The 55235-nt window shown below is 48.5% G+C and overlaps 1 protein-coding gene across 2 annotated transcripts; it reads right to left on the minus strand.

Moving 5' to 3' along the window:
* Nucleotides 1-8901: 8901 nt before the first annotated feature.
* On the minus strand, nucleotides 8902-32238 carry MANBAL (mannosidase beta like). 2 transcript variants are annotated; one of them, XM_044263063.1, is made up of 3 exons: nucleotides 32179-32238; nucleotides 22418-22626; nucleotides 8902-9832 (listed from the first exon to the last, which is right to left on the minus strand). In XM_044263063.1, exons 2-3 carry the CDS (start codon nucleotides 22565-22567, stop codon nucleotides 9725-9727), a joined length of 258 nt encoding a protein of 85 aa, XP_044118998.1. In that variant the 5' UTR covers nucleotides 22568-22626; nucleotides 32179-32238; the 3' UTR covers nucleotides 8902-9724. The 2 variants fall into 2 exon arrangements, with proteins under 2 accessions (XP_044118998.1, XP_044118999.1); XM_044263064.1 differs by lacking the exon at nucleotides 32179-32238 and adding an exon at nucleotides 27221-27700.
* Between the last annotated feature and the right edge of the window lie 22997 nt (nucleotides 32239-55235).

Genomic DNA, 55235 nt, shown 5'->3' on the forward strand with positions numbered 1-55235 from the left:
CCTTGGAAAAGGTGCTTTTGTTCTGCCCGTTTCTTGGACAGGGAAACTGAGGCTCGGAGTAGGTTGCTGTGCAGAGGAGGAGAAGAAGGCAGGCAGCATCCCAGGGAACCCCCATGTCTAGAAGGCCTCTGAAAGGGCTCTGGCTTCCTAGAAGGGGCTTCTCCTGGGTCAGTCATTGCTGGGAGGCCAAATGAATGAAGACAGGAGCACAGGGTGCCCCGGGGACTGAGCCACAGGGCAGCTGTAGCCTCCGGGCGTGCAGGGACTGGGGAGTGGGGAGACCAGGGGGAAAGGGAGGAGGGGTGTTGAGCAAGAGGGCCTCACACTTCCCAGGAGCTCAGCCTGGCAGGGGTGAAATGGAGCCGCTGGTGGGACTGTGGACCGCAGGACGCTGCCCGGCCCACCTAAGGCCAGCGATTTCAGCAGTTTGCCAGAGGGACAGACACTTCTGAGTAATGATTTCCCTTTTGATATCATCCAGGTCTCTGTGCACCTAAGCTTTTCGTCAGCCTTGAGATCTCTCCCCCTCTTGCCCTGTGCCAATTCTCCAGTGGCCTGAGGGGCAGGGTGCCGGGTCAGGGGAGGGAAGGGTGACTCACTTCCACCTCTCTCAGCTCGGGCTATTCCCACACAAACTGGGACTTGGTCAGAGCTGAGAGGGTGGTAGGCATCCCTGTGCTCTCTGAGGACCGTGGGCCTAGGAACCGAGGAGGGCCAGGCCTTGAATGCCAGGATAAGGCCAGCATCTGCTGGCTGCTGGACCAGGAGCCCTCCAAGCTCAACAGCGAACAATGACAATTTCCCCACCCGAGCCATCCAGAGTGGGGAGACACCAGCCATCCACTGGCCACTGGGGCCATCTTCCACGAGTGTATTCTAGGGAGACTTAGGCCCCAAGTGGGGAAGGGGCTTGTCCAAGATCTCATTCCATCCCCTCCTTCCATCTGTGTCACCCAATGCTTTAATCCTCCGACTGTCACCTCCCCCTGGAAACTTTCCCAGACTCTCCTCCAGGCTGAGTCAGGGCCTTCTTCTGCATTCCCAGAGCCCCTCAGGAACAACATCAGCAGGCTTGTCACAGTCTCCTGTACTTGTCTGTGTGTCACCTGGCCTCACAAATGGAAGGCAGGGGCCACGGAGCAGGACTGATCCACTTTGGTGTCCCTGGTGCCCAGCTCAGGGTCTGGAGAGACCTGGGGCTGGCGTGTGTTTGTTGAACCAAGCTCCGCTGAACTGAACCCCTTTTTGCCTTGTGAGGGGCCACAGGCCTTGATCTTTCTCTGGCTTAGGAGACGGGTGCCATATTTCAGGTTCGGCGCTTCCGTCAAGCGGCCGTGCAGACGCGGTGGGGCCCTGGATGACAGAAAACTAAAAGGGCTGTCGGCTTCCTGGCCTGATTTTCCAGAGGAGGAAGTTGAAACTCAAAGCTATGAAGTCCACAGCCCCGCGATCAGCAGGGATGAATCACACAGACGGCCGGGGCCCTGCTCCGAGGCTCCCCTTCCGTCAACGCGGAAGCCCAGGGATCCTTCCCTCCAAAAGCTCAGCTTCCTTGGGTCCTGTGAGCTCATAGGCCTCAGGCCCTGCAGTGAGGGGAGGAGACATCATTCAAGAGGCTGTTTATCATCGTGTTGTGCCCCCCCTGCGCTCCTGAAGCAAAACAGTCCCAAGAAAGAGGGTGATTCATTCACAGGACCCTTTGCCAGTTCCAGAGAAAAGGCAGACCAGAAATACATTCCGCAACTTTTGAAGAGGAGACAAAGAAATCTCCAGACGAAGTTTCTCTTCAGCGGACACAGGCTGGGGGAACATATATATTTTACATATTTATGTATTATAAATATTTATATATTTCTATTACATGGTTTTTCTCTCAGAGAGCCGAGCTCTGGGGGAAAGAAGTTGTCATGGTTTCAGCCAAATTCCCCCCAAAACACAAGGTAGTGGCCTCTAAGAAAAGACTGCACTGCTTTTAGAACAACTTGACGACAGACGCCTGGGTGGCTCGGTTGTTACACGTCTGCCTTCAGCTCAGGTCATGATCCCAGGAGCCTGGGATCGAGCCCTGCGTCCTCGCTTAGCAGGAGTCTGCTTCTCCCTCTGCCTGCCCTTCCCCCTGTGTGTGCACTCGGTGCGTGAGCTGTTCTCTCTGACAAATAAATAAGTAAATTCTTAAAAAAAAAAAAAAAAAAGGAAAAGAACAACTTGATGGGCTCAACCTGACAACCACTCCTAAGGTTAACTGATTGGATGTGAGTTAAAACCAGATTAGATGGGCTGTTTTAGTTGTTCTGGATGTTAATCCCTCTCGAACTCTGTCAAGGAGAGGGTGAGAAATTCATGTGTGTTCCTCTTAAGTAGAGGGAAGCTTGCTGAATGTGCTAGAGGCTTTGGACATCTTGCAAACAGGAAGCCATGGAGGGAAGTAACAGGTGAGTCGGGTTGGGGGCTGGTAGGGGAGGAAGATGCTTGGGGGTAGCATGACTTAATTGCCAGCAGAGTGAATGGCAAACCTCCACGACTAACAGAAAACCTCTGGAACTACTGTAGCAGTACAAAGACAGATGGAAAATTCAGTCTCTTTTTGAAGTCTCATTACCTATGTTCTAGGTTTGGGTCTCCTATAATATGAATGTCATACTCAACTCTTTAAAAATAGCTCCCAGTCCTGAGCTGGGTAGAAGTAGGAGTGAGCTTGACCTCTTTGCCCACGTGAAGTTGTGTGATATAGGAAGAAAGCTCCAGAGATCTGTGTTCTAGTTCAGTTCTGACTCCAAAGAGCAGAGGTGGCATTGGTCATGTCTCTGGTGCTATTTGAGATACAATTCCCCCATCTGTAAAATCTTAGAGAAGAAAATGGGTTGAGGAAGATGAGGGAACTTTGAGGCATGGGCTTTGGAGTCATACTGCCTGAGTTCTAATTTTTCTAGCTGTGTGTCCTGAGGGAAGTTGCTTAACCTCTCTGAGCCTTGCTTTTCTCATTTGTTAAGCAGAGACAATAATATCTACCTCATGGGATTTGCTGAGAAGTTAAACTACATAATGTTTACAAAGCACATAGCTTAGTGCCTGGCCCCCAAGAAGGTGTTTTATTAAGGTTTAATTGATACATAATGAAATGCTCTGATCTTAAGCATTCAATTTTGGCAACCGTGTATCAAGATACGGAACATTTCCATCACCCCAGAACATTTTTCTTGTGCCCCTTCCTAGTCAGTCCTCCTGGGAACAACCACTGATCTGATTTCTATCACTATAATTTAGTTTATTTTAGAATTCCACATGAATAGAATTAGACAGTGTTTATTGTATTTGGTTTTGGGTATATTTGGCTTCTTTCATTCAATGTTATTCTGAGAGTCATTCATATTATTGCCTGTATAGTAGATCATTTATTTATGGTGTAGTATTTTGCTGTATAATATGCTACGGTTTATGCATTCTACAGAAGATGAGCATCTGGACTATTTCCAGTGTTTGCCTTTTAGGAATAACGCAGCTATGAATATTTTAGCCAGGATTTAGTGCAAGACTTTCATGGACAAATATTTTCTTTTCTCTTGGGTAAACACCAAGGAGTGGAGTGCTGGGTCATAGAATAGATGTATGTTGAACTTCTTAAAGACACTCTCTGATTGTCTTCTAAAGTGGTTGTACTGTTTGACATGTCCATCAGTGAAGTGTGGGAGTTCCAGTCCCTCCGTGGTCTCCCCAACATTCGGTGTGGTCAGTCTTTTCCGTTTTAGTCATTCGGGCATCACCCCGTGGTCTTCATTTGCATTCCCCTGATGACTAATGAACTCATTCTGTGTGCTTATTTGGTATACCTTTAAAGGTGGCTCCTCCCCCGCTTCACTGCCCTGTGGCTTTCAACCTCCAGTATTTGAAAAACTGTTGAATAAATGTGTAAGGGAAAGACTGATAGCAAAAATCTAGAAATATAAAGAGCTCTACAAGTACAAAGGGAAGCCTGCACTCAGCCCTAGAACCCCTCCCTTAATTTTTATTTCCCAGGACTGAGCGGCTAAGGACACGCTTGTCTTCCGAAGAAGTTAAGATCATGGCTGACTTGGGATCCATGTTTGCCGGCGAAGGCGGGGAGAGGGAGGATTTTTGTTTGTTTGTTTGTTTGTTTCAAGTAGGCTCCATGCCTGATGTGGGACTCAAACTCAACAACCCTGAGATCAAGAGTCTGAGCCAGCCAGGCACTCCAAGGTCAGAAAAATTTATCCGGTTGAATAATCATTTTCACTGCTACCGTTTATAAACTACCCACTCTGCTCCAGGCACCTCATACACATAAAGCACTGTCATTTTTTTTTTTTAAGATTATTTATTTATTTATTTGACAGAGAGAGATCACAAGTAGGCAGAGAGACAGGCAGAGAGAGAGAGAGAGGAGGAAGCAAGCTCCCTGCTGAGCAGAGAGCCCGATGCAGGACTCGATCCCAGGACCCTGAGATCATGACCTGAGCCGAAGGCAGCGGCTTAACCCACTGAGCCACCCAGGCGCCCATGCACTGTCAGTTTTTAAAAGACTTTAATTTTTAAGTAATCTCTACACCCAGTGTGGAGCTCGAACTTACAACCCCGAGATCAAGAGTCATACGCTCCACTGACTGAGCCTGCCAGTTTCCCCCAGCATGTCTAAATTTTTTTAAGTTTTTCAGTTTTTTTTGTTTGTTTGTTTTGGGGTTTTTTGTTTGTTTTTTGTTTTTGTTTTTGTTTTTGAGAGAGACGGAGAGAGGTAGCACAAGTGGGGGACGGGGGAGAGGGAGAAACAGACTCCCCACCGAACAGGGAGCCAAATGTGGGGCTGAATGCCAGGACCCTGGGATCATGACCTGAGCCGAAGGCAGACGTTTAACTGACTGAGCCACCCAAGCACCCAACATGTCTAATTTTTACAGCTGCCCTGCAAGGTTATTATATGATCTCCATTTGGTAGACTCTGAAAATCAGACATGTAAATTCCTTTGATAACACCACACAGCTACACCTCTACACGCATGCACACAATGGGGTAGCATTTAGCCCTAAAGTGAAATGAATGCTACACTTTGCTACAACGTGGATGAACCTCAGAAACTCATGCTGAGAGAAAGCAGCCAGACATAAAAGGTCACACACTGTGTGATTCCATTTGTATGAAATATCTAGAATAGGTAAATCTATACCTATAGACAGACAGCAGACTGGTGGTTGCCAGGGGCTGGCGGAAAGGTGAATGGGGAGTACCTGTTAAATGAGTTATTCTTTTGGGGTGACAAAAATGGTTTGGAACTAGATGGAGGTGGTAGTTGCATATCATAAATTAATTTTTTTAATAAAAATTTTTTTTAACATTTTTATTCATTTATTTGAGAGAGAGCATGTGTGTATGAGCTCAAGCTGGGGGAAGGGCAGAAGGAGAGGGAGAGGGACAAGCAGACTCCACACTGAGCCTGGAGCCTGACACTGGGCTTGATGTCATGACCTTGAGATCATGACCTGAGCCAAAACCAAGAGTCAGAGGCTTAACTGACTGAGCCGCTCAGGCACCCCCGTCGTAAATTTAACCAATGCTACCGAGTTGTACACTTTACAATGGCTAATTTTATGTTACGTGAATTTTACCTCAGTATGATTAAAGCAGCAACAACTCCACTCTACAGTCTCTCCCTCATTGATGAGCGTAATTTTGCCATTAGTGATTTAGTTCTTTGGATAGCGAAGCCTCCAGCACCTGCACCCAATCTTTTCTCCCCCAGAAAATCCCCCATGAGAATTCCAGGGCAGAAATGGAGGAATCAGCAACATGGCTCAGAGGGCAGGCACTGGAGTCAGGCTGCTTGAGTTCAATTCCAGGCACCTCCATACCCCCATCTGTAAAATGGGGATGATAATGTTACCAACTTCATGGGGTTGCTCTGAGGACAGGATGAAATCATTCATGTAAAGTATCTGCACAGGTGTCATGTTTATTCACTAAGCTGTATTGTTAGGGTGAAGGCCACCTTTCCCTACCATCAACCATACCATAAATATTTATTGAGCACCTACTACATGCCCAGCACTCTTCTAGGCCCTGGGGATTCAACTAGGAGCAAGAATAACAATAAAGTTCCTTCTTGGAGTGTAAAACAGTAGACAAATGAAGTAAAATATACAGTATGTTCGCCGATGGTATAAGCTGAGGAGAGAAAAAAGTGATAAGGAACAGGAAGTTTGGGGGAGAATTTGAAACCGGCTGGCTACAGGCAGCTTCCCTCCGCAATGACCAGAAAGAAGTAAGGTATATTCATTTCTAACAAACCTCATGACTTACACAACACAAATGTCATCCTTCACAGTTCTTGAGGTCAGGAATCCAAAATGGGTCTCACGGGGCTGACATCAAGGTGTTAGCAGACCTGTGTTCTTTCTTAAGGCTCCGGGGCAGAATCTATCCTCTTGCCTTTTCTGGCTTCTAGAGGCCCCACCTTCCTTGGATTGTGATCCCACATTATTCTACCTTCTCCTTCTGTCATCATATAGCCTTCTCTTTGACTTTCCTCCTCCCTCTTGTCCTCATTAGGACGTTAGTGATGACACAGGGCCCACCTCAATCACCCAGAATAATCTTACCATCTCAAGATCCTTAAATTAATCACATCTACGAAGTCCCTTTGTCACAGAAGGTAACATGGTCCCAGGTTCAGGGACTGGGATATGGACATCTTTGGGTGGCCCATTATTCTGTCTACCATATGAGACATAGTACCTCAAAGAAGTGGGAAGGGAAGTTCAAAGGTCCTGAGGCAGGGCTCTTCTGGCATGCCTGAGGAAGCTGGAGACCAGTGAGGATACAGTGGAGTGGGCAAGGGCAGCATGACCTCTCACAAGAGCAGAAAGCTGAAGGATGTTGGAGTGGCTCTTGCAGGCCTTTGTGGGTCCCAGTGGGGACTCTGTCCTTTCCATGCATGAGGTGGGAGATGAGGGACATGGTCCTACAGGTTTTACCAGGATCGCTTGGGCTGCGGTATGGGCAAAGGACTACCTGTGAGGAGGCTGCTGCAGCCTTCAGGTGAGAGGCTGGGGGACTGAGGCCGCAGAGGGAAGCGGTGAAACAGGTCTCCTTCTGGATCTTGAAGGTCGAGTCACAAGGAACCACTTAAGGGTCAGAAGTGGAGAGGTGTTATAAGAGGGGAGTCAGGCATGAGTCCAAGGTTTTTGGCCTGAGCAACTGGAAGAATGAAGATGCCCTTTAAGATGGGGATGACCAGGGTGCCTGGGTGGCTCAATAGGTTAGGGCCTCTGCCTCCGGCTCAGGTCATGATCTCAGGGTCTTGGGATCAAGCCCCGCATCGGGCTCTCTGCTCGGCGGGGAGCCTGTTTCCTCCTCTCTCTCTGCCTGCCTCTCTGCCTACTTGTGATCTCTGCCTGTCAAATAAATAAAATCTTAAAAAAAAAAAAAAAAAAGATGGGGATGACCACAAAAAGCTCAAGACTTGGGACTGCTGCTGAGAAATCTGGAATTTGCTTTGATGTGTTGGGAACCCGGAAGGCGAGAGGAGAAGTTGGATATGGGAGTCTGGAGTTCAGGACCGGGATCTGGAGGGATTTGCTTGGGGGACACCAGCAGGTATGCAGGTGGGATTTAAAGTCAAGAGCCTGGATGAGATCTCTAAGGGCTGTGTGCAGAGATGAGAAGACCAAGGATGGAGACCTGGTGCCCCTCTGATGAGGAGGAGCCAGTGATGTGGGAGGGAAACGACGTGAAGGTGGGGTCCTGGCAGCCAGGAGAGCCGAAGGCTGCAAACTCTGTCCACATGAGGGGCTGGTGGAGCAGAGGATGACCCTCTTGCTTCCAAGGACTGTTCTCTGGCAAACAGCCTCTACGGGAGTTGGACCTACTGAAGCAGACTTATTCTTATGAGCCGGAAGCTGTCTCCCCTGCTGGAGGCTGGAGTAGGTCCACCCTCCCAGCATGATTTCCCTCTGGTCTCACCTCCAGCCAGGCTTTAAGACTCCATTCAGTCACTTTCCCTCTGCCAGGTGGCTGTGCTGATCACCCAGATGGAGCTGGGTGTCCCTCTGCTCAGCTTCCACAGGATCTGCTGCTCCCCTGTTGGACAACTCCCCACCCAAAGCCTCCTTCCATATCTGAGTCCCCCAGTGGGCTAGGCACACTGGGCTAGGCAAGCTTCCTCCTTTCCGCATCCTGGGAGCCTCGCTGGTGCTCTCATTAAACATCTGGCCACGCCTGGTCCTGCTTTGCCGAAGCTCCAGTTCCTAGACTTCCCAGACCTCAGTGGGGCCCCTTACACACTGCGCCTACAGACACTCACTGAGTGTTTGTTAAATATCAAGGAAAGGGCCGTGGACTTGGACCCAAGCCCGACTTCTGGCACTTTCAAGTACTTTGGACTTTAGTCTCCCATCTCTAAAATGGAAGTCCTACAGGCTCCTCATTGGTTGTGACATTTGGGAAAGTGTTTGGCAAACTGGAAAGCAGCCCAGCAAATCAGTTACTAGAGCTCGAGGCTTTTCCTTGGCAGCTGATTCAGGACACGTGACCGGACCTGCGTGACCCACCCCACGCCATGTAAGGCCTTCTAGCTAGAATTTTTTTCAAGCTGCTCGGAGGACAAGCAGCGTCTTCCTCTGGCAATGGGAACTGGAGAGTGAGTGGGGCCCAGCCCTGGTGGAAACTCTCACACACGCACGGACATTCACGAGTGTTTCCAATGACTAAGGGCCACATGAAACCGTTGGCTGGACCCTTCCTGAAACCTGTCCCAGAATGGTTCGGCCTGCAGCGCTGCTCTGACCATCCTCAGCCCTACTCCCCCACTTCTCTGGGGGTGAGCCCCTTGCCTGCACCCAGGGAAGGACCCCGAGCTCCCCCTCTCCCTCAGCAGCAGGGTAACACACAGGGCGTTCTGCATATGAGGCAGTTTATTGATGTTTACTTGCCCAAATGACTTTTCCTCACTGTTCTGGGGTTGAAAGAACTGGGGGAGGGGAGGTATACAGATGGAAGCCAAAAGGCACATACTGAATGCGCCAAGGTGGGCTGAAAAGGGGTTGGTCTGAGATGGACAAGGCCCCCATTTCAGAGGCTAAGAGATTTTGGGCCCAAGCACATGTACTCACACAGCCAAATCCCTTCCATCTGCCAGAGGAGAACAAGGCACCACCCTGGCCAGCTTTCCCGTGGGTTCCCCCGCCAGCTTCGGACCCAGCTGTTGCACTGAAGGGACCTCCTACATTACAGCAGCCATGGCATCTGGACCTGAACACACAGGGCAGGGCTGGCCTGGCTCCAGCTGTACAGCAGGGACGAAGGTGGCTGACGAGCAGATCTGTGGTGCCCCCGTCACCGGGGGAGGGTGGTGCTTGTCGGCATGAGATCACGACTCTGAAATGCAGCGTGAATCCACAAGTGGGGGGCGAAGGCTGGGCACAGTGATTAAGTATGGAGCTGACCCAATGCTGAACAAACAGACTCCTTACATAGCCTCTGCTCACAGGGTGTTCTAGTCCCCTTAGCTCTACACTGTCACAGAAGCAGAAGGAAGAGGAAGTGGTGGGCTGCCCAGCTGGGACCTAGGGACTGTCACGATTGTCCAAATCTCTGTGGTCAGAGAGCGGCCCAGCCACTTCAGCCCTGACCCTGGGACTGAAGGAACAGGACGCTGAGTCCCAGGAGGGCTGGCCCCAAAGGCCCCTGCCCCGCCCGCGGCTCTGCAGGCCTCCTCTTCTACCGCTTCTTCTTGGCCTCCTTCTTGGGCCTTTTGCTGGCAGAAAGAACAGCGGCCTTGGGTTTCCTTGTCACCTCCGCACTTCTGGGCTCAGAGGGCTCTGCCTCCTGTGTGGCGATAGAAAGGAGAGTCCTGTTTAGACGAGTCAGCCTGATACCAGCAAAAACGAGACTGTTGTCTGAAGGGGGCTTTGCAAACTAAAGCACAGGGCCCCAGAAACACCAGGAATGGGAACCGTCATTGCTGGGACCCAGGAGCCTCAGGTGGATGGGGCTGGGGCTGCTGGGCGGGGGGTGGTGGGGGAGGACCCCCTCCCATGAGCAGGGTAATTCCAAATGAAGAATAAAGAAAGAGGCCCCAAAGGAGGAGGCAACCTTTGGAGCCTTGGAGACCAGAGGCAGGGGCGGGGGCCGGGGGGGATTGAGGCACCTCCAAAGCCAGCCAAGTGACCTGTGGGCAACTCACTTCCCCTTCCTGCATCTTGGTCTACCCAGCTGTGAAATGGAAACCGTGATGCGTGCTATCAAGGGCTGATGCACAGACAGTGCCCAGCAGCCGAGGCGGCACCCAGTGTGCAAGCACCAGTCAGAGCAGAGGCGAGGAGCCGGCCAGGCCCAGACCCACCGAGGCTCGCTCTCCCTCCAGCCCTACTGTCCTCTCCTCCCATTCAAGCCACAGCACACCAGGGCTGGGAGGGGTGGGGAGTACTGGCCTGCACCTAGGCAACCACTACACTGTGTTCTGTGGGGCCCAGCAGAGGCGCCCCGGGGCGGGGGGGAGGGCAGAGAGCAGCCTCGGGGCAGAACTCCAGACTCTCCCTACATCCTGGGCAGCCCTGATTTTTCTGTCTGTCCCATTCCATGTAAGATTTGGTTTGTGCAGAGGCTCTGCTGCTTTAAAAACAGATGCAAAAGCACAGACCTAGCCCTGGCCTTCACGGCACAGTAAAGACCATGGACTCTGGGAAAGGGACTCAGCCTGCCACAGCCACAAAGGCCCATGTCAGAGAAGAATCTGGACAGGACTCAGTCCTGTCAAGTGTTCCCTGCCCTCCGGGGGTAAGTGCCACTGTGCCTTGGTCAGGCAGGATATTAGTGTGGCGCATCTGGCCTGGAGAACACTGACCACAGCCCCCGGGCCTCCTCTGGCCCCCAAGTGGACTTCACTTGGCCTACAGTGTTTATATTTAAAAACTTGAGCCAACTGGTAGATTTCCCATTCAATCCAGATTCCTAGCTTTTCTTGAAAATGTTAAACGCCTGGCAATGGCAGCCCCTTTATTCAGGTGCCCACACTACCCCTCCCACCCCATGGTCCCAGCACTAGGATAAGGAAATGCTTCTCAGCACCTGTGTTCTTTTATTTAAAATGGTAAAATAAAAAGCAGACAAAGAATACTAAGGAGCACACTTCTGGAAGAGAACAGTATTTCCTCAGTTAAAGTGGCCGACTCCCAGCCTGCTTCGCTCCCTATCCTTCCCAGGGCTGGCAGAGATGTGATTGTGGCTGGGGAGGGGCAGCCCACACCTCTGGGGGGCCTACTCCCGAGATGTGACAGCCCCCCTTGTCAGCCATCACCGCCTCTACTCCACCCTGCCAGCCTGCCCACTGAAACCTCAGAATGTAAAGGCCCAGCCCAGTCCCAGGTACCCACAGGTGATCTTCCCAAGATAACAATGGGGCCAGCCCTCCCCCAGCCAGGTCTCTGATGGCAGCACTGGGCTCCATGGCCTGTCAACCTGGGCCGATACTTTAATGTAACTTGGCCGAAAAAAAGAAAGCAATAAAGAAAGAAAAAAAAAAAAGAAAAGAAGAAAGTTAGCCCATTAGAAAGCTAAACAAACAGAACCTCAGAGGAGCCAGCGTGTCAAGTGCACAGGCTGAGCACACCCACCCACCCTACCGCAGAGCACAGCAATAAGGCTACTGTTTAAGGCAAACCCCACAGGGTGCAGTCTTGGGAGACCTTGGGAACTGGAAACTGTCCCCAGGGTAGTGCCCATGAGGCCAGTGCAAACCGGCCAGTCCCTGAGTGCTGGAGACAAACAGGCCCCGAGGAGATGAATGGTTTCCGCACGGGAACTTGCCAAGCATCTCCAGAGCTCCTGGCCCTCTCAATTCAAAGCTGAGTGCCCCTCCGGTTTCAGTGGGACTCCGTTCAGAAACCACAGGGACGGTGACACTAGCCTGCCAGCCCCAGGGCTTCCCTCATTCCACAGTCCCTCTCTTAGGTGCCTTATCCATTCTGATACCTCCCCACCCTCTCTCCTGAGCACACGGTTTCCTGACCCAGCTATCTGTCAGACGACTGCAGTGGCACCCGCCCCACCCCCGGGCACCTCCAGTTCCACTGTCCCAGACCATCCGAAACCCCTTCTCCAGCAGACCAGGTCCTCCTCCCCACCAGTCTCTCCTCCCAATGGTCCAATCAGTCACCACATGCTGGTGTTCAACCCCATCTACCTCTTGACTTGGTCACACTCTCCAGCACCGAAGTCCCTACATCAATTCCTCCACTGCTAACGGACCTCCCTGCTCTGTGCCATGCCTCATTCAGATCCCCCCCAACATTAAATCTTCCAAGGGTTTTCCATCTCCCACAGCCTCATGCCCGACACAAGGAATGGCATCTAAGGAGCCCACATCTCCAGCATCTTCTGGCTCTTCTCCAGACCCCACACTGGGTCAGCTGCCAGGGTTTCTGCTGGTCACCTCTAACAAGAGAAGCACCCTTCTTGGCCACCCAGCAAACCCCTCCCTGTGGTTTGGCCCTGCTAAGAAGGCACTCCTACTCACTGTCTAGCCTTTCTTCTCTGGTCTCCACCTCCAGCAGGGGGCATATCCTTTTCCCCACCCCTACCCCTACCCCTGGTACCAAGTAACCACCCATGCCACATTACACATTACCAGTGACACATTCTCCTGCTGGTCTCCCCTACTAGCTTGTGAGCTCCCTGAAACAGCTTCAACTGTGAATGAATGAATGAATATGGAAGATCAGGCAAGATCTCCCATAACCATGGGAACTTCACTCTGGTTTATCATCATAAAAATAGAACACTTAAGGGTGCCTGGCTGCTTCAGTCAATGGATAGTACGACTTGGGATCTCAGGGTCATGAGTTTGAGCCCCGTGCTGAGTGTAGAGATGACTTAAATAAAGAAATATTTACATATATATATATATATATATATATATATATATACACACACACACATATTATATAAAAACACTTGGGACTAGGTCTCACTTTTCCCATGGGCACAGAGGACACCAGGAGATGTCAAACCCAATACATATTCCCTAAAGTATGGCTAGGCACAGCCTCCAGTAACAAGAGCCACACCGGCTATATTTACAACATGCCAGGCCCCAGGTGATATGCTATGGACCCATTTTATTTTAGCCTCGCAAAGTGCCGTGCTGAGTCCCACCGGAGAGACGAAAGAAGAAACACTTGGAGAGATTATGTGATGCCGACACACAGGTGTCCGTCAGTGAGCGGCAGCACCAGGACATGAACCTCTTAATGGTTATAGGGTAGAATAGAGTATGTCCCAGGTATCCTAGGGAACTTAGGGCTGGAAACCAAGACCCCAAGTTCACTGAGCAATCCACCCTCTCTTTAGCAGCACCTGGAACCACAGGCCGTACAGATGACAGGAGAACAAGAACGGCCCATTCTAGATTCTGCCAATGGGTCCTTCGGACCGCTTGTTTGTGACCACAGTTTCAACAGGAGTCAGGAGAGTGGGTTAGTGCTCCCCGCACAGGGCTCTGTTTTTCACAGCTAAAGGCAGCCTTCCGTGGGTGTGTGTACATATTACAGTCATCAAGTCATCTGAGCGTATTATCTGTCTCCTCCTCACCCCAGACCTCCTCCTCCCTTCCCCACCTCAGTTTTTGGCATCATCACTCACCCAGTTACCCAAGCTAGAAACCTCCAAGTCGTTTCTGAGTTCTCACCATTCCCTCATGCCCCCACACCCAATGTGCCCCAGGTCCTGCGCATTCTACCCTCCATGGGGTTCTCGACTCCACCCGGCCTCTCTGGATACACACTACTACGCCAGGCAAGACCCCATGGTCCCCCGCCTGCCCCCTTGCTGTGTCAGCCTCCCCAACATTCTCCTCACCATCTGTCCCACTGCTTTCAGTCTATTCTAAAACAACAGTCTTGACTGTGTCTATCTGCTGCTTTAAATGTGCTTCTGGTTCCCCCTTTGTAGGAGACAAATTTCTATAAGCTTCCCTGTGGCCTCCAGTCTCCTGGCTTGCACCCCTTATGCAGCCCACCCTGTCCCACTAGGCTACCGGCCCGCTGGTATTGCCCATGTGCTTTGTTCCCTGTCCTGCTCTGCCGGGGTCCCCAGTCCTCCCACCTCTGTATGTGCACCCAGTGGAGGCAGTTTTGTGCCAGGCACCACGGGGTAATGAAGACAACGCATGCTGAGCAATGTGCACCCAACATCCACTCACCAAGCGTCCATGACCCTAATAAGCCAGCCACTGTGAGCCCATTTTATAAGAAAGGAAACAGAGGCTCACTGAGTCCCAGTGACTGGTCCCTCAGGGCATAGCTGAGTTCCCCCCAAGCTACAGGGAAGCAAAAGTCGCCCTTATGCACATGATTCCGATGCAGGGGGTCCTAGGCACACAGGGCTACAGCTCCAAATCCTTAGCCAGCAAGAACGACTCTGAACAAGTGGCTGACTTTAATTTCTCCTCAGATACATGCTGCTGGGAAGGCTAGGCGGACTCCCAAGCACTACAGCCCCACCTTCAAATCTGGGAACTCCGTGCCTCCTCTGAAGCAAGTTTTAAGCTTCCTCAGCAATCATGCCATCTTCAGGAGTAAAAGAAACCCTCCCCCACCAGGGGGTCACTAGCTCTGCGGAGGCCCCAGTCCTCTGTGGACACAGGCTTCATCAATAATGAAGCAGATCCACAGCTGCTTACAAGGCCAGGAAATTGCTGCTGTTCATCAAATTCAAATAATCAAATCTGTGCCACAGTGCATCTGATCTCTTCCAGCAGGGTAAGCACTCGGAACTGTATGACTTCCACTACACAGTCCAGCGTGGACTCAGTCTGATAAATCAGAACAAAGCAGCACTCCGTACAGACCAAAACCATTCTTTCCTCTCAAGCAGTGCAGGGAAAGAAACCCCGTGTGCTACGTGTGCGTATCCTCATGCACCTTCTCTCACTTGATCCCCAGGGACTCTGGGCTGGGAAAGCATGCCATCCCTCTACGGCTCAGGACACAGGCTTAGGGACGTGAAGGGAGGGCGGTGCTCAGACCATGTGTCCCCAGCGCTGATGCTCCCACTCGTCCTACTGCGCACTCTTGCCCCAGGCCCTAGGCATGGTGGGGGCTGTGAAGACCTTGCAGCGGTCAGCCAGCAACCCTTGAGAGGAAGCTAGGACTAGCTGGAACCGGGGGCAGGGGAGAGGCCATCGTCGTGGGCTCAGCAAGGCGAACGAAGACACGAAGACATGGTGTCCAGAATGCGCCTGGCAGGCCAGGAGAACCGTGATTACAGAGAACGGCCTTGGGGCTTATTCCAGACACAATTCAGCACGATTGCAGGCCCTTCCCACTGGCTGGTCTGTGGCTCTTTGTGTGCCCGGCCGTCTCTCCAATGAGACGGTATACATCCCGAAACCATGTTTATACCGTCACCCTGCCCACCACACAGCAATCTCTCCAGAAGGGCTCATTAAGTAAAAAACACCCTGCCGCCCAGCTCAGCAGCAAACTGCTCCCAAGCTGAAAAATATACAGGGCAGAAAAAGCAAAGTTAGTTCTCGAAGCCTGTCTCCTAAGGTGTTGAGAGTAGGTATAATATTCACTTGCCCGAGTTAATTATTTCCTCTGGCAGCCTCAGACAGAACTTTCCAACAGGGTCCTGAAATTCTAGGCCGCTGCTGGGAAAGCTCCATCTTTTTCAAGGCTCTGAAACGTGCAGAGCTTTCTAGCTGAGAGTGAAGCCTATGTGGGCACCACACTGAAAGCTACCACTCTTGCTATTCTGGTGAGTTCTCCACTGGATCACAACGCTGGGCATCAGTTGTCTCTGTCTGCCCAACCCCCTTTCCATGGGGGCTTGGCTCCTTCTTGATCCCATGTGGTTCTAGGGAGGACTCTCAGTCCCTGTGGCCACAGGCGTGGCCAGTTAAATGTGGCCTGGCCAGAAATGGTACCCACTGCCCCTTCCCATCTCTGGGGCAAGGTACAAGCATGTGGCCAAGCCAGAGCCGAGTAGAGACCTTCCATGAAACCTGGAAAATGAGCATCGGCAGAGAGATGGCTTCTCTTGCTTGTAATCACAAGCAGTAAGGATGTAGACAGAGGCTGCTGCAGCCACCTTCTGGACACATGGCAAAGGCCTCCAAATGAAGCTGACACTCGCAGGAAAGCCAGGAGACAGAGACAGAGCCCTGAAGACCTTTTCGGCCTCAGAGCTCAGCTGTGCCTTGAAATTCCCAGTTCTAAGAACCAATAGTTTCCAGAGAAACTGCTGGAGGTGTTTTGCAACTTTCAACTGAGTCCCCGTTGCTGCAAGAAGAGACTGCGGCAGACCACACAGAGACAGCAGAGTGCAAGCGAAGGCACCAGCCTTGGGGCTGGCCACGAGGGAGACGGGCCACACACACGTGAAGAGATGGAAACTATCAGCACCCAAACTCCGCCAGGTGAACCACTGCTACCTGTATCCTGAGGCGCTGAACTAGAAGTCAACACCCACTTGGGTCATCTCTGTGGGGACCGGGACAGACGTGAGCTCTCCTCAAACGATGGTCGTTTTCTGGGAGACCGAAGGCCCCTCTGCCAACTGCTCTGCCCTGTCTTCAGACAGAGCCACCAGAAAGGAGACCCCAGTCTGCACAACACTCCTGCTTCTTTGGGACACGGCCTGCCCCTCCCACCACACAAGCCCTAGCTTCCCCAAGCTGGGTCAGCTACAGTTCCTTCCCTGGGGATTGTGGAACTGAGACCAAGCAAGAAGGCAGCCTCCAGATGCTGCAGCTGAAGGACATACACTCTAGAAGCTGTTAGTGGCCATGTTTCATCCCACTGCAGGGATGGCGAGCAGAGGAAGCAGAGCCCTGGTGAGAGAAGTGAAAGGAGACGGACGGGAAGGGGAGACCAAGGGGATGCAGATGGTGAGTGACAGGGTCCTGGTTCCCACCCCTTCCAGACGCCCAGCTGCATCCCCGCTCTGGGACAGCACCTGCATCTTTTGGGTATAGCCACACTGCACAGAAACTGCTTCAAGCAGGTCAGGAAGGCCCCAAGTTCAGGCCTTTCCTGAATCTTCATTTCCCTTGAAAAGTCCAGCAACCCACTCTTAGGATTTCAAATAGTAAAGCCATGTGGATGAAATACTCCCCAGGTCTCTATGCCCAACTTCTCATTGGCTCTTTCTTTCCCACTTGGGTGTCTTGCTATTATTTCAAACCTAACACATGTAGGACTGACTGCCTCCTACCTTCCCAAAATTTGTCGGTGCTTCAGGGAAACAGTATAAAGACTAGACCAGTGGCTGCGTAATAGAACCCCCTGGGCACTTCAGGTAAATACTAATGTGGGCTACAGTGAACAACAGAATCAGAATCTCTATGGGTACAGCCCAGGCCTTTGAAAACCCCCCAGGCAGGTGCGGACAGATGGAGAATGGTGGACCAGCCCAAGAATTCCCCAGGTCCTCACTCACAGCAGACATCAGTAATCAATTACTTCACCTGGGGCCTGAAGCAGGCCCTGAATCCATGCACTATGGCCACCACACAATCCATCAGACTTGGCATGAGAGAGGACATCTGTGTGCCCTCCTGGACTGGACAGAAATGGTATAAGGATCTATTACATTTTAGAATCCAGCCTACGAGAAAATGCCTGGATTAAGTATGGCCCAAGCCTCAATCAGGCTCACACAAATGTTTGTTTTCTCAGGTCTTGGTTTAATTAGGTGTCGATGAGAACACGTTCTCATCTGGCTTAGGGCTGGAAGGACTTCAGTTCTGATTTTGCAAATTGGTTCTTGCTCCCACTAGGAAAAGAAGGGGGTGGGGTGGGAAGCATTTGTATGTGTTCCTTTTTTCTTCTCTGATTACCCCCAAAAGAGCTTTCAAATAATCTGCTAAGTATTGAAGTACTGAAGTCATAAACGAGTTGCAAAAAAATCAGCTTACTGGAACAACAGGAAAGACATTCTTCTGCTTTTCAAAGGCTTTCCCACCATCTAGAGCCAAAAATATTATCTTCTGACCCAAAAAGCCACTAATAAACCTTGTTTCTATAGGCCAAACAAGAGGGATGATTTTGCCCTAAGCAAAATGACAAAGAGACTAAGACTGTTCTCTGGGTCCTCCCACCCCGACCTCTACCCTCTCCCCCGTCCTGGCACCCTCCACTTTCCTCCTATGATTGGGCTGCCAGGGTCCCCACCACCTATGACCAGAGGCACCCTTCCTCCTTACGAGCTCCCTGGCCCGAAGTAAAATCCCCTTCTTTTCTCCATCCCCATCCAAATTCCAAATCCCAGCTAGCAGCAGGCTCAACCTCGGAGCACAGTCTCGGCATTCACCCTCTCTTTGAAAGACTGTGCACAGAATACTGTGTTCCTTTCCATCTAGTTGGGAGTGTGGGGAGTAAGAGAAGGCTGCCTTCTGGGGACACACCAAGGAAAGCTGGCAGCAGAACCCTGGTATAATAAATAGAATCCATTTGTTGGCCTGATGCACCAATAAAAAATTGAATTACCAGTACTGTATTTTTTTGTTACTGATCCATTGAAATCTTACAAAAAAAAAAAAAAAAGCTAAAAACAGTAAGCTTTAGTCATGAAGACAATTCACTTATGTGAGCCTTATTCCCCTAAACTGCGAGATAAATTAAAATGAGATGGTATGTACTATATTTATATTTCAAAAGACAAGGCTGTTGTCCCAAATTAAGCTCTAAATGGCAGAGTGGGGAGTCGGGGGAGCAGGCACACGGCTGAGCCCTTTGTCAACTCCCTGCCTTCACACGCCTCAACCCACTATGCCACTAAGAACGTCAAACAGATGAGTAAAATGCACTCTCCTCTCCTTGTTTACTGAATTGACCCCAGTCTCTGTGGCCAGTCTGGAAGGGTTAAGAATACTACAGGAGGTAAGGAGCAGCTCTCCAGAAGGCTACACACCTCTGACTCCACATCCCTGCCTAGAAAATAAAAACATTCATCACCTCTGTCCCTCAGGACTCTTAGCAGGCTTCATCAGTGGCCAATGACAGTAAAAATGTTTGTTATTTATAATACCCAATAGCGTGCCGTGTCTGTGAGGACAGAACCCCAGAGCGCGGGGATTACGTTTTTAGAGCATGATACAATTGTGAGTGGAAAAACTCCAATCGTGACCTCCTTCTCAAAATACTAGAGTAAGAAACAGAGATGGACAGAACCCTCGGAGGCCATGAGTCCATCCATGTTCACCAAGGCTTCCCGTACCCTCAGTGGCTGTGCCTTCCCCACCCACTGCCCCCTAAATGCTGGAGGTCCTCAGGGCCGCAGTCCGGGTCCTCTGCTTGTCTCAGCCCATGTTCTCACCCTCAGAGACCTTGTCCTCATCTGGCTTCAACATCTCAACTCCCACACGTTGATCAGCACTCAGCCCAGACCCTTCTCCTGCTAGAGACCTGTGGATCCAACTGCTTACTTGCCAGAGCTGCCGGGATACCTTAAAGGCACCTATTTGAACCTGAACTCAGCACACTTCTTCCCCAGCCCCACCCCCAAGCTGCTCCTTCACCAGGGCTCCAGTAATGGCTGCAACAGTAATGGCTATGATCCTCCCAGCTACATGAGCAGATTTCTGGGACGCAGTCATCTCCATGAAAAATGGATCTCCAGAAGATACTATATGTTTTTAAGTGAAAAAAAGAAACAATGTGAAACTGTATTTAGTAGGTGCCATCTTTTATGTATCAAAGGGGAGAATATTTATATATACATACACACACACACACACACACAAATATATATGTATGTATAGCTATACCTCACACACACATATGGATTTGCTTATGTTTTTTGTTTTTGTTTAGTTTATTTACTTGACACAGAGAGAGACAGCACAAGGAGGGGGAGAAGCAGATGGACAGGGAGAAGCAGGCTCTCTGCAAAGCAGGGAGACCGATGTGGGGCTCAATCCCAGGACCCTGGGATCATGACCTGAGCCGAAGGCAGATGCTTAACCCACTGAGCCACCCAGGCGCCCCTGCTTGTGTTTTCAAAAAGAAACAAAAGAAGAATAAATCAGGGGCGCCTGGGTGGCTCAGTGGGTTAAGCCGCTGCCTTCGGCTCAGGTCATGATCTCAGGGTCCTGGGATCTCAGGTCCTAGAATCTGAGCAGGGAGCCTGCTTCCTCCTCTCTCTCTGCCTGCCTCTCTGCCTATTTGTGATCTCTCTCTGTCAAATAAATAAATAAAAATCTTTAAAAAAAAAAAAAAAGAAGAATAAATCAAAATAATAAAAATTATTAACTATGGAGGAGGAAAGGGAAGAGAGTGGAGAATACCTAGGTGAAAGGAGATTTCTGTTTCTGAAGACGATCATATCTTGTGTCATTTTGACTTTGGGAGAAATATTGTACATAAACATTTTATATTATGTTTAAATTAAATTAAAATAGAAAAAAAAGTCCCTAAAATTTCAAAACAAGTTAAAGCAAATTAGCCTAACTGCATATCACAAAGGGAGTATAACTAAAAGAAGAGGAGAATTACTAAACTCAGTACTCTGACCATACACCCCTACTGGGATGTATTCTAAAGCCAGAAAGAACCACAAAGAAATCCTATATTTCATTCTGAGTCTTACTGTTAGTAGTAAAAAAACAATGTAGATATTTTTAAATTATAAAAAATACATTATAAGTGTGCAGAATAGAGTCAACATCAAAAAAAAAAATCCTGCTTTCTTTAGAAAAGCCTATTTGCAAGGCCAGCCCCTGGCTGGCACCTGGGAAATCAGATTTTGGGTGGTTCCCACAATTCCCAGAACTGATTAAGAGTGACTCACTGCACCTAAGCCAAACAATATGCTTTATGCCGAATACCTGCTTTCCTTCGGGAAGTCTCGAATTCTGGTCCATGAGCAGAGGGTGCTTATGTGACCTGTTCCCAAGAGAAGTCCTAGGCAATGAGTTTCAAATGAACTTCCCTGGTAAGAATATTCACACGTGGTAAGGCTCCCCTTGAAGCCATGTGAGCATAAAAAATACCTAAAAACTTATCCAATATATAAAAATATATGTTCAAGGAGCATCTCGGTGGCTCAGTTGGTTAAGCGTCTTCCTCTTGGTTTCAGCTCAGGTCACAATCTCAAGGGGGTGAGATGGAGCCCTGCATCATGCTCTGTGTTCACCATGGATTCTGCTTAAGACTCTCTCTCCCTCTCCCCCTCCCTCTCATCTCTCTCTCTCAAATAAACAAATCTTTAAAAAAAAAAAAAAAAAGAAAAAGAAAGAAAGAAAGAAAAAGAAAAAAAGATGTAAATATAAATATAATGTTCAACATGATGTGAAAAATCAAAGCTTCATTGGCCGAGACTGGAGGGTGCTAGAGTCCAAACTTGTTCTGAAAATTAATAAAAGGAAAGAACCAAGCACTTATCTAGATTTTACTACAAAGTGCATTTCAGAATAACTATATAAGCAATGAGGAAAAGGTCTTCTTCATGGAAGAATTCCAGCTAATAAATGCAGAAGGAAATAATGAAGCTCAGCAATGGATACTGCAAACACTTTAGGTTCAAGACTGGTGGGGATTTTTTAATAGAGGGATCAGCTACCACCACCTGAACCCACTGACCAATCCTGGAATCTCTAAGTGTGTGACAAGCAGACACCATATGCTCATTGATGACACGTATCAGGAAGTCCACAGTGCCAGCTAGGTGTTCTCACCGAATAGCCTGATCTGAGTTGACTCGAGTGTCTAGATTGAACTTCCTATTAATAGGAAATACAGGGAACAGAGAAACAGGTTAAATGACACCACACAGAGGCAATCAGCTAAATCCTGGACGTGGATACTATAGATGACAATGACCTGCTTTCTCCAACAAATCAGTGTCATGAGAAAAGGGAGGGTGGAGGAGAAAGGGTGCTGGAAGGAGGGAGTATGCTACAGAATAAAGAAACCTACAGAATAAAGTCAATACAACAAAAAGCCAATCTGATCCTGTCAGTGTCTTACTTAAAACCCTCTGGGCCCCGCCCGCACCTCTCACTCATGTCCCTCTGTGCTCTGGCCAAAGTCATCCTCATTCAGTGACTTGAACTAGAGTCCTTGCAAAGGTAGTTCCTCTGTCCCAGAGTAAGACCAGGTCCTACCCCTTGACAGGCACCCTCACAGTGCCCTGGGCTTCTCACGGAAACATGCATATTTCTTTCCTATCTGCCCTTCTCTCAAGGACTAGAAGCTGCATGAGGAAAGACTCTACGTCTTGCTACAGACGGACACGTAATAAGCAGTAAATAAAAATCTGCTTAACATGTGTGAACCAACAAAGTACTGGTCACGTGCTTCAATGCACGTAGGAATCTGGCATAGTCCCAACTGGTTTTCTTTGCCACAGTATCTGTTTTTAGCACCTAGAACCCAGTATGATGGTAGAGGCTCGCAGGGAAGGACTCACCGTCTCGTGGGACTTGGGAACAGGTACGATGATGGCCAGCACACAGATGAGCTGGAAGATGGCCCCCAGGAACAGTCCGTACCGTAGCAGGTTCTCCAGGAAAGTGGGCTCGGGCACCTCAGGAGGTGAGAAGTCCAGGTCGGAGGCCATGGCCCGGGCCACCTGCTGCCTGTGGTCTCCTCTGATTCAACACTCTCCAGAGCCAACTTCTAAACACAAAGGTTAAGTGTCATGTTTCTACAACTGACTTTTAAATGGTTCCACTTGCCCAAACACACCCATACTTCCAAGGATATATAAAGCGATCACAGTGAGACGTTAACAGTACTTATCTAAGTGGAAGACTTATAAACAGTCATTGGACTATACTCTCAACTTTTCTGAATATTAGAAATTTCTCCAAATACAGAGTTAGGGAAAATGAGTAAAGGCAAACACTTCGACAAAAATCTCTAATCAACATACACTTGAAGGCCTGCTACAGGTCAGATTTTGTTCATTTATTCACTTATTCATCCAGCTATTCATTCAGCAAATACCTGCTGAACACCGAGCACGAAAGAAAGAGAAAAAGAGACCAAGCTCTGCTCTCCTGGGGCCTACATCTCAGGGCAGAGGCCCAAAACATATCCAGACGTGCTGTGCCAGCTGGTGACAACTGTTTTGAACAAAACTGACAAAGGGCACTGTTTTACTTTGTGCAGGGTGACAGACAGGAGGGGCTCTCTGTAGAGATGGGGACTGACGGCAGAGATATGAAGTGTGAGAATGAGCCACTGGAACATCTGAGAGAGGCACATCCAGGCAGAGAGAAAAGCAAGTGTAGAGGCCCCGGGGCAGGGAAATGAGGTCAAAGTGGCCAGAGAAGAATGCTCAAGAAGGCAAGAAGATCAGGGAGAAGTGTGGGCTGACCCACTAGGACCGTGACATTTCTGGATTGACTGAAGCCACCACGGGTTTGGGGCAGAGAAGTGACATTATCTGACTTACATTTTAAATGGGCGGGGGGGGGGACAGGGAGTGCAGAGTAGACACAGGGAGGCCGGTAAGGAGGCCACTGCCAGTAAACCCAAAGAAGCAATGCTGGGGACATGAATGACAGGGGCAGTGGTGGCCAGTGGTGGCAGGTCCAGCTTCACCCAGCCTCTCCTTTCCCCAGGGCTCCCACTCCTAATACTCTGATCGAGCCCAAACAGCTGCCTATAGTTCTTCAAGAGCACGGGCTCTTTCGAAATCCTGGGCCTCTGCCCAGGCTCACACTCTGCCAAGAATGTCCTTTTCCATTCTGACTGCTTGGTGAAGCCCCCACTCTACCTCCAAGGCTGAGCTCAAGCGTCACCTCCCCAGCACACCTTCCTTATTGCTGTCTCCCACCCTGGCATGACTGAACCGCCTCCCCTCTACCATAGCACCCACAAGTGACTTTCTTCTGCCCACCACCATGAGAAAGGGGCAAACTGATTTTTGGAACCAGGCCCACCTGACTCCAAAGCCCTCTGTGTTTTCAGAGGTCTGTGCCACACTGCGGTTTCCTGCTAAATCTGAGCTGTCCAATATGGCAGCCATGAGCCACCTGTGGTTATCGAGAGTTGAAATACAGCTGGTCCAAACTGAGAGGGCTGTCCAGTTAAATACATACTCAAGTTAGGAAATGGCAGGAACATCAAAATGTAAAAGATCTCATTAAGGGTGTTTTTATATCGATTATATGTTGAAATGATATACTGGATTAAGCTGTTATTAATTTCACCTGATCTTTAAAAAAATAACAAAACTGGAGGATTTACTTTCTGATTTCAAAACTTACTACGAAACCTACAGTAATCAAAACAGTGTGGTACTGGGATAAGGATATAGACTAATGGAATAGAGAGCTCAGAAATAAATCCTCACATATGTAGTGGACTGATTTTCAAACAAGAGTGCCCGCATCATTCAATGGGGAAAAACAGGTTTTCAGCACATGGTGCTGGGAAAACTGCACATCTACCTGGAAAATAATGCGGCTGGAACCTTATACCATATACAAAAGTGAACTCAAAAGTGAATCAAAGATCTAAACTTAAGAGCCCAACTATAAAACTCCTAGAAGACAACATCGGGGAAAATCTTCATGAGATTGGATTTGGCAATGATTTCTGAGATGTGACACCAAAAGCAAAGGCCACAAAATAAGAAATAAGTTGGACATCATCATGATGAATTTAAAAACTGGTACATCAAAAGACATTATCAAGAGGGAAAAAAAAAAACCACAAGCTGGAAAACAGTGGTTGTTTCTCAAGAAGTTAAACATAGAATTACCATATGATCTGGCAACTGCACTCGTAGGTATGTACCCCAAATAACTAAAAGCAAAGGCTCGAAAAGATACTTGTACCCCAGTGTTCACAGGAGTACTTACAACAGCCAAAAGATGGCAACAACCAAGAACCCATCAACAGATGAACAGATCAACAAAATGTGGTGCACACGTACAAAGAAATACTATTCAGCTATTAAAAGGAGTGAAATTCTGACACCTGCTACAACATGGATAGATCTCGAAGACATGACGCTAGAAATAAGCCAGACACGGAGGGGCAAACGTTGTATGCTACCACTTGTAAGCAGTACCTAGAAGAGGGAAATTCTCGGAGCCAGAAACCAGATATAGGTTAGCAGAGGCTGCGGGGGGAGGGGAACGGGGACTTAGTGTTCAGTGTGGACAGAGTTTCTGCTGGGGATGCTGAAAGACTTCCGGAGCTAGAGAGTACTGATGGTTAGACATCACTGTGAATGCCATGGAACTATACACTTGAAAAATGGTTAAAATGAAAGGAAAAAAAAAATGGTTACAATGGTAAATTTTATGTTATGTATATTTTACAATTTAAAAAATTTACCTTTTTCATTTTACTTTTTAAATGCAGCTACTAGAAAAGAGAAGATTACACATGTGGCCTGCATTGTATTCCTATGGTGTAGCCTTGGGCTAAAGAGAAAGTTCTAAGACCTTCCTCCACGGTAGAAGTTTCACTGCTTTGCACCATCAGGGAAGCGACTAAAGGGTAACAAAACTGCCTTCTCGGTAAACAGAGTGGGACTTTTGCAAAGGGTACTGTGTCCCTTTTGACCGGGACACTTGGGAAGATTACACGCCCGGCCAACAGGGTGGCCACTTTCACACTACTTCAGCTTTCTCTGGGAGCCACCTTCAAAGCCTCAGGCCCCTTTTGAAAAAAAGAAAAAAAAAAAAAAAAGTCCTCAGAGCTGGCAGATCTTTACCCTCCCAGGAAGGATCTGACTTCTGGAAAGAACTCAACATCCTCTGAATCCAAGTATGGTGAATCAGGTGGGGCCTCGAGCTCAGGAATACCATTTTTGGTCAAATACAAGGTATGACAAGGCTCAGACCCAGGCAGATTGTTTGGGGTGGCTCATGAACTGGCCCCGAAGTGAATTCCAGGGCGGCTACAGGAACAGCTTCTCCGGAGGACACACGCTGTCCTGCCAGGGCACCAGCATGTGAACACCAAGGTAGAAGCAAGCGCTCTCATTTCTTCACTGCGGCGGCTCACAAAGTATACATCTTTATTTATTTTTTAATTTTTGCTAAAGATTTTATTCATTTATTTGAGAGAGAGAGAGTGTGAGCAGGGGAAGGAGCAGAGGGAGTGGGACAAGCAGACTCCATGCTGAGTGCTGAGCCAACACAGGGCTCGATCTCACACCCCCGAGATCACTACCTGAGCCGAAATCAAGAATCAGAGGCTTAACCGACTGAGCCACCCGGGTGCCCCAAATTATACATCTTTAAAAATGCCCTTGGGGACACCTGGGTGGCTCAGTCCGTTAAGCGTCTGCCTTCGGCTCAGCTCATGATCCCAGGATCCTGGGATGGAGTCCTACATCAGGCTCCTTGCTCAGCGGGGAGCCTGCTTCTCCCTCTGCCTGCTGTTCCCCCTGCTTGTGCTCTCTCTCTGACAAATAAATAAATAAAATCTTTAAAAAAAAAAAAATGCCCTTGGTCCCAAGCTTTATGCTTAAGGCTGTGATAAGCCTACTAAACTTATCAATACTTAGATTAACTAATATTACCAACAGCGACACTGTTATGAATGCTTGGAATACAATAAAAAGAAGGGGCCTGAGGGTAGGGGCAAAACGCCTGACTCTATCAGCAAGAGCTATACTTTGAGCGCATCTCTTGACCTCCTGGAGACTTGATGCTCTCATGAGCCAAACAACAATAACACTTATTCAAAGCTATAATGCATATAGGCTTTTTTTTTTTTAATGGCAATAAGACCATATATAACAAGAGCCATAAAAGTGATTATATCCTTTGACTGAATAACTCACTTCCTAGAATTTACAGTAAGGAAACAATTCAAAGCAAGAAAAAAGGCTTCAGGTACAAAAAAGTTCACGGCAGTGCTATTCACGACACTGAAAAACAGGAAGCAACTCAAGTATCCAACAATAAAGAGGCAGTTAACCCAATTATGGCCCCTCATGGCATATTGCCCCTTCACTAAGATGGCAAATACAAACAACGCACGCACATCAGGTAGCAGAAAGTCTGTGCAAAATAACATTCGCTGAAAAGAGGCAGCAATTACATGAGCACTGTGACTGCAAACACACAAAAACTGATTTCATTGGCCAAAGAGCCAAACAGGCTATGAAGATGTGAATGGTCACCGTTCAAGCAAGGACTCCCATATTGGATGGCCCGGGTGTAACAGGAGGATAGTTGTGAGAAGGTTCTGGAAAACACAAAATGCTCTGCACAGATTGTATATGCCTTACAACTCTCACCTACTTTTCTCTGCGCCCCTGAGCTTGACTTCCCAGCCCTCCTGCCAGTGTTTCTGGGTCTTCAGCTTCTGAGTACAGAAGTCACAGGAGTCCTAGTCGTCCTTCAGATCTTAGATGGGAGGCGGCTGCCCTCAAGATTCCCTGGGCCAGGCTGTCTCCCCTCATGCCTTGCCATGGCTGCAGCAGTAGGAACAAGTGAATCATTTGCCAGATGCGCACCACAACCCACAGTGAGCATCTCATTCACTTCACAACCACCTGGGGAGGCGGGTGTTGGTAATGAGGAAGAGGACACTGAGGCTTGGAGAGGCTACCTGGCCTGCCCAGGGACCACGTGGCCGATGAGTGGTAAAGACAGGCTTCAAACGAGTGGGCTCCTCCAGACCCTGAGCTCTTCCCCACTTGATCAGTGGCTTTCAAATAGCAGGCTGTGACCCATCAGTGAGCCACTGGAACCACTTGGGGGCTGCAAGAGGCTCTTTTTTCCTTTTAACTTCATTAGCCAGCACTTGATTTAATTAAATAAATGACAATAGAAAATAGGACATTAGTGGGGCGCCTGGGTGGCTCAGTCAGTTGAGTGTCCGACTCTTGATTTCAGCTCAGGTTGTGAGCTCAGGGAAAAGAGATGGAGCCCCTCGATGGGCTCTGGGCTCCCTCTCTCTGCCCCTGCCCTCCCCTCCAACATTTGTTCATGCTGACTCTCTGCGTCTCTCTCTGTCTCTCCCTTAAAAAAGAGGGAAGGGAAGGGAAAAGGAAGGGAAGAAAAACATCACATTAGTAAGGGTCAGTATTGTGTTCTGAAGCCTTTTTTCAGTTACATCCATTTACATCCAAATATATGTGTTCTGGGCCAAAATTCAAAACATATTCCCTATTATTTGAGAAATCAGGAGTCTGGAGTCTAATGTTTTTTACTTGCTTCACTATTAAGGTCCTGGACAGCAGAGCTCCTGGGCCCACCCTGAGTTTGTTCCAGGGCCTGACTCAAATATTTGGTGAATGATGAAGCCTACGCCTGTTTCCCACCTGCAAAGCAAGAGCAGATGCCTCAACCAACTGCCTCGTTTAACAATGAAGGGTAGGAGTGGAGAAGCACAGGGCTTGCTTAGGCTTTCCCTGTGAGTCAGGGCAGAGCTGACTATCCCGACGTCTCCCCTGCGGGGAGCCAGACTTGCTTTAAAGGCAGAGGTTTTTATACGTTGGGGAAACCTCATACCCCTACCTACCAGAATTTAATAAAAAAACACTTACTCATCTATTACCAAACATGACAAATAATTTCATAAGGTTACTAAGACCCTAGGCTCATCCCTGAAATGCCAGCCACTAGTGGTCCGAGACACTCATTCATCAGACAGAGTAACTGAGCACCAACTGTGTGTCAAGCATCCCTCTAACTCCCCCCTCCCTCCTCACCGGAATCTTCATTCAAATGGAGGCACTCACACACACATATGCACGGAAGATAATATCTGAGCTGAGTATTATGAGGAACTATAAAGAGGGAGTGTGATTTTATGTGAGGCAGTGAGGGGAGGGCCTCTCTGAGAAGGTGACCCAGGGAGACAAAGTGAAAGCACAGGAACATCATTTAAATATCAGCTGGAGTACCCCAGCTTGGAGGACCAGCGGGGAGGCAGGAATAAGCCTTATGATCAAGAAGAACAAGAAGAGTGAGCCAGCTGGGTAAGGCCAGTAGGCCATTATAAGGCGTCTGGCTTCTCCCCTGAGTAAAAGGGGAGCCACTGGAGGGCACTTATCAAAGAAGATGGCAGGATCTGACTCATTTTAAAATGGTCCCTCCGGGACACCTGGGTGGCTCAGTCGTTAAGGGTCTGCCTTAGGCTCAACTCATGATCCCAGGGTCCTCCAATCGAGGACCGGCTTCTTGCTCAGTGGGCACTCTTCTTCTCCCTCTCCCTGCTGTTCCCCGCTTGTGCTGGCTCGCTCACGCTCTCTCTAATAAATGAATAAAATCTTAAAAAAATAAAATAAAACAGTCCCTCTGGCTGCCCGTGTTGAGAAAAGACTGCAGGGGGCAAGACTGGGAACGCAGAGACCAGTCAGGAGGGTGCTGAAACAGGCAAAAAGACATGCCGGCACCAGGGAGGCAGCAGTGGGGATGATAAGTTCTGGGGTTATGGATATATTTTGCAGAGAAGGCCAATGGCATCACTGAGATGAAATCTGAAAGAAAGAAGTTAAAAATAGGGGAGTGAGTGGCTCAGTGGGTTAAAGCCTCTGCCTTCGGCTCAGGTCGTGGTCCCAGGGTCCTGAGATTGAGCCCCATATCAGGCTCTCTGCTCAGTGGGGAGCCTGCTTCCCCCTCTCTCTCTCTGCCTACTTGTGATCTCTGTCAAATAAATAAATAAATAAAATCTTAAAAAAAAAAAATTCAAAATAATCCCTGAAGTGAAACTACCCTGTATGATACTGTAATGGTGAATAACAAGCCATTAAGGATTTGTCAAAACCCACAGAACTTTACAGCACAAGAGTAAACTTTAATGTATGCAAATATTTTTAAAAAGATCATTTAGGAGGTCAGGGTATCCCAGGATGGAACACAGAATGTGACATTCTTTTTTTTTTTTTTTTTTAACATATAATATATTATTAGCCCCAGGTGTAAAGGTCAGAATGTGACATTCTGAATCTAAATGTATTACAAATGTATTAAAAAACTTCACTGAAAGGTCAGGGGGAATCAGGTACAGACCTCAGTAATTTTGGCAATGAGTGGAGTCTGTAGGACTAAAAGTAAAAGGAACTGCACGCGTATTCTCTAGTTGATAAAGTTACTTCCCACAGGCAGCAGAGGTTAACAATTCTGAAACTACTATATATGTATATTGAAATTGAACAACTGAGTAAATGGATGGTAGATGGTGGGAGCTAGATTAGTCACAGATGGAGTGGGAGGTTACAGATCAGCCAGAGACGGCAAGAATGGTCCATGTGGAATGATGAGAGTTGCAGATATGAACTCATATTTAGCTTAATATAGATACAGGTGGCTACACAAAGAAATATTTATAGATACATGTATAAAAACAGGTTAGTATACACACATCTGTAGCTTGCACTGAGGGTCTAGAAGCATGGGCATCCCAGTAGCAACCATCGCATCTAACAACCAAGGCTTGGCATTTAATACATTCTTCAATAAAAGGAAGCAAGGCTGATTGGAGAAGGTTTTGTTTTTTTCTTTTAAAGATTTTATTTATTTATTTGAGGGACGGAGATCACAAGTAGGCAGAGAAGCAGGCAGAGAGAGAGGGGGAAGCTGGCTCCCCGCCGAGCAGAGAGCCTGCCACAGGGCTCGATCCCAGAACCCCAGGATCATGACCTGAGCGGAAGGCAGAGGTTTTAACCTGCTGAGCCACCCAGGCGCCCCTGGAGAAATGTTTAATTCTAGGACTGAGGCATGAAACATACAAGATGAGCCTGGAACATAAAGTTAAAAAAAAAAAAAAAATGGGACACCTGGGTGGCTTAGTGGGTTAAGCCGCTGCCTTCAGCTCAGGTCATGATCTCAGGGTGGCTCAGGTCATGATCTCAGGATCCTGGGATTGAGCCCCATGTCAGGCTCTCTGCTCAGCAGGGAGCCTGCTTTCCTCTCTCATGTTCTGTCTGTGCTCTCCCTCTCTTTCTCTCAAATAAATAAAATCTTAAAAAAAAAAAAAAAAAAACACCACCACATTCTCGGGCATGCCAAAAGGACAGAGGAATGCCCAATGGCCAAAGCTGGAACATTCTGAGCAATAATATATAGTATTACTATAGTATTACTGGATTATAACCCAAAGTATGAAAATAAATATCTCAGCCATACTGATATAAATAACTGAATAGGTAAATAAATAAACAGGGGAGCATTGACAAATTTCTCCATAATTTATGTAGATACTCTGCCTTTAAGTGTGAAGCATGATTCCACACTCTTAAGTGTGGACTGTAATGACTCTATTCCATGACTACAATATGGAAAAGGGGAGTAAGGGAAGTAATTTTACAGTGGAAAAACTTGACTACTTCAAGCTAATGATCCAAGTTAACATCAAGTGACAACTTATATTGATAGTATGTACCCTGGATGAGATGTGATGAGAATGGACCTTACTCTGTGGTTTTCCTCCCCAAAACCCCTCTTACATAATCAGGTGAAGAAAAAAAATTAGACAAATCTCAACTGAGGATCATTTTACAAACTTATCTGATCAGTAATACTCAAAACTGTCAAGCTGCTCTAACAAGGCAAGTCTAGGAAACTCTCAGGGCCAAAGAGGAACCTAAGGAGACATAAGGACTAAAAGTAATACAGTATCCAGGATAGGATACTGGAACACAAAAAGGACACTGGGGGAAACTGAACCAAATACGAATAAATCATGGACTTTAGCTAACATTAACTTATCAATACTGGTTCACTATGCTAAACACGCATTGTGCACCTAACTAGGCGCTTTGCATTCACCACCTCATTCGATCTCAGATTAAATGGCCTATGCGCCCATTTTACAGAGGAGGAAACTGAGAACCGGGCAGGCAACCAGAGATGGCCCACGACTACCCAGCACTATGAGGCCCACTCTGGAGTCCCAACTCCAACCAGAATGACTCCGAAGCCCGGGCTTCTCCTAACGCTCGGCGGGTGGGAGGAAAGGCCAGGTCCGGGCAGGGTTCAGGCCCAAGCTCCAAACGAACGCACGAGGCGGCACCCGGCGAGGCCCTCCACGTCCAAGGGGCTCAAATTCCCCTCTGCAAGTAACTTCCTGACAAGCACCCCGGGAAGTTATTGTCGTCCGGTGCAGGGCGTCCCGGGGGCCAGCCGAGCAGCGCCGCCGGAACGAGCCCGGCCGGCGCCCGTGCACAACCCCCTCTCCGTTCCCACAGCCCGGGCCACTCCGCTCCGCCCCGAAGCCAGAGCCCGGCCGCCGCGCCGCCGCACTCACCTCCCGCGCCGCCGGGCCGCTCCCCCGGAAGTGGTTCCCTGCCGCGGATCCCGGAAGTGACGCACTAAGGAGCCCGCGGGCTCCGCTCCTCCCGCGTTGCCAGGGTTCCGGCCTTTGTCCCAACTCTGTGGGTTTGAGCAGGAGGGGGAGCCCTGGAGTAGCGGGATACAGACCTCCCCAGGTTCCTTAAGCCCTTTTGTCTCAACACATTTCAGCAGTGGTTCACAGACCTCTATAGGCGCTTTAATTCTATGCTAGACGCTGAGCTAGGAACTTACAAAGAGGGGAGAGGAACAAGAATTCTTAGCATTCAAACAAGAGTCCATTATTAGAATTCGTTCAAACCTTTCACGGGGTTGTGAGCTGGAGCCCCACGACAGGCATAGAACCTACTTAAAAAAAAAAAAAAAATCACTGAGTGCATCCTCTATCCCCTGTGCTGGTTAGTGGAGAGACAACGAAATTGTGAAATAATAAATGTTACTGCTTTAAGCTCCTACTTTCGGGGTTATTTGTTATATAGCATATATATAGATAACTAATACACAGAAGATCAAAGAGGAGGAGTTGGATGGTAGAGATCAAAAAAAGAATTGAGACCTAATCTTACCCTCAAAGAGCTCACTCTTAGAAGACACTAAAATAATTGTAATTGAGGCACACCTGGGTGGCCCAGTGGGTTCAGCGTTGGCCTTTGGCTCCCGGGATGGACCTGGGGTCCTGGGATAGGCCACTTACTGCAAGGTCTTAGGCTCCCTGCTCAGCGGGTAATCAGCTTCTCCCTCTGCTCCTCCTCTTGCTGTTGATCTCCATCTCTCTCTCTCTCAAATAAATAAATAAGATCTTAAATAAGTAAATAAGGGGCACCTGGGTGATTCAGTCAGTTAGGCATCTGCCTTCTGCTGAGGTAGTGATCTTGAGGTCCTGGGATCAATCCTCCAACCACCTCCAATCCTGCTTTCTGCTCTGTGGGGAATCTACTTCTCCCTCTGCCCCTGCTCTCTCTCTCTCTAATAAAATCTTTTTTAAATTAATTAATTTAATAATTATAATTCAGACAACACCCACTAACTACATACTATTCGAGGTGGAATGGAGGATACAAGAATGTAGCAATGTATTTATTCAACAGATATTTATGGAGTCTCTGCCCTAGATTTCCACCTACTATGGAACTGGGAGGACAATAGCAGGTAGGTGGGTCCCTATCTCCACTGTGCTTACAGAGTAACAGTTACTATCTGACACCTCCATTAATCAATCACACAGAGAAATGTATATGAATCAGGAGATGTGTTGGGAAGAAGGAGAAACCACGAGAGAATAAATAACATGGGAGATACAATCAAGACAGGGTGATCAGGCAAGGCCTCTCTGTGGAGGTAATATTTAAGCTAAGAAATAAAGAATGAGTAGGATTTTGCCAGGCAAAGAAAAGGAGAAAAGAGCACGGTAGGATGTGAAAAGGCGTGGAGCATAAGAAGGGAGGAGAAGCTGAAACCTGAAGGGTACAGATATGTAGAAGAAGCTGAAACCTGAAGGGTACAGATATGACCTGCCTTTGGCTCAGGTCATGATCTCAGGGTTCTGGGATTGAGCCCCGTGCCAAAGGTTCAGCGGGGAGCCTGCTTCACCCTCTTTCTCTGCCTGCCTCTCTGTCTACTTCTGATCTCTTTCTCTCTCTCTCTCTGTCAAATAAATAAAGTCTGTTTTTAAAAAGGGGGGGGGGACTCACTGTGGGTTGTGGATGAGGAGGGTCATAGGAGACAGAGATGTTTTATGTGCTGAACTGTGTCCCTCCCCCAAAAAGCTATGTTGGAGTCCCAAACCCCAGTACCTCAAAATATCATCATACATGGAGACCATATAGGGTATTTACAGAGGTAATCACATTAAAATGAAATGATTAAGACACGCACTAATCTGACCAGTGTCCTTATTTAAAGGGGAAATTTGCACACAGATCTACACCCAGGAAGCACACCAAGTGAAGATAGAGATCAGAATGATGCTTCTACAAGCCAAGGAATGACAAAGATTGCCAGCAAACTGGAAGCTTGGGGAAAGCCACGAAACTGATTCTCCCTTGCAGCCCTCAGCTTTAAAGATTTTATTTATTTATTTGACAGACAGAGATCACAAGTAGGCAGAGAGGCAGGCAGAGAGAGAGAGGAGGAAGCAGGCTCCCCACGGAGAAGAGAGCCGGATGTGGGGGCTCAATCCCAGGACCCTGGGATCATGACCTGAGCTGAAGGCAGAGGCTTTAACCTACTGAGCCACCCAGGTGCCCGCAGCCCTCAGCTTTGATTTCAGATTCCTAGCCACTAGAGCTGTGAGAAAAGAAATATGTGTTGTTTAAGCCACCCAAATTTGTGGTGTATTTTTTGGCAGCTCTAGCCAACTAATATAGACGTGCAGGTGCTTTGAAACCTGTTACTCTGTATCCAAGGGTAAAAAATTCCCAGTGCAGCTGCTGCAGGCATAACTGCTTTCTCACTCTCTGGAAGCTCCTGGAAGGTACCAGTTGAGTCTTGCTCATCTTTGTGTCCTGCAGGGCTCCATTAGTACCACAGCAAGGGGAGGAGCTCTGTGCCATGCTTGCTCCTATCCATAATATCTATGCAAGGCACACTGCTTGCACCATGAAAGAAAACGTTGAAAACGATATGGTTTCTGCTCTGAAAAAAAAAATTCTAAACTGGATGAACACATGACAGTGTAAACTGCTTCGTAATTATTAATTACAGCTGCCATTGATTGCGTATTCACTAAGTGCCAAGCCCTTGACATATATCAATATTCTCCTGCCAACCATTTTATAAGGCAGCTGTAATTACTCTCATTTACAAGTGAAGAAACCTAGGGCTGGAGAAGTTAGGCAACTTCCCAAAGCCTCACACAGACTATGTGCATAACCAGTGGATAACTATGTGCATAACTATGTGCATAATTATGTGCACTCCCAGCCAACCTGGGCAAGCCAGATGAGCTCCCCAGGAAGAGAGGAAGCATCCAAAGGGACTGAAGTATCTGAAAAGATTTCCTTAGGGAAGCAGTTCAATGTGCATCCCAGATAATGGGCTGGGTTGAATATAGGAAAAGGAAAGTTGAGGTGCAAAACATGCTTTTCTACCTCTAAACCTTTGCTTTGTTGGTCTCTTTGCCTGGAATGCTCGCCTCTCCTAGCTTTGCACAAACCAGACTCATTTTCATCCCTCAGGGCTCAGCCCAAATACCATCTTTTCAGAAAGGGCTTCCCTGACCACCCTTTCAAGCTGGTTGTTTTTCCTAAAGATGGCTCCTGCGGGGCCCATATGATAGGTTTTTCTGCCCATGACCACTTTAACCAAGAGCGTACTGCAGGAGAGATTGTGTCAGCCTCAGGCACTGCACTTACCTGGCCTGGAAGTCATCCATGAAAGAAGGGTGACTAGTAGGAGAGGTGTCTCAGTGGCTCAGTTGGTTAAGCGTCTGCCTTCAACTCAGGTCATGATCCCGGGATCCTGGGATCAAACCCCATAGCAGGCTCCCTGTTCAGCAGGGAGACTGCTTCTCCCTCTTCCTCTACCTCTACACATCGGAGAGGAAAGGGGAGGGGTGGGGAAGGGAAGGGACAGGGAGAGGGATGGGGAGAGGAGAGAGGGAGAGAAGGGGGAGGGGGAGAACAGGAAGGAGGAAGAGGAGGGAGGGGGAGGAAGAGGAGGAGGGGGAGGGAGGAGGAGTAGGAAGACTAGCCCAAGATCAGTGAACTGTGAGAAGTGCAATCCACGTGGGAGGAAGAGAATCAAGGAGCATCAGACACCGGATGAGGGAGTGAAGAAGCCATCTGGGAGAGGTGGAGAGATGGGTTGATAGAAGATAAAAGATAGAAGATAGAAGATAAAGCCATGATGGTAAAATGTTAAGTGTACAATCTAGGTGGTTAGTATAATGTTTGCCATACAATCCTTTTGACTTCATGTATTTGAATTATTCGCTACAAAGTTTTGGGCAAAAGAGAAACAGCCTTGGAAGTGGATTCTCCAACCCCGAACACTTGCACTCACATTGCATGGAGCAGAGAAGAAGTCCCCAACCCAGCCTTTTCCAAATTCCTGGTCCCCAAAATCATGAGCTAAATAGATGAGTACTTTAAGCCACTAATTTTGGAGGTATAGATAACAGAAATTCTCTAAGGAGACGTCTCTTACTTTCTCGCACAACTGCTTGCCCGTTTCTTGTACAGCATTACCACAGTCTGCTTATTCCTCATCAGTCTCTCCCCCAGTAGAGTGTAACTTCTGTTTCCTCTGCTCCTTCCTCCCAGCACCACTGCTTGACCCGTGGAGGTACATAAGTGAATGTTTGTTGAGTGACAACTAAGCCCACAAAAGGGGGCCCTTCTGAAAAGTAACAGGAGAGAATACAGAATTCATGGAGTTGGCGGTGGGGGTGGGGACTAACATTTTTCAGTTGGACTACCCATCTTCCATTTGTCAGAATCTCAGGAAACAGGAAGAGGGAGCCCCTTCTCCACTATGGCAGATGGAAGAGGTAAACACACCCTCACCTCTGTTCTTGCTGGAGCATAGATGCTGGATATACTCATGACCTGTCAGAATCCCCCACCCCAGACTGAAGCCAGAAGCAGAAATTCCAGCTGTAAAGGTCAGTCAGAGACAGTGGCAAGAACAGAGTAGGGGTCCTTATTCAGAGCAGGTGGTTTTAGGGGTAGGGTGCTGGCTTTGTTGAGGGGTGGGAGTCCCTGCCTGAGCGCAGTTCTGCAGTGTCCCATCCCTTCCTTCTGCCTTTGGTTCAGCACAGGTGTGAAACCAAAGAGCTAAATAAATGAATCCTGAGTGTGGCAGAGCCTGATAAATCCAGGACACAGGATCGAAACAAGGGTGGTCTTTCCTCCAGGTGCTCTGAACATCTTCTGTGTTCCAGAAAGGTCAGGGACACATTTCTCTCAGAGGCGGCAGGGTCCAAACAGCAGTGGAGACTCAACGCATCCCGAACTCCTTCTCTGGGCCTCCAGGAGCATTATAGCTGGTAACCAACTTTGATTGACAAGACCTGATTGAACAAGACCTGTTCTTCTCTTGCTTTTTACAAGGTATGAACGAACTCGGGACAGGAGTCCACGCTCAGGTGTCTGAGTCCTATTCCTGTGTTCTAGGATCTCCCAGGAGCAGGTCTGCTGCAAGGAGGAGATGTTCACATTCCAATGCTGGGCTCATTAGAGAGGTCAGCAAAGAGAATTTTCATCAGAAGATGGATTATGTGTCAATGTCAACTTGCCCTTCCCAGGAAAACCCAAACACTCTCACCTGTTCTGGAGACCCAAGATCTTCCAAGTCTTGAAACCTGAAAAGCTATATTCAGCGGACATTCATTGAGGGCCATTTATTTTTTTTTAAAAGATTTTATTTTATTTATTTGAGAGAGAGAGACAGTGAGAGAGAGCACGAGCGAGGAGAAGGTCAGAGAGCAAAGCAGACTCCCCATGGAGCTGGGAGCCTGATGTGGGACTCGATCCCGGGACTCCAGGATCACGCCCTGAGCTGAAGGCAGTCGTCCAACCATCTGCGCCACCCAGGTGTCCCGAGGGCCATTTATATGTCAGGTAAACACTAGGGACAAGATCTTGGGCTCTGGTGGTGGAGAGACACAGAAACAAAAGAATACAATAGGATATTTTGAGTTCTACAAAAGAAGAATGAACCTAGGAGAAGCATCAGACTCTGCCTTTGGCAATCACGGAAGATGCCCAGGAGTAGGTGACATTCATTCTCCAGGAGGAGATTACAGCAGAAGCAAAAGTCCAAGCCAGGGCTCGTACTTGCAGTTCCCCCCAAGGAGTGAGTCCAGAACTTCATCTCTCTGAAATGCCTCAGTCATAGAAGCAGCACAAACTTCACAGGCATCTAGCATCTGGATGATATTAATTACCTCCATGTTTATTAAGAGCCCCATTAAACTTGACTCTAACCAACAGCACAGTTGGCTCCCTGGGTTAAATCCACACTAAATATTCAATTACACACAGCATAGGCAGAATCGTATTTGGCAGGGATTAGTTCCCTTGTCCTGTGAAGGCACTTTTCCAGCTGAATAATAATGGTGTCTTTTAATTGTGTGATATCTTCCTCTTAAGAGACTTTAAGCCAGAACATCTCCTCAAAGGGAGACAGAAACTGGGTGTCATCATCTCCATTTTGTAGTTGGATGAACTCAGTAAAGAGGTCTGGCACTCGCCACAGAAGCTGGAATCCTACTTCTCTTTCAGGGCCCAGCTCAAATGCCCTCCTCTTTGAAGAGTTTTCAGTTTCCTCGTCACAATTTTCCTGCAGGACGTGGAATTGAAAGAAGCTGAGAGAAACAACGAAGCTCTCTCTCTGTACAGAGAGCCCTGTGATGGGTGGTTGGCCTGCATTCACTCACTCGATCGCCCCCAGCACCCCCCCCACAAGGGGGAGTGTTTCCACGTCACAGCTGAGGAAACAGAGACATAGAGAAGTCAAGAGATGGGTCTTGGACTGCACAGCTAAGAAGTATCAGGGTCAGGATTCAAAGCCAGGCCTCTGAGCCCATTGTCTCAACCGCACACAATCCTGGCCCATTTGATCTTTCATTCAACAAGTATTTATTGAGCCCCAAACTGTATACCCACGGGTGCTGGGGATGCTAAGAGTATAATACCTGCTAGGGATGCAGGAAAATATCGTCTGTCCCTGTCTAGCACGGAAGACAAATTTAAAATCCTTCCACAAACAATTATCTAATTACACATCGGTCATCAGGCAATGTTAGCAGAATGTAACTCAACTGGATAAGACACTTAGCAGGGTGAAAAAAAAAATCTGGTGCTTAGAGGGCTCCTTCTTTTCTGTAATTCAGGGATTAGTCAACTCTTCTCTTTTTTTTTTTTTTTTTTTAGATTCTGTAGCCGAGCAACACCTAAAGATGCCCACAATTGCTTTGGGAATATCCACAGATCACTTCCCTTTCCTAATCACAGCTTCTCCAGCTGTAAAATGGGAATGAAAAATAACAAACGACTGGAAGCAACCCAAATACCCATCAACAGGGGACGGTTTACATAAATGATGGTACATTTACACCATGGAATTCTCAACCATTAAGAAACATGAGACAACCCAGAAATGCTAGAGATGGATCGCTAAGACATCACTGAGTAAAAGAATAAGGCACAGGATGGTGGGTACCGAATGCTGCCAATTGTGTGCATAAAAAAAGGAGATAAAGGAACATGCTTATCTGTGCATGGGTTATCCCAGCAAAGATGCAGAACAGGTAATGGGCCACGGCCCCCTGCCCCTCCTGCTCCCCCCTTCACCTACCAGACAGGGGACCCGGACACCAGGGATCATGGGGAGATCTCTGCTTAATGTATGCCATTTTTACCTTTTGAATTTCGCACTCTGCATGTAACTTCTTGAAAGCTAAGTTAATAGATTAAAAAAAATTAGTACAACACTTTGATGGGCACACAAACACAGTCAAATAGCCCTGCTCACATTCGCCCACCTTGTGATGCTATTGTTGGTTTCAAAGCTGAGGTCAGATTTGGCAGCCCTGGTAAGATCTAAAACAATTAGGACATGTGTTGCTCCTATTGAGACCAGGTAGGAATAAGGGCCAAACACAGAAGCAAAGAGTAAAATGAAGGAGGAAAAGAGGAGAGAAACAAAGAGGCCATGCACAAAGAGAATGACCCCGGCAGTGAGAAAATCACAATTACTCTAGTACCACCGAGACCACAAGGCAGTTGTGCTACCTGCTTCTTTCTAGCCAGCTGCCAGGTTGCCATGGTAATGTAATGGCTTGTGAAAAGCTTATTTATGATTCCGAAAACATAAAAAAAAAAAAAAAACCACACTCAGCAAGCTGCAGATAGGCAGCAAGGAGCAGCAAATGTTCCTGTGTGAAAGGAGGCATCAGAGTGACCTTCCTATGGCTTGAGTTTCCCCCCATTGAAAACTGTGGGGTTGGCCTAGAGCAGAGGGTTGTAAACAGGAGCGTGTATCTAGACAAGGGGAGGGCTAGTTAAAATACTGATTGCTGAGCCCATCCCCAGAGATCCTAATTCAATAGGTCTGGGGTGGGGCATTTCTAACAAGTTCCCAGGAGGTATGAATACTGTGGTTTGGGGACTGTACTTATACTTAGAGAAGCACGGTCCTAAAAAACTCTGAAGACCTTTCCAGGGGTGCCTGTGTGGGTGGCTCAGTTGGTTAAGTGTCCACGTTTGTCTCCTGTCATGATCCCAGAATCCTGGGATCAAGTCCTGCGTCAGGCTTCCTGCTCAGTGGTCCTATCCTGGCTTGTGCTCTCTCTATATATATCTAATAATTAAAATAAAATCTTTAAAAAAAAAAAAGACCTCTCCAACTTGGATTCCAAGCGCTGTGGGCTCCAGCCCCCATTTGCCCTGAGCACATCCATTGTCTCCATCGGCCCCTCTGTTAACTAAGCAGCTACAATATCCCAAAGGATGGCCCAGCAAAGGTTGCAAGGTAGCTCAAAGCACCTAGCGGGCCAACAGCTTACAGGGCAGTTTCCAAGGCAGAGGCCAACACCTCATACAAGCAATTGCATGGAAAGATTGGCTGGCATTCCCGCCGTCTTTGCCAAAACTCTCTCGTGGGGCTAATTAACTGGGTGAGATAGCCGACAGGTGCCGCTGGGCCAGAGGAAAGGCGGCTGCCACTCAAGACAGGCTGAGCAAGGGCCAGGGCTGGTTGGAGAGGATTTGAAACTGACAGAAGCCAAATCTCCAGGCACTGTAATTTACCACGTGGGATTCTGATTCCCCACAGAAATGGAGACAAGAAGACAAATCCAAACACCCAACACCAAGAGCATGCTAAGTGAGAAAGCTCAGGGCTAGGGTAGAAGGCAGCATTGATGACAAGTCCTTCCCAATTCAGGATTTCTTATACATTCAACAAATATTTGTAGAGCACTGACGACGCGTCAGATGCTATGCTAGGTGAACCACACACGGGCAGTGAGCCAGAAGTAGCCCATGACTTCATGGAGTCTACATTTAAGTGAAAAGAGACAGACATTACTCAAAGAATCATCTGATTTAATTGTGTGGTTCTGTAAGTGAATGATCGTGTTCTTGGGAAATAATCCTTAAATATTTAGGGGTAAAGGGCAAGACGTCTACAACTTTTTCTCAAGCACTTAAAAAAATAACAATTGTATATATATTAGCTATACATGTAGTTTGTATATATAACTTATATAATCTATCATACACACAGAGAAACAGAGAGAAATTCATTAATCAAATGTGACAAAATGTTAATAAGTGTTGGTTCCGGACCAAGAGTCTATAGGAATTCTTTGTATTACTCCTGCAAATTTTTTAAAACCATGAAATTATTTCTAGAAATTTTATTTCATTTTATTATTTTGTTGAAGATTTTATTTATTTATTTGACACAGAGAGAGGGAACACAAGTAGGGGCAGAGAGAGAGAGGGAGAAGCAGGCTTCCTGCGTAGGAGGGAGCCTGATATGGGGCTCTATGCCAGGACCCTGGGATCATGACCTGAGCCGAAGGCAAACACTTAACGACCGAGCCACCCAGACGCCCCTGGAAGTTTTTAAAAGGATCAAAAAACTACTGGAAATTGTAATAGTGGTGAGTGCTGTTTTGTTTTTTTAAGTACATAATGGTGGGGGCACCTGGGTGGGTTAGTCGGTTGGGCACCTGCCTTCGGCTCTGGTCATGATCTCAGGGTGCTGGGATCCAGCCCCATATTGGGCTCCCTGCTCAGCGTCGGGTCGGCTTCTTCCTCTTCCCCTGTTATCTCTCTTGCTCTCATTCTCTCTCAAATAAATGAGAGAGAGAAAAAAAAAAACCTCTCAAAAATCTTTTAAAAAAATAATAAAGTACATAATGGTGTAAGGACCTAAAAATGGAATGGTTTGTCTTAGACTGGGAGGTTAAGGAGGACTTCATGAAAGCGGCAGGCTTGAGCTACAGTCTGAGCCGAAGTTGACCAGGAGAAGAGAGAGCTGCCTTCCCGGCAGAGGACAGGGCTCCAGCAGAAACCTTGTCATGGGAAAGAGAGAGCACATTGGAGGAACTGAGAAAATGGGAAGCAGCCTCTGGAGCAAGGGCTGCCATACCCCAGCAGGGCTTGTGCCTGTGAGGAGCTGGGGCTTGTGGCAGGGGACAGGCTTTCAGAAAAGGGGCTGCTCTTCTGGCCCAGGGAGGGATCCGAATTATTTCTTCCCTGCCCATTTTGGTTTATGTTCCTGTGTATCTTCCTCTAGCTTCCCTCCAACCTCGGTTCTTACGTCTCTGCTAGAATGCGGCTCCCCAGGTTGAGGCCCACAATGTCGGTAGCATGTGGCACTATGATCGGACAGCTTCTCACCACCACTTGCCTTTAGGGCCATCTCGATCCCCAATCCCTGGTTGCCATTCATCAATCAGCCCCTTTACCTGCCATAGAGAGAACAACGGGCTGTCCCTTAAAAAAATTATTTCTACCATTTGCTCCTTGGACCTCAGGCAGTGGGCTCCATCTGCTGATGGCTCTGTGCAGTTCCCACCTCCCCTCTACCCACTGCTGGTGTCCAGAGAGCGCCCACGGAGCCACCTCTTGGATTTCCTTCCAAGTCAAGTGCGACCCTGGGTGCCCGGGAAGCATGGATCTTCGTAATAAACGCTCCATGTCTCCATGGGTTCGTTCAACTGAGTCATCCAAGCGTGTTGTTGATACGGGGTAACATCACACCAGATCCCGAAGCCCAGGGCATGAGGGACATTTCATTAGGTGTTCATTGGGCCAGAGAATTTGGAACATGAAGGGAACATTGAGATCTTGGGGTCTCACACCCTCGCATTCATTGCAGAGCAGTTCAGAGAATGGCAGTAACTTGTCCAAGGTCACAGAGCAACTCTGTTGAGGAGCTGGACCCAGATTCCAGGTTTCCCGATGCTGAGCAGAAGGGCAGAGTCCAGTTAGTAAGGCAGTTAATAAACAATCTGCAGGACCTCCCAGGAGCCAGCGTTCTGAACGGCAGCAGAGCGGTCCTCTGCTTTGAAGTGAGCAGTCGGGAGAGCCTTGGTGGGAAGCAAGCCCCAGAAGTTGGTCTTGTTGCATTTTGCAACTGCTCGTTGTGTTATTTCTAATCTGTTTGGTTTCACTTTAGACCCGGTTCCTATTTCACATTTATGACTAAAGGCCTTTGCGCGAGGAAAAGGGAAGTCAGAAAGAAGATTCTTTTCTTTTGTACTCAGCAAATCTTTCCAGGCCGTTTTTTTCCCCTCCGTTTATAACATTTCCTTTCCAAACCCCTGACAAGCTTCTCAAATCTACATTTCCAATCCCCTGTTCGCCTTCTCTGTAATTATCTTGGGAAAATGTAAATTCCTTATCATGGCTTTGTGACAATACTGGCTCAAGATAAGCAAGCCAGGCTTCTGTTCTGAGGTCCTGTCAAATTGCCCTCAGTAGGTTCACTTAATAGGAATTATTGTTAGATTTTTTTTTAAGTGTGATAATGGTATTGTGACTATGTTCAAGAAAGAGCCCTTATCTTTTTGAGATTACATACTTAAATATTTATGGGTGCAATGATAAGAGGTCTAGGATTTGCTTCAAAATATGCTAGTGGGGAAAGATAAAGAAAAATACGACTCCCTTAATATACTGTTTCCTACCACCTTTCTCTTGCAAGTTCTTTTCGCTGCGTCTTTCCCATCCTCCCACCCCCAGTCTATGAATCCATTTATTTTGTCTCTGAGGATGTGCTTTGCTTCCTGGGGTCTCCCCAGAGAAGACAGCATGGATGCTGAAGCCGAAGAGGACCAGGTACAGAGCACCTGGGTGGCTCAGTCAGTTAAGTGTCTGCCTTTGGCTCAAGTCATGAGCCCACAATCCTGGGATTGAGTCCCACATCAGGCTCCCTGCTCAGTGGGGAGCCTGCTTCTCCCTCTGCCCCTCTCCCCCACTTACCGTCTTTCTCTTTCTCTCTCTCAAAAATAAATAAAGAAAAGAAAAGAAAAAAGAGGTTCAAGTTCAAAGTCCTGTGGCTCAGTGACCAGTGACACAGTGACCAAAGACAAGACATTTTCGTGTCTTAGTCCTGGTTTTCCCATCTGCAAAACAGAAGTCATACATTGATGGCAAACAATGTTCTTTTCTTAATTATCTTCTTGACCACTGTTTCTGATTCTGCTGCCACGTGCCCCACAGTGTGCTTCTCTCGAAGATCCCACCCAGAATCCACAGCTCTGGCTTCCTTCTCCTCACTGGCCCCTGGCTCAGCTCCCAGCTCCAGACTTGATCCAACCACCTGTTACCTGCTTCCTTCTGGAAGCCCCTTGAGTCCGGAAAAACTCACAGCATGTAGATCAGAGCTCATTGCTCCTCCCCACAACCTGCTCCCCCCCAGAGTACCCAGTACTCTACCACCCCCCAGGTCCCCAGCTAGAAACATCAGCTCGTTCTCAACATCTCCGCCTCCTTCACCTCCTTTGTCCTTTCTACCCCCGGCCCAGTGGTCCCATCTTCCAGACCCCTCTCCATTCCAGCCCCATGTGCTCCCCACCACCTCCTTGCTGGGTCTTGGCTCAGACCCTCAGAACCACAGGCCTGAACGGCTGTAAAAAGCGCCCTAGCCAGGCTCCCTCCCTGTGGCCACTCTGCTTTCCAGTACCCCCACCGGGCTGCTGGCTCAAAAGCCTCCCATCGGGCTCTCTCCCCCAGAAGAGAAAAGACCCACATTCTGAAGCATGGTATTTGACACCCTGCACAGCTGGGCCTTCACGCATTGTTCCAGAATCATTTTCTATATTGCCTGCCAAAGAAGTTGCAGGCCTGGGTTTCTCAGACTGTGCTCTCTCACGCCTGCATCAGAATTACCCCGGGGCCCTGGTTAAACATGTAGAATCCATGGGGTGCCTGGGTGGATTTGTCAGTTAAGTGTCCTACTCTTGATTTCGGCTCACAGTCGTGAATTCGAGTCCTGCGTTAGGCTCCACTCTAAGTGTGCGTGGAGCCTATTTAAAAAAAAAAAAAAAAAAGCAGAACCCTGAACCCTAGCCCCAGACCACTGAAAGTGGGGGTCCAGGTACAATGCACGCAAAGCTCCAAGGACCTTCACTCTACCCACACCAGACAACTTGTCACTCACTGATCATGACCGTGCCTCCTGGCCTCTGTTCACACTATAGTAAGCCTTCCCTCCCTTCTCCTCACGGCCCAGCTTAAAGGTCATCTCCTCTGCCGCCTTTCCTCTGCCGTAGCCGAACAGATCCCCACTCATTCTGCTTCTTTAGCACGTGGCACACACCTCTCCTACAGACCGTAGGTATCGTGCCCTATCTGGTTATCTGTTTGCCGGCCTTCCTTCCTAGACAGAATGAAATTTCCACCACAGTAAGTCCACAGAACACCTGGAGCCCCCAACCCAGGGAATGGCCCACAGCAAACACTGGAGAAATAGCTATTGATTTGAATTGTATCTTACCATTTCTTGGCTCTTGGCTACCAAACGTAATGCTTGGCACCCAGCGGGCATAATTACATTGCTGTCTGATGGATGAATTATCAAAGGATGGATGAAAGCCTGAATGAATGATGAAATATGCAAATAAATTAATGATGAATTTTCACCACTGATTAATATTCTGAAATGCTCGTGGCATGCCTGAGTCTATTTCTAACCTGAAGAAGGATATGGGAATTGGGTCAGATGTAAGCCTGGGACTTCTGGTTCCAAACTCACTGGGGAAACCACCAAAGTTCTGATGTTAATAAGAAATGTAACTATCCCCACGACAAGCGCATGTGAAAAGTGCAATGCCACCATTGTCACCGGCCATGGGAAATCCTTACTACATTTATCACTCCACCTCACAGGGTCCACAGAGACCCTACTGATACTGCTCAAAGGGAAATCTGATACCTGTTTGGGGGAGCTGGCAGAGATCAGCCTTAAGATGCTAAGGCTGGGGGCGGGGTGAGTAAGGGGTGCAGGGGGGGGCGCGGGGGGGGGGGCGGGGGGCAGGTAAGCACTGCTCCAGGGCCCCGGCTCCCCCATTTACTATCTGAATGAGATCTGAGAGTTACCCAATGGCTCCAACCCTGAAATGCCACCACTTTGTTCTCCTGACCCTTAAGGTTATTGAAGGAGATCACGTATGTTATATGACTAGCACTTAGTTAAGCATCGAAGAGATATTACGGCTATAGTTTCGAGATCCAGGACAATTGGCTTCCTATAAGGGATCTGGTGGGGGTGAATGGGGATGACACAGGGGCTGGAGTGACAGGAGTTAGGCAGGAAGCCAGGTGTCAGCCATGGATTAGGGGTGGATTCTGGGGTTTAGAGGAGAGTTCCGGTTCCAAGGGTGGGGCTGGGTGTGGAGGCTGATCCACATTCCACCTCCACGGCCTCGGTGTTCAGGGACCAGATGACACAAGGTGGGGAAAGGTCAGGCGGACGTGGCCAGACTGGAAACTTCTACCCTGGAGAGAAATCAGTGGCTCTGCTTCTGGTCTTTGGACCTGACTCTCGAGCCCAGGTCTGCTGCCTCCAGGACTCATGGAGCTCTGATAGCTGCATTAGAACTGTGGAGGGGAAGTGATGCCACAGCCTGGCTCTGACACTGGGCACGCAGTTCAGATGGGAAACTGGAAACAGTGGAATCCCAGACAGGCTGTGGGTTTTTCCTGTACGCAGTCAAATAATGGGAACTTCCTCTGGCTGTGTCTGCAGGTCTTATTGTCAACTAAGCTCCTCCAACTCAGATTCCAAGGGAGAAGGGGCCTCCCACAAGAGGGACGCCCCCTCCTAAGTTATTACTTGATGAGCCAGGCTGGAGGAAACCTCCATATGGTGGGTTTTCTCCCCTGGGCTTTCTCCTGGGGATCCTGGGGCGGGGGCTGAACTTGCCGAACACACAGCCTTCCCTAACTCGAAACACAGCTGAGAACCCAGGGCAGGATCCGGGCAGAAAAAGACAGGTGGTCCCAGTGGCTGAAGAGGGGGCCGCCTGACAAAAGTAATTGCCCGGGACCCCTCCGTGCTCCTGGATTTCACCGCAAACAAAACCCCACACTGGGGGACATCTGGCGTTTGTAGGGAAGCCTGACATTCCCAATGACTGGGGAACAGCGACACCTCCTGGCTGCCCGCGGTAACGTCCCTCCTCCCTGTTTAGAGAACCATGGGGCCTTCAGAGACCATCTTAGGAGCCTGACGCCTTTAAGAACCTGGAGCAAAGAGGATTTGGCCTCTGATTCAGTCAATCTGCGGTGGAGTTGAGTTTCTGCATTTCTAACAAGCTCCCCGGAGATACTGATACTGCTGGTCTAGGAACCGTACCTAGATTAGAAAGCTTTATGTATTTCAGTTATATCTCACTTAGGCTGGGAAAAGAAAGCTTAAGGGGGCTCAAAAATTCATCAGGTCTGGTTGCAGACATCCCAAGTGTCTCAGGAAAGGAGACACTTTCACATATAAAATCAGTTGACCACAGCGCAAGACCAGGAGGGAGGAATAGGGTATGGGAATGCTTCTTGGAAAGGTGGGATCCAACGAGGTCTTTTAAAGCTAGTCACAGGGCGCCTGGGTGGCTCAGTTAGGCGTCTGCCTTGGGCTCAGGTCATGAATCCGGGGTCCTGGGATGCTGTCCCCCTTGCATTGGGGTGGGGTGGGGGTCCCTGCTCAGCTGGAGTCTTCTTCTCCCTCTCCTGCTGCCCCTCCCCCTGGCTCATGCTCTCTCAAATGAATAAATAAAATATTTAGAAAGTAAAATAAAATAAGGATTGGTCAGATCTCCACCGGGGAGAACTTGCCTCCTGTGCCACCGTGCTTGACACCCGCACTGCCTCTACCAACCCAGAAAACCAACCTGGTTAACATTCATAATTCCCTTGGGGCAGGCCCAAGGATTCCAAGCAAGGGGAAAGTTTAAAATACTTAAGGGAGTGACATTTCCAAGCAACCTAGAATTGCTTAATTGATTTGCTAAATGCAATCGACTCCCCTCTCCAAAAAAGCTCTCCTAATGACCTTCCCAAATACAGACTCTTCCAGAAAGAGATGAACTTCTGGTTCATCTCTTTGGTTGGTTGGTTATTGGATTACCAACCAATCACAGACACTTCTCCTTGTGTAAGATATGAAGTGGGAGAAAGGACCCCATTAGCCCCATTTTACAGAAGAAGAAACTGAGGCTCAAGAACATAAGGTGACTTTGCCTGAGGCCACTACCCTGGTTTCCTCACCCTGACAAAACACTCAAGAGCATTCATGCGACAGCTCCTGCTGCTGATTCCATAAAAACAGGCCTAGAAGGCACACTGGGTGAGGAGTGTCAAGGGAAGCTAGGAGTCTGGGGTCCAGGCCTCCCCTTCCCCGCACACTGGCCTTGCGCTGGGAACGCTGCCATCATCCAGGGAGGATGATGAAAGCAGCTTTTACAAAGCAGGGTCTGAGGCCCTCAAACAGGCCCCCTTTGTCAATTTCCTCTGCCCTTCTCTCCCCCACAAACCCCCCAGCATGACCCACCCCACCCCCACCCCACAACCCAGGCCCCCCGCCTTTAGCATCACCCTCTTTGAGTGGCTGGCTCCAACACACTGGAAATTGGCCACACAAATGCACGGCTTGTCTCTCCGGGCGGAGCCTCTCTGCCCCAGCCTTTTGGGGCCTTTGAGAGCCTGCCTTTCTCTGGGGCTCTTTCTTTCCACAGCTCAAGTCCCCAGCCACTAGCGCAGGCGTGATCGCTAATTAACTCTGGGTCAAAACCGGTCCTGGGAAGAAAGCCGGTGGCGAGCAAGGCGTTCCCACCGCCTCTCAGAAGATCAGGACGGTGGTGGAGGGGGCTGGGCTCTCAAGGGGTTTGAGAATATACTACAAATGAAGCCCATCATCCCAGAGGGCTCCCGCATCTCCTCACCACCACCCTGCCCAGCTTTCCGAGCTCTGATCATTCAGAACTCCTGTAACAGCCGCCTCTTGTGACGTGTATCCAGCACTTTTCAGACATGTTCTGATCCTCACGATAAGCTGCCCTTTCTGGGTGGACAGATAGTATCACCTCCATTGTACAGATGCAATAACCGAGGCCCAGAGAGATTAAACCCCTCGCCCAGAATCACAGTTTGCAAGTGGCAGAGCTGCGTTTCCAATCCAAATCCATTTGCCTCCCAAGTCATGCTTCTCTCTGGTCCTGTCTGATGCTCTCCCGGCTTCGCTCTGACTTTTCCTTTCTCTCCATTCTGGGAACATTTCACAGTGTGTCTGTCTCTGGATCTCCCCGCCTGAAGTAATTACTCAGCTTCTCACACACCTGCCCCCTACAGCTCTCTGAAGACAAGCATGTGCCATTGTCCTTGAGCGCCCAAGAAAATGTCCATCCCCCTCCCCTAAGGTTAGAAATAGGACCAGACCTTTGGAGACGGACAAACACCCAGTGCAGCAAATTCTGTGAGGGCCTAATTCAGTGCTTCAGAGGTGTCTGTGGGATAGAGAAAAGCTCCTTTCAGAAGCGCTTGAGGAGCTCTCCATGGCAGCTGGCAAGAATGCAAATGTCACGGCCACTTTGGGAAATAGTTTGGCAGTTTCTTTAAAAAGCTAACCATGCACTTGCCATAGGACCCAGCAGTTCCACTCCTGGATAGCCACCCAAGAGCAACAAAAAAGCACACGTTCGTACAAAGTCTTGTACACGAGTGTTCACAGCAGCATCTTTTCATAATAGGCCCTGAAATAAACGGAAATCAGCCTAAATGTCCTTCATATGTAAACAAGCTGTCAGACTTCCGTACAACGGAATGTCACTCTGCCGTAAAGTGGAAAGGGTCGTGAACACTTGGATCAACACGAACCAATCTCAGAAACTGAGGGTGAGTGGAAGAAGCCTGACACCAAAGACTGCATACTATATGACGCCATAATTCAGTTGAACTTTATAGCAAAGGAAAAACCTATAAAGGCATGAAGCAGAACTGTGGTTATCTGAGTCTGGGATTGGAGTGGGAGTTAGTAGCAAACGGGCTGAAGGGAACTTGTGGGGTGACACAGGTATTCTAAACAGGGTTGTGTAATAGTGGCATCATTTTATAAACTTACAAAAGCTCGGGACTCCTGAGTGGCTCGGTTGGGTGAGCGTCTGCCTTCGGCTCGGGTCATGATCGCAGGATCCTGGGGTCAAGTCCCGCATCGGGCTCCTTGCTCGGTGGGGAGCCTGCTTCTCCTTCTACCTGCCTGCCTTTCCCTTTGCTTGTGCTTGTTCTCTCTCTGATTAATTAATTAATTAATTAAAAAAATTTTTTTTAAAAACTGACAAAAACTCATTGAACCATAATGTCAAACTAGTGCCTCTCAAGGTGTGTGAGTTATACTTCAATAAAACTGTTAAAGTTTTTTTTAAAAAAGAGTAGAAGAAGAACTGGCAGGCCAAGGAAGGGCCTTAGGAGAACATTTGCCTGGTGCAGGGCACTAAATCTGGAAGCGAGAAAGCTCTGCTCATGTCCTGGCTCTCCCCCTGTCCAGTTAGGTGACCGTGGATAAGTGGGTCAGCCCTCCGTGTCTCTGCTTTCTCGTTTTGTTCCAAGTACAATAATGACAACGGTAAGAGCTCGGTCTTGATGCTCACTCTAGAGCAGGTCCGTACCCGAAGCCCTGGCACATTTAATCCTCACCCAAAAACCTTATCAGTTGAGCCCTATCATTCTCACGTTACAGATGAGAAATCTGAGAACAAGCCTGAAGCCCTCAGCACAATGCCTGGCCAGCGGCCAAGCTCCAGCTGAGGTTGAACACCGATCCCCATGGCTTCTCCAGCCTGTTCCCTGAGCCCGTCGTCTGCTCTCTGGCCTGGTGTCTACTCTAGCTGCTCACGTTGGTGCGGCCCCCACCTTGTGTTCCCTGAGATAACTTTACTGTATTGGGGCTTGGGGGCTCCCCACTGCTCGGTTCACCCACTCTTAGTCCCACTTTGTGCCCAGCCTGGCTCAGTCCCTGCTTCTGTGGGGAAACATCCTATGTGTGCTCTGTGCCAAGAACCCGGCGCAGGGCAGGCTGAGAAGAACGATCACAAAATCCTGCATGGAGGCTCCTTCAGTAACCACTGGTTCCCCCCAAGGGGCCGCCAAAGGGAGTCTTCACTTCCCCTGCTTCAACTGGAGCAGTCTCATGTTTTAAATCTGCTTTATATACTGCACTTCCGTTGAGGATTTCCAAAAAGGGGCACCTGGAAGCCTCAGGGGGTCAAGCCCTGACTCTGGATTTCCAGTCAGGTCATGATCTCAGGATCTTGCTTGTCACCGGCTCTCTCTGCCCCTCCCCCCACTCACGCGGTAGTGCACACACACTCTCTCTCAAATAAATAAATATTTAAAAAGGAAGAAGAAGAAGATTTCCAGAGTAAGGTCTATGCCTTTTTTTTTTTTTTTTTTAAAGTTTGAAAGCTGCTCTCGGAGGCCTTGAGGGTAGAAGTAGCTTGCTGAGGGTCAGAGAGGTCGCCACTGACAGACCCAGGAGGGGCCACGGATGAAGATTAGCGCTCCTTCCGCTCCTCCTCAACAGCCGCGGGGGAAACGGGCGCCCCTGCCTCACACGCTTTGATGCCATTCTTGAGGATTCTTCAGCTCCAGGCTCACAGAAGTCTGGAAACACAGCAACCCTCCCAAGGTTTGCCAACTCCTTCCTCTCACTTCACACATTCCGAGGCAGTTACCCGTTCGAGGCCGCCTTGACACCTGACAGCAGCTACTCCCCCGGCTCGCCTCAGCTGGCGTAAATCGAATAAGGCAAACAAACAGTGCTCCTCGCTAAGGAGCTACGCTAACGTGAAATAAAGTTGCACAGAATTATCTCAACTTTTTTTTTTTAACATTTTATTTATTTAATTTGACACAGAGAGAGAAAGATCACAAGTAGGCAGAGAGGCAGGCAGAGAGAGAAGCAGGCTCCCCGCTGAGCGGAGAGCCTGATGCAGGGCTTGATCCCAGGACCCTGAGATCATGACCTAAGCCGAAGGCAGAAGCTTAACCCACCGAGCCATCCAGGTACCCCCTATCTCAACTTTTTAAAAGGCACATTTAACTCAGAGAATAAGTGAACCCTTGGTGTTTCCTTGAGATGATTACTCCAATTACTAGAGAAACGGCATTTTACTCTCCGTTCACCTCAAAATAAGATCATAACTTCGTGCTCTGGCCATTCCCGCCAGAATAAAGGGAAAGTTCCATACAAGTCTTCATTTGCAAAGGGAAAAAACCTCTTTGCCCATTAGGGTTTGCCAGTGTGAAGCGAAAAACGGTCTCCTGGTTGACTCGTGGGTAATTGATTCTCTGACGCGGATGACGCTTAGGAAAATGAAGGTATAAATGGTGGGAGCGCCTCGCAGCTACCCAGCAAACGCTGAGCCCGGGGTCCAGGGAGCTGGAGCAGCGCCTCACAGCAGAGGGACACCTGCCACATCGGAGGTGAGAGAGGGTGACCCTGGGGGCTGGGGCTGGATGGGGCGAAAAGGTTGACCTTCTCACCAACTCAGAGAAACTGAGTCTAAGAGGGCCACCACCATCCTCTTTGCCGAACTAGTAAATACACTCAGACCCCCAGTTAGGGGCTCTGGAACATGCTTTGGATGGTTGGCACCACGTTGAGATTGTCTTGGATCGGTGGTGTCTCAACCTTGGGGAAGCGGCTGGCAGGCAGGCAGACGAGTACCCAGTGTCCGTTGGCTGTGGACAAGGTCAAGGCTCCCCTTCACGGGTGTGCAGGCAGACGTCTGAGGCAAGAAATGAGCTGGCTAGAGTCGCCCAACTACAACGGGGTTCTGCAGATCGGAAAGGAGCCAAGTGGCTGTGCCAATCAATACTGCCCATCCTATTGCTCCGAACCCATTCAACATAATTGCCTGGAAATTGATAAGGTTTTGCTTTTGCTCAAGGGCAGCTGCGCTCCTTACTCAAGGTTTCAGATGCAATTATCTGCCCTTAAAGCGAGCGCTCCATTACCCCTCGCTTGTCTCTTGATACATGCTTGGAAGGTTCAATGTATTTGTGCCTTTCACCATAAGCCGCCTCAAACCCTTTCTGGAAGGAGGTGGGGGTGTCCCTCTTCTGAGTGACAATGCAAGAGGCTTCCTCATTAAAAACTTAGATCTCCTTCCATTTGGAAAGCTGTCGCTGAAACATTTGATAAACTGGACCAGGAGGTCAGTGCTTCAACGTTCTTAAATTACAAAGCAGAATGTTTAGGAAAGGGAAAAAAGATTTTCTTCCTCGGGGTTCAGAAGTGGGCACTCGAGACTGTCATTAGCTGAAGCCTCATCTGCAGGACTCTTGTGGCATTCTTGGCAAAGAGGCTGGCAAGAGGTGTCAGCGAATGTAGATCGAGTGCCCATTTCTCTCGATTCCAGATGACCTCAAATAGATCTAACCACAGAATTCATTTGTAAACATGGCAGAGAGCTGATACTCATAGCGATAGATGATAAACCTTAAAATGCCTTTGGAGCCATCAAGGAGTCTTTCGTGATGTTCTTGGATTTGTGCTCCACTTAATTCCCTGGAATTCTGTCTCTGGAGACGGCTCATGTAGAATACATCTGGCAATAGTTGTTTTATTCTTGGTGATACAACCTCTACCCTTATGGAACCATAAGCGAGGTCATTCTTGTTGTGTCCCAGCTCTGTCCAGAGAAACTTTGAAATGCTATGGATTAGGTTCTCCTAGCCCAGAGGTTGCGATGGCGTCTGGACCCATCCCTGGGGCGCATGGTTTGTAGCAAATGTTGTGCCTCCAGACTACACAATTCTGAATAAGCTGGGGGTTACAGAATTTACTATGACTTGGCCCCCCCAAAGTCTGCCCTCCTATCTGGTTATTTTCAACTCCCTGAAACCCCTGGATGTGCATAGGAAAGGTGCCGACCAAGCAGATGTTCCTGTTTGTCTCCCTTTTTTTCCTCCCTAGAGACCCCATGACAAAGAACAAAAGCTTTCCCTTTTTTTCAGAATGCTTCCCATGTGCAGGTGATGAATTCTGCAGGGCCCATGAATAGGGAGCGCTGTGAATAGGATATTGTATCTGGGAGGCTGCCTCGAGGGGCGGGAGGAAGCCTGCTGGCCTGGGGACTGTGAGGCCATTCTGAAGTGCCCACTCCAAAACTAATTTGAAGGAAGACCATGGAAAAAGACCCTTTCCCCGCTCTGGGCTCATTTCCTCAGCTGTAAAATGAAGACCGTGATACCTGTTTCAGAGGTCGAACATGAGGTTGGGCCGTGAGGACCAGGAGGGCACAGGGCTGGGGGACCACAAGAAAAGGTGCTCGTGTAAGACTCATGTCAAGGGGCTCTCTCTACCTCCAAAGATCTCCGTGCTTAGGAAAGTTTATTGCTAGAGAGACAGCCTGGACCGGGCCAGGAGAAGGGAGGGCTAGATGAGATATGCGTGAGGCGGAGGACAGAAGACTGAGATTCTCCGTCTGGGGAGCAAAGAAGTCAGATGCAAAGGGTTTTTTCTGTGGAGGAAGGAGCAGAGGCTGCGGGTGCCCCAGCAGGTAGATGTGGGCAAGGGGTAGAGGGCAGATGTCACGTTCTCATCCTTTCTCTAGCCCCAGTCCTTATGAGGAAGGTAGAAGCTCAACACACCTTTGCAGGACAAGGGGCTTTGCACTTGACATGGTGAGAAAAACTTCCCAACAAGAACAGCTGGCAGGCATCAAGAGAAACGAAATCTTGCCATTTGCAATGATGTGGATGGAACTAGAAGGTATTATCCTAAGCAAAAGAAGTCAATCAGAGAAAGACAATTATCATGTGATCTCTCTGTATATGTGCTGCCGAAGCGAGCACTCATGTGATCTCTCTGATATGAAGAATTTAAGAGGCAGTGTGGGGTGTTGTGGGGGGTAGAGGGGGCAATGAGACAAGATGGGATCTGGAAGGAGACAAACCATAAGAGACTCTTAATCTCAAAAAATAAACTGAGGGTTGCTGGGGGGTAGGGGTTAAGGATAGGGTGGCTGTGTTTGGACATTGGGGAGGGTATGTGCTATGG

This window comes from Neovison vison, chromosome 8, assembly GCF_020171115.1.
Source record: "Neovison vison isolate M4711 chromosome 8, ASM_NN_V1, whole genome shotgun sequence".
In the NCBI taxonomy this organism is placed as follows: Eukaryota; Metazoa; Chordata; class Mammalia; order Carnivora; family Mustelidae; genus Neogale; species Neogale vison.

Excerpts from the sequence above, each read along its gene's own strand:
- MANBAL (XM_044263063.1), bottom strand. The coding sequence starts at position 22,567 with ATGGCCTCCGACCTGGACTTCTCACCTCCTGAGGTGCCCGAGCCCACT. Across the intron at positions 9,833-22,417 it reads TTCCCAAGTCCCACGAGACG|GAGGCAGAGCCCTCTGAGCC; the intron begins GTGAGTCCTTCC and ends ATCGCCACACAG.